This window comes from Lissotriton vulgaris, chromosome 8, assembly GCF_964263255.1.
Source record: "Lissotriton vulgaris chromosome 8, aLisVul1.2, whole genome shotgun sequence".
NCBI lineage: Eukaryota > Metazoa > Chordata > Amphibia > Caudata > Salamandridae > Lissotriton > Lissotriton vulgaris.
This window is the reverse complement of record NC_141696.1, coordinates 1,379,498,112-1,379,570,200: the sequence shown is the minus strand read 5'-3', so window position 1 is coordinate 1,379,570,200 and position 72,089 is coordinate 1,379,498,112. Positions and strand designations below refer to the sequence as shown.

Sequence of the window (72,089 nt, the reverse complement as noted above, 5' to 3'; positions counted from 1 at the left end):
GGAGCCTACTTTCAAAGCGGAGGACAAAATCTGCTCCTTAGTAGAATATGTTAAAAAATTCACCAGGGTCTTCCTAGGCTTCTGCTTTGCGGGGTTTCTTTTAAAGGGGTCACGTGCACCCTCTGGATATCATTCAGGAGGTCTACCTCTGGTGAATCCTTTAGCACTGTTCCCTTCAGTAAAGATATTACGAAGCCCTTAATATCAGCCCCCTCCAGAGCTTCAGGGACATTCAAGAGTCTCAAGTTCTTCCGGCGCGAATGATTTTATAGGCGCTCAAGATCCTCTTTCAATTCTCTGTTCTGGGCAGACAGCTTGATCACCTCCACTTGGGTGGTACACATGTATTCCTTGATTTTAGGGATTTCCATCTCAATTGCCTCAGTTCTTAAGGTGACCTCATCCAATCTTTTGGCTAGCGCTTCGCATGATGCTTGGATCGCTGCCTGATTAGCCTCGGAAGTTAGGAATCTATTAGTCATTTCGGCTTGGTTGGCTTCAGATACCGTGAATCTACTGGTAATTTTGTCCTTCATAGCTAGCAGTATGTCGGCCAGTGAGCGTGAGGTTGCGTCTGATTTATCTGCAATGTCCTCCATGCCTACCTTATCAAATGGGGCGGAGTAATGTGCTTGCTCTAGTTGCGATACACGTGGGGCGTCAGTATTTTTCATTAAGGCTGTACAATCCATATGGAAATTTTCTGTCCCCCCCACCCCCCCAGTGCTGAGTACCTGTTTGACACGCTAACTCCTGGATGCACCATATCCACTGCCTCCACTGAAGCTGATGGCTTGCCTGAGCTCCCCTGTGTAGCAAGATTCGTAGGAGCCCCTGCCCCCCCACCCCTGTAATAATACTCCCGTTGCGTTCTCCTCCACGGCTCCCAGGGTAGACAGGGTAAGGTGGGAAGGCCGAATAGGCTGAGTAGGCTGAAGGGGACAGGTAGTAGTAGAAGTAGTAGACATTACTTTATAGAAGGGTTTAAGTGAAGGGGTTACTTTTATGTTGGGGGCAGCACCTATAACACCCTTACTTTTGCCCTTACTTTTTATGCTTTTGACACTAAGATACTCTTCAGAGGTGTTCAGCTTAGCTTTTCCCCTTATTACACGCACCCTAACTTCGGAAACTGGGGGTGAAACGCGTGAGGGATAGACATGTTTCCCTTTAGCTGAATCGAATAAGGCCCTGGCTCGCAGTGCGTACCTGTTGATTTTAATTTGATCAGAGTTTTTTCTTTGTCACTAGGGCTACCAGGGCTAACAACCCTTCCAGCGCCAGCACCCCCACCAAGTGCTCTTTCTACATCCATACACTTAATTGGAGCACTGATGCACTTCGCCTATTCTCCTTGTGGCAATTTTAATCCTCCATATGCAAAAACATATATGCCACTATGCAGCCGGGTTCCTGTATCGAAATTCGCAGGGCTGACATCCTTATCTCCATCACAGGGCCGAGAAAATAAAAACTGCCGACCCCCTACCTTAGATGCCGCTTCGATACTTATTCCAGAAATATTCCTGTTTCCACTTTTGTGTACCGCTCGTCTCACCGGCTCTTTTCCATCAAGACCGCCTCCACTAGGTCTTCCCCCGGTGACTCGGAACAGAAGCAAGGCTGAATCCCGATTCCTCCGCGTCCGAGCCGCCTCCTCCCAAAGCCAGCGCCGACCCCCGCAGACGTGCCCCACTCACCCTCCGCGCTCCCAGCGCTCCTCTCCCGATCCGCTGCAAAGATCCGCGGGGAGGTCAACAAGCACTGGCCAGGCTCCGGGGTCTTGCTCGGCCCCCCAAACTAAAGCAAGGTATTTTGAGACGGGGGGTATAAGGCTGTGGGGCTATAGGGCAAGCATGTTGGCAGGAAATTATCACTCCATAGGGGGAGTCGAGCTGCGGCCGTTTAGTTCTCGGCCGCCATGTTCCTCCATACTAACTTTTATCGTTTTGGTCTACATTACCTGGTGATTGACTGGTTTGCCTGCCTACACCAGTATCTACCCCTTGGTGTATTTATCCTAACCCTTTCACTCAACCCGTATTATGGTCCAACATCTGAGTTCAGCACACAGAGGTTGTGCTTGGATGTGGGTGGTGGTAGGTGAGTTTTGACCTGCATGTAAGTTGGAGGTAAGAAAGCCTGTGCCCCACAACAATACATCAGCAGCCACCAACTATTAGTTGTGCCACGGTGTTAAAATCTAGTTTGCAGTGTCAACATTATCGGCACCATCTTGCCCCCTTTTTGGGCCCATTTTGTGCGCGTAAGCGGCAGCCATTTTAAATGCCATGGCCTCTCTGCCCATCGCCGATAGCCAGCGCGTCTCTCTCTCACTCTCTTGACCCCGCAGGCATCCCCGCGCGCTGACAGCCCCCGCTCTCACATGCTTGGGCCATAAACCACTCTTAAGCGCAACCCTGCCTCGGAACCCCATCCTGTTCCCAGCCCAACACCTCCCTCCATTTCTTTCATGATCCCGGGTCCTTTGATAAAACCCCCCTTTCCTCTGTACCCGATTGTCCTGCTCGTTCCCAGGCCGCCACCTGGCCTTGCGGATGCTGTTTATTGCCCCCATACAGTAGAAAGCTTCTCCCATCAAAGGATCCACGAGTTGATCAAAGCCCCCCACCCCATGAGACCCGATCGACCACATGCATTCTGGGAATCGGCGGAATGTCCAGCTGTGCGACAATCGTCACCTGTTGTGACCGGGGTGGGGACTTCTACTGTAAATGTGTGTGGGAACGGGCCTGAAGCGGGGATTCCGAGGATGCCTTTCCGTACTTCAAAATATTTGCAAGAATGTGCCACCTGCAATAAACTGTAATAAAGATCATAAACCTGTGTATAAGAGGCCTGGCCTCAGAGATGCGGTTAGAGCACCTCGAGAAGATACCCTGTTGTCTGAGTTGATGTGTTCTGCTCCGTCGGAATAAAACTTCTGTTTCCTGCCTTGCAGTCTCCAGCGCCTGCCTCTTTGTTTGGTAACTTGAGTGGTATTAGAGGCGGTTAGCGCTGGGCAACTTTGAAAAAGGTCGTCGGTCCTACCTTTTTCCACAATTGGCGTCCCAAACGTGGGGCCCATCAGTGACTCGTGGATCCAGTGGGAGAGGTCCTGACGACAGTGAACGACTGCAACGATCGGGAGAGCTCTGTCCGATAGACCCTCGTCTGACAGCCGATCATCCGAACTTCACTGGTTCCGAACAGACCTCTCTTGGGTGATCTACGGTCCTGACTGGGAACCATCAGGAGTGCTGCGACAGTCACGAAGAATAGAGGATGATCGGGCGCTGGATTCGGAAGACAAGAAACTGTCCATGCCGTCCGGGTAAGGTCGTGTAACACGACAAATTGTGAAATGATTGTTTGGAAAATACTAGTATTACTCTTTGAATTGTTGGTTCTTTTTGGAGATTCACTGTCTGCAAACGGAGAAAAACAGGTTCTCTCTTTGCAGGTAGTGAATGATAGGTAACGCAGACTTTTGTCCCCGTTGTAATCCGTCGTGCCTATCTTCCTCCCCCACTGATTGATTGTTTGGCCCGAACTGTTGTTCGTGGATTGTTTTCTGGAGATTCTCTGTCTGCAAACAGGGAAGAACAGGTTCTCTCTTTGCAGGTAGTGAAAGGGTAGGTAACGCAGACTTTTGTCCCCGTTGTAACCCGTCGTGCCTACTTATTCTCCCCATTGATTGTTTGATTGACCGAACATTGACTGTTCGATATTGGTTCTTTTGAGGTATTCACTGCCTGCAAATAACGAAGAATAGAAATATTCTGTCTAGTCTTTGCACGCAGTGATAAGATAGGTAGTGCAGACTTTTGTCCCCGTTGTAATCCGTCATGCCTATCTTCTCCCCACTGATTGTTAGCCTGTTTAGCCCGGACCGCTTATTAGAGATGAACCATCCGGCTCCACTGGAAGGCACCCCTAATAAGGACATGTTTATGAAGCATGGATTGATCGCCATAGCCTATAGCATCTGAGGCATAAATATACGAAGAAGGATCAGAAAAGTCAGTGGCCACTGATAGGATCCTTCGATGAGGATAAAATAAGCGCGCTAGAAACAGCCCTTGGGAACCACAAGACAACGCCCACTATGTTTGATAGTCTCGGCATGTGGCGCAAAGAAACAGAGCAACGTAAAAAGAGAAATGAAAATAGGTTGGAAAAAGAGCTGCGAAAGGCAGCCCACCTAGCCGCTAGGAAATTAGAAGAAGAGATTAAGGAGAGAGAAGAAGCCAAACAGAAACAAGAGTTAGCAACATCAAGTCAGTGTCCGGTTAGAACACCCTCTACGCTCTACCCTGAATTACCCTCGAAACAGCGAGCCAACGATGATCTTTTGTTAGGTCCTCCGATCATCTACATGCCCCCTCCATATGCCCCTTCCCAACCTTTAGCACAGCACCCACTAGCCCCAAGCACAGGCGAGAGTAGTACCAGAGCTTCGGTCCCCATGGCCTCCGCGCCGGCCGAACCCCTTGTACTAGATACAGCACAAGCGACAGTGTTAGATGACCCAGAGGCCCGAAAGACAGATTCCACAAGAACGAACAGGTTAAGCAAAGATGAGCGAGCAGGGATCGACAAGATAGTGAGGACACTGGTAGAAAGAAAGGAGAGTGAGGAGCACATCACGGATATGTTCAACTCATATGCAGGGAGCCACAGACGGCACTTTGCCGTACGATTGTGTTTTCATGCCCTGAATGCGTATGAGGACCGATATCGAGACAAAGGTCCCGAGAGCCTAACGACTCTGTATAGAAAGGTCGATATCGGGGATGAGGGCGAGTTTGACGTGACGGACCTCCTTATGCGTACGCTTGAGGTTTTCCGCCACCTCACTGAACAAGAATCGGAAGCTAAACCTACGACACCCGTAGCGACCGAATCACGAACTGAGCGAGCTAGCACCATGATGCCAATAAGAGAGGCTGCCCCCTACTGGGTTCCCCTACGAGGTCTGGGAACACACGATGACGTCAACCACCAAGACGCAAGAGGGAGGGTAGTGTACAACTGGGTCTACCAGCCATGGGATCAGCAAGATATTCTGACATTCCGGAAGTCTCTGCCCGATTTACGTAAAAACCCCACTGCCTTCTACACTGAGTTAGGTACAGCCCTAGGTTCAACGATTATGACCCTGGCTGACATCGACTTGTTTTTCGGGTTATGTCTGCCAGCTGATGTGTGGAAGCAAATCCGGAAAGTCGACCACCTTGAGCTGTTTGGACATACCTGGTCACAACTCGATGGCATAGATAGGCAACGAGAACCTGGACAGAAGCCTTTGAAATCCATTTTAGAACTCCCAGACAAAATTGTACAGAAATTGAAAACCCTGATCCCAGAAAAGAAAGTGGACTGGTCGATAGTAACGGCCTGTCGTCAGAAACCCCAGGAAGACGTATCGGAATACTTCTCCCGGTTTGAAACGGTGTTCTCCGATTATAGCGGCCAGGACATGACCACTGCAACCGGACACCATCTGTTTGTCCAGAATTATGTAAAAGGTTTGTCACAGGAGGTCTCTCAGAAACTGCAGGCCAGCGAGAGTAGTTGGGCAGCCTCCAAGCCCGCGGCTATCCTCCAGATGGCCCAATATTACGAGCACCAGAAAAATGAAAACGATAGAGTGACAGAGAAAAAGAAGAAAGACTTAAAAGAAAGGGTGATGATTGCACAGTTGCAAGGGACGCCTATAGGACGAGAGCAATACAAAGGGAACTACCAGACAAATGTCCCCAGGAACGCACCCCCTAAAGACCATACCCCGACACCCCATGTTGGACGTAGAGACATTAGCGAGGACCAGTGTGCATTCTGCAAGGGATTCGGCCATTGGAAATCCCAGTGTCCGATTCTGTTGGAGATGAACAGAAATAGGGACCCCAAGGACGTAGCGGGTGGACCGAGAAATAGAGGACAGCAACTGGGGTCCCCGAATGACACGAATAACGATAGATCAAACAGACCGAATACATTTGACCGTCCCCGACAGAACCAGTACCAGCAGTCTGACTGCGACGATGCCCGCGACTTCGCATAGGACTGCCTAGGGCAAGGGAGGGATCCAGTCGAGCTCTATGTTGACCAGCAAGGTCCTTATGTCACCACTAAGGTCCTGGGTACAAAGTCTCCATTTCTGGTAGACACTGGCGCGACACGTAGTGCGTTATCTAAACAACTGATTCCAAGGGCACCCTTGTCTGGCTCACTTGTAACATCGATAGGTTTCGATGGAACGCCCTCCACTAACCCTTTGTCCACACCGATCTCCTTCGACTTAGAGAACAACACAACTGACACGACGTTTTTGCTTTCCTCCAATACTCCTGACGCCATTATGGGACTTGACTTGCTGAAACATTTCCAAGCTACTATTAGATGTTCACAAGACAGAGTTCGAGTTTTTCTGTACGACAACCCAATTCTGCTCAGACATTGCCCTTCCCGACGCATGTTTTCCATCACTGACACTGACTCGTCCCTACTTGACACTCTGCCTCCGTATCTGTGGGCCAAGACAGATTCAGACGTAGGACGCATGATGATTGACCCAGTGCACATCACCGTTCGACCGGACGCAATACTCCCGAAACTCCCACAATATCGGATATCGCCCGAGGGCGAGAAGGCATTGGTAAAGATTATTCAGTCACTGGTAGACACAGGAGTGGTAGAGGAAGTAGTTAGCAATGTTTGTAACAGCCCTATCTTACCCATCATAAAGAAACAAGGAGAGGGAGATGAGAAAGCGTACCGCTTCATCATCGACCTTCGAGAGATCAACAAAGTAGTTGTAACCCAGTACCCCGTGGTCTCAGACATCACCACTATCCTGACTTTGATTCCTTCTACTGCCACCACCTTCACTGTCATTGACCTCAAAAATGCTTTCTTCTCTATCCCCATCCATCCAGACAGCCGATACCTCTTTGGCTTCACCCTAAAAGCCCGCTCATATAGATTCTGTCGAGCACCCCAGGGCTACACAGAAAGCCCCAGCATCTACAGTCAGGCCCTCAAGAGACAACTGGACGAAGTCCAGTTACCCGATGGAGTGGTGTTGATACAATACGTCAATGACATCCTTTTGGCGGCCGATACCGCTCCACTTGCAGTCACAGCCACCATTCAACTCCTGCACTTCCTTGCGGAAAATGGCCACAAGGTCTCCAAAAAGAAGTTGCAATTCTGCCAACCCCAGGTCACTTACTTAGGCCACCTTTTGTCCAAAGACGGAAGGAAACTTACTCCCGACCGGATCCAAACCATTCTAGAGACCCCTGTCCCTAAGACTCAGAAACAAGTCCGCTCCCTACTAAGCCTCACCTCCTTCTGTCGGCAGTGGTTGCCAAACTTCAGCCTCATTGTGAAACCGCTGCTTTCTCTGCTAGCTAAAGATGTCCCCTTTCCACTCCCTTGGACCCCTGAATGCCAATCCTCCTTCATAGAACTACGAGATGCCCTTTGTTCGGCCCCTGTCCTAGGAACCCCCTATTACACGAAGCCCTTCTCCCTCTACACTCACGAAAGGGAGGGATGTGCTTTATCTGCCTTGACCCAGTCCATTGGCCCAAAGCAACGACCATGTCCTTACTTCTCTGCCACTCTTGACCCCGTAGCCAGAGCCTTGCCTGCCTGCCTTCGAGCTGTAGCTGCCGCTGCTATCTCTATCCGGCAAAGTGAGGGGATCGTGCTCTCGAATTCCCTCACGGTATTAGTACCCCATGCAGTTGACACCCTCCTGAACTAAACTAAGACGCAACACCTGACAAGTGCACGACTGACTGGATACGAACTGACTCTGCTTGCACCCCACATCACTCTGAAAAGATGCACCACACTGAACCCGGCAACTTTGTTGCCCCTACCGGAGAACGATCCCAATGTGTCCCCTGTACATGACTGTGTGACCCTCACGGACGAACAGACTAGGAGTAGGGTTGACCTCAGAGACACGGCTTTTCCTGACCCTGATGGAGAGCTGTGGGTGGACGGCTCTTGCATCAAACTCCCTGATGGCACCACCTCAGCTGCTTATGCGGTCACCACAGCCCAAACTGTAGTAGAGACAGCCCGCATCACACAAAGATCTGCCCAGGCAGCAGAACTAATTGCCCTGACACAAGCATGCATCCTAGCAGCAGGAACCACAGCAAACATTTACACCGACAGCCAGTATGCCTTCGGGGTGGTTCACCATTTTGGGCTCCTTTGGAAGGAGAGGGGATTCTTGACCTCACACGGCACCCCCATCTTACACGGAGATCTAGTCTCCGCCCTGATCCAAGCCGTCCTCCTCCCCAAACGACTTGCAGTCATCAAATGCCAGGCACACAAGAAAGTGACAGACATTATTGGACAGGGAAATGCACTAGCCGACATCACTGCTCGGACCACAGCTGAGAATAGGACGACGACACGCATGTACGTGACCAGGTCACAAGCAGAGAAATGGACAGACGCTAGGGGCACTATTAGGGACATTCAAATGGCTAGCTCACAACACGAATTGACTGAATGGGCACGGGTGGGACTGAAAGATGATGAAGGCTGCTGGCGAACAAAAGACACAAACAAATGGTTGCTACCTGACTCCTACCTGATTCCCATATTGCTATGGCACACTCCCCTGCACACATAGGATCAGCCCCCATGATCGAACTTGTCTCCAGAGTTTGGCACAACGACAAAATCACAGACTCCGTTAAACGTCTGGTCCAACAATGCTTGATATGCTTGCAACATAACTCTGGGAAAGGAACTGTAGTACCCCGGGGAGGGTTTGGGGTTCCCAATCACCCATTTGAAGTCCTGCAGATGGACTACATCCAGCTAGACAGATGCCAAGGCCTGAAATACGTACTTGTTGTGGTGTGTGCATTCAGCAAATGGGTGGAAGCCTATCCAACCCGCGACAACACTGCTATGGCCACTGCAAAGGTACTATTAAAGGAATTTTTCGCTCGCTATGGCCTTTGCCGAATTTTATGGAGCGACAATGGCCCCCACTTCGTAGCCGAAGTTATCTAGCTCATCTTGAAAGGGCTGGGTGTAAAACAGAAGTTCCACGCAGTCTTCCACCCCCAATCTGCTGGACTTGTTGAGCGACACAATGCCACACTGAAACTAAAACTAGCTAAGATAGTGGCTACCACAGGACTGAAATGGCCAGACGCTCTCCCACTGGCATTGCTATCGATGCGTTCCACCCCCACCAAACACCACTTGACACCTTACGAGGTCGTTTTCGGCCGACCCATGAGCGTCTGGTCTGCACCAAAACCGACTTCCATTCATGACGTCCCGGACGTCCTAATGTCTGATTACTTGTATAAATTGACTGAAACCCTGTCTGTCATTCACCAACAGGTGCTGCATGCCATCCCTGACGCTTCCAGGGGTCCCGGACACAACCTGCAACTCGGGGAGTATGTTCTTATAAGAAACTTCCAGCGTGCCAAGAGTCTGGAACCCCGGTGGACGGGCCCCTGGCAAGTCCTCCTCACCACCCGAACAGCTCTTCGAGTGGAGGGAAAGCGCGCCTGGGTACATGCGCACCACTGCAAACGGATCCCCCCGACTCTGACGACGACCGAAGACGTGACCACCCAGGAAGAACTCCTGAACAAAGACCGGCCATCACTGAACTGCTATCCAGACACAGAGACACTCGAAATAGCAAAGATTCCTGACCCCAAAGTGCCATCCAGAGAAGGGTATAACCTGCGAAGAAAGGAGGGAGTTTCGGCTAAGTAGACCATTGACTAAGTCATAATTCTCAGATCGGTGGCCTAACACTACAAAGGCTGTCAGGAGAGAAAGCCAGACGAGGTTTTTGGTTCTGCCCGCTACCGAGCTCCCTTGAAGATGATGGAAGCGCCCGATAAGAAGATGATGGAAGCGCCCGATAAGAAGATGATGGAAGCAACCGGACATCCGAAGATTCACTACAGAAACCCAAAGACTGACAAAATCCACAGTTCAAAGACAATTGCACTCTTTATTGCGATCCTCTTTTGCCTCCTTCTCATGACCACCCTCTGGATTGTGGAAGAAAGCACACCCGCTCATGAGACATTCCTGACCACTGCACAGCCTACCACCATGAAGGAACATTATCTGATTTCTCTTTCACCCCAACTCAGAGAAAGGCGAAAGGAGTTTTGGAACAACTCCTTCGTGCAACTGCTGCACCAACACAATCTTGCCACCAATGCTACCAACTGCTGGATCTGCGGGTTGCTACTCCACGCCACTGGACATTTGATACCCTTCATCCCTTCACCCTTCTCAATTCACGGCTCCTGCCTTGCTTGGCTGATCCTCTTGCAAGAGAGCTATAGGGATAATGCCACCTCCAGCAAAACTATGACGCATTTCTTTCATGAGGTCTGGCGAAACAAAACAAAGACACACTTCTGCCCGCAGACCTCCAACAACTCTATCTACATGGATATCCCTGTCGAAGAACGAATTGAAATGCAGGTGTTTAACAATCCGACCAGACCCACCTTCTCCTACCTCCGGAAACAAACAGCTGCCACCCTGACTGTGGCCCTATCCGTCATCAACGTCACAGGCCTTATGTGCATAGAAGGGCTTGGGACACAGCTGGTGGGCCGCAGTGCCTGCCGCATCACCAGAACTTTGGACTCCACCGATCCACCTTCCTTTGTATCCTCTCCAAACATGTACTTTGTTTGCGGCACAAAAGCCTACACCTGGCTCCCCAAAGGCTGGGGGGGCACCTGTTTTATCTCCTTCATCCTTCCTCCGACCTATGTGGCTCCAGCGAATCACCATAGACAAAAACGAGCCAAGGACATTGAACAAGCCGACTCTACAGGAGCACAGTTCCTCGATGCAATGAAGGGACTCGTTCCACTCTGGGGCCCGATGGCAAACAGCTGTGCCATCCGACATTTGACTCAGGCAGTCGAGACAACAATGAACATCACAGCTGGCATCCTTGCAAACAATACAGCCGAGCTTCAAGCGGTCCGCCTGGTGGCTCTCCAGAACCGCCTTGTTCTAGATGTGGTTCTAGCAGATCGTGGTGGAGCATGCCGCATTATTGGGTCCAGCTGCTGTACATATATACCGGACAATTCACCCTCAGTATACAAAGCCATCGAACATCTCCACAGACTCTCCTCAGAAGTTCACCAGGAGCAAGAAGAATGGTCGCTTGGTGGATGGTTCTGGAGTACTGTTAAGAACTGGGGCTGGAGACTGTTTTCTATTATCCTGATTCCTGTGGTTGTAATATGTGGGTTCTGCTTAGGAATTCAATGCCTGCCGCCTCTGTGTTCACTATGTGCGAATTGTATCTGCCCTAAGACTGTGGACTTTGAAAAAGAACGCATGAGAGCACTGTATGATGTCGAGGTTAGGAATCTGATGCAGATAGACATCGATTAGGCAAGCTGGCTAGATATGTTGAAAAGGGAGGACTGTTAAAATCTAGTTTGCAGTGTCAACATTATCGGCACCATCTTGCCCCCTTTTTGGGCCCATTTTGTGCGCGTAAGCGGCAGCCATTTTAAATGCCATGGCCTCTCTGCCCATCGCCGATAGCCAGCGCGTCTCTCTCTCTCACTCTCTTGACCCCGCAGGCATCCCCGCGCGCTGACAGCCCCCGCTCTCACATGCTTGGGCCATAAACCCCTCTTCAGCTCAACCCTGCCTCGGAACCCCATCCTGTTCCCAGCCCAACACCTCCCTCCATTTCTTTCATGATCCCAGATCCTTTGATAAAACCCCCCTTTCCTCTGTACCCGATTGTCCTGCTCGTTCCCAGGCCGCCACCTGGCCTTGCGGATGCTGTTTATTGCCCCCATACAGTAGGAAGCTTCTCCCATCAAAGGATCCACGAGTTGATCAAAGCCCCTCACCCCATGAGACCCGATCAACCACATGCATTCTGGGAATCGGCGGAATGTCCAGCTGTGCGACAATCGTCACCTGTTGTGACCAGGGTGGGGACTTCTACTGTAAATGTGTGTGGGAACGGGCCTGAAGCGGGGATTCCGAGGATGCCTTTCCGTACTTCAAAGTATTTGCAAGAATGTGCCACCTGCAATAAACTGTAATAAAGATCATAAACCTGTGTATAAGAGGCCTGGCCTCAGAGATGCGGTTAGAGCACCTCGAGAAGATACCCTGTTGTCTGAGTTGATGTGTTCTGCTCCGTCGGAATAAAACTTCTGTTTCCTGCCTTCCAGTCTCCAGCGCCTGCCTCTTTGTTTGGTAACTTGAGTGGTATTAGAGGCGGTTAGCGCCGGGCAACTTTGAAAAAGGTCATCGGTCCAACCTTTTTCCACAACGGGGTAGTCATGAGAGCAACCTTCACTCATGCTGATAAGGGTATCACTTGGGAGTGGACCCTTACCAGCCAACAGGTTTGGAACAATATATAAAAACACGTGGAACCCCGTCTTGCAATCAGAGAAACACGTTTCTGTACAAGGAAACTTACCAGGTTGACCAGAATGATGAAACGAAGTGCAGGATGGCTCACGGTGAATGCGCCAGGGACACAGAGCCCGGCACATCACATGCCCAAATACATTGGCAACACCCAGATGACCAGGAACATCTTTAAATACTCAGCTTCTGCCTCTAATCTCCAAATACAGCTTGAAATGCCCATCCACAACTATCCTAGATCTGGAGATAACTCTAAATATCCAGATACAGCCATACATGCGCCAGCCTAGCCTCAGATTCCCGGGCACAGCTATCAAACCCCACACTTAGTTTAAAATGTCCCGGCACAAGCACAGATTCGAAGCACAACCATCCTATGCCTAAGAATTACCAAGAAATGCGCAGACATATCCATCAAAAGAGGACAGTGTTAGGTCATCCCGACCATGGAGTTGTTTGCAAATGATCCAGGTAACCTTGCTGACCGTGAACTAATATTCAGTTGTGGTTTCTGCGCAGTGCTCCTTAAAGCAAGATTACTAACACCCAGAAAATATAAAGCCCCGAATTCACTAGACAGCCCCTGGCAATCTCACCTGAAGCAGCAGCCATTCGGCCACAATACATGTTTACAACAGAGGCGCGCGCTCGGACATACACCAGAGAGTTCACATCCTTTGCCTGTACTGTTACTTTGCCCGTAAATCCATGAAAAGATGTGTCAGAATACAACGTAATAAGAGGTACAAATCTGGACTGCCAGGTCCTTTCATATGGGATAACTTTCCAATTTAAGTAACAACACGATCGCCTTTGCAGCTTAGATGCAGTGAGAGCAGACCTCTCACGTTCACCTGGTTCATACTTGAGTAGCTCGTCCAGCACACATTTTTGCTCTGCATTCTGGGGCTTGTAGTTCTCTTTATACTATTATAAAACGAGGAATGGCAAACAAAAAATCTGGACTGGGTGCGCTATTCATGCACCGGCCTGGGAAGTCTAAAGGTAGAAGGTGGCGGAGGGGGCCGCACTATAAACGTTATGCTTTCATATGGTAGTTTGCAATATAGTGTGAATAACATACCCGACTTCTTCCTGAGCTTGGAGCAGGTCTGATTGGCAAGCAATGTACATCAGGTGATTTTTGTGGCAAGCTTGATTGACAGGGTTCTCCGGTGAGCCCTCCTTCTAGGCTCGGGATTGGTGGAACTGAGTTCTCAGGGTATAAGATCACACCCTGTGGTACTTGAGCCAGGGTTCTCAGGTAAGATGGCGGCTGAGAGTGTACGCGCGGTGCTGTTGTTCGTGTTGTGCAGTTTCAGACCTGTTTTTGGTGCTGAGGAGGCAGCGCGGGAAGTGGTGCTCGATGACCAGTCTTCCTCGTTGTCCTGCGGCCCCCGCGGACTGCAGTTTGTGCTTCCGCCGCCTGCGACCAACGGCTCCTTCACTGTGTCTGTGAGAGGTAAGGGAAGGATTTGCGTGGGACTGGTGGAGGGGGGACGAGAATGTCGTGGAGAGCTAGCTACGTTGGTGTAGCTGTGTGCTGCTCTGAGTTTTAAGTCTTGCGCTTTTTGTGTGTCACATGTTGGGTTCCTTGGTAATCAAACGTTCGCTATGTGAGAAACTGGTGAGTTGGCGTTCTCTCCACAAAGTTGTAAAGCAGTTCCACGTCTGTTGGCAGCTCCTATATCACTTATCGTAAATTTTGGTTTTGCATTGCCCTTTATAACTATGTGCCTACAAATCCCAGAATGCTGCATTGGCAGGGCGGGGTTTTATGGGGGAGCGCCGGGATTAATGTGAGGTAGGCTTTCGAAGGTCGAGGTGTTGCATTTGAGTAAATGTTTTAAAACCTTCTAAAAGAGGTTTCCCTACCCAGAGGACGTCTGTGTCTGTCTGACTATCTGTAACGTGCAAGTTAAATTTTCGACATGGAAAAAATATGAAGTGAAGCTATGGGGTCATGACGCTTGTTGCTGTTTGGGGAAATCCGGTAGGCTAAAAGTGCACCTCCTTGGGATGCGTTGAACTACTGCTTTTACAGGGCAACGGTCTTGCTGAGCTCTGTCCTTGGTATTCTCTCTGTCTTGGGCTTGTGTGAGTTGCATCTGCATGGTGAAGTTACTTTGTTTTTAAGCTGGTAATGATTGGTCAGTGGTCTGTGGGGACATCTGAAGGGCGGTTCCTGATCACTGCTCTTTGTTCCCCGTGTCCAGATCAGACCGGACTCTCTCATGCTCTCCAGAACGACACTGACTGCAGGACTTGGGTTGTTTGGCGACCAGATGGCTCTCTCGTCATTGGCGCGGACTACACAGGGTGCTACGTGAGTGAGCAGGTGAGGAATGCTCCACTACTACAGCATGATAGGGGGCGCGTGTTTGGTCTCTTAATTTATTACTTTCATCTTCCTGGGTGGGTGTGTTTGACTCACACGAGGCGGAGCATGACCTTTCCACATGGGGAGGCAGCAGTGATCGACTTTGTACAGAAGTGTACAAATGTGATGAGTGGAATGCTTCAGTTAATCGGTCACTGGTAGTTACTCTGAGCTGCATTCCATTGTTATATTGCACCCCATGCCACCTCAGTTTGGACCCAGCCACATGCAAATACGTCTTGACCCTGCTCCAATAGGAAGTTTACTGCCAGGCCCAGTTCTTTCTCTCTCCCCCCCCCCCCCGAACTGGAACGCAAGCAAGACCAGTTTATTCCCTGGGTCTTGTCCGTTAGGTGCTGCTTGATTTCTAGTATCGCAGTAACATAACCTTGTCATGGGAGGATGGATGCAAGCTGTACAATCTCTCTTCTCCTATAGGCTGAAGAGTATGTGATGACCCTGGAGATCACGGAGCTCTTTTCTACTCAGAATGCCACTCTGGAGAAGCTTCTGAAGTGCCCAGTTGTGCCAGGTGAGTTGGAGATAGTTTCTGGCAGTAACCGCCTTCAGAGGGGACTATGATCATCGCTGTGGTAACTTGAACCTACTTTCTTTGCAGCGATGGACGCTCCCAGCCCTGATGTCTGTGCTGCTGTCGCCAGAGTAGACCGGCTGCTCTGTGGCCGCCTGCCCATCACCCGGACGGCCTGCCAAGAGCTAGACTGCTGTTATGACCGGACTGATGGCTCCGCGCCATGCTACTTTGGCAAGCCAGGTTTGGGTTGAATTGCTTTTTAGTTTGTAGGCTGCTGCCTTTGCCTTCCAGTTAAGCCTCTGGTAGGCATTCTTGCTGGTGGTGGTTGGGTTAAGTCTACAGTCTGCCGTACTAAAACTAGTTGTAGTTACTCGTGTGGACGCTATTCCAGCAGCTGCATACCTGCTTTCAAAAGCTGCAAGAAGTGATGGCACATAGTTAGATGGAGACTGGTGAGTTGTGGTTGACGTTTGCAGTGTTCCCTGGGTCCATTCCAACTTATAACCATTGGGCTTAGTGCACAAGTCGAACTTTCTAATGTTAGTTTATAAATGTAGTGGCGCTGCCAGCACTTGCATGGGGCAATCCCCATGCTATCTATGATGGCCGTCTTGGCAGCAATTGTTTTTGGATGTGCAATGCCCAATAAAAAGCACTGGCTGCCATGATGGAGGACTTCCATAGAAAGGCCCATGGGTATGTGAAGCAAACTCCACCAAACATCTGGGACTAATCTGATCTGCGCAGAAATAACCACCTGGGCAGGGTTGGCTTGGCAGGAGCGACTCTGGGCAGCTATAGGATGGTCTGGCAAAAGCAGACCTTTTCTGGGCAAGGTGGTTTGGTCAGGGACGAGTCGAAGGTGACTGTTTACACCCCTGATCTGATGCCAATCTGAAGTTTTTTTTTTGTTTGTGTTTTTTTGTTGGTGTAGCTGATTCAATCTTGCGCTTTCCTAATGCACACTCTGGAATTTTAACGTTTTGGTTAAAATATCCGACTATGTATTGGACTGGCTTGGGAACGGGTGATCCACCATGGAGAAGGAATCCATTCAGCACGTTTTTTTATTTTGTATTCCTCTAGTGACTGCCCATTGCACTGCCGAAGGCAACGCGACCATCGCCATCTCCGCCGATGTTGTGGTGCCGCCTCTGAACCTGAGCTCCGTCCGTCTCCTCGCTGTGAGCGGCGCATGCCCGGGACTTCAAGCGACTCAAAACCAGGCCTTTCTCTTGTACCAGTTCCCCTTGTCCTGCAGTGGCGTTTACCAGGTGAGATGATGCGGAAGCATCTGACGTAGGGATTGGTGAAATATTGTGGAATTGCCGTTTAATTTGGAGGCGAGTGGTGGCCTGGAACGTCCCAATAAGCCCTCTTTAACTTTAGGGTGTTGAATGTGTTCTCAATATGAAAGTCCACTGGACTTCTCTAGCACATTAAAAAAAAAGTGCTGCTTTATCTGTGTTCATCATCCATGCATATAGTGCTCCGCTTTTGACTGACCTGCCTTTCCACTCCTGTCAGTGATGCTAGAGTAACTTCGTCTTCAAGCTTTTAGTAAACTCTGTTTTGCTCATTCGGTTCATCTCGTCAACAGGTCGATGGGGACTCCACTTTTTATGAGAATAGACTGGAAGCGCTCAACCGTGTGCTGACCTGGAAGGGCGCCTCCATCAGCAGGGACAGCACCTTCAGGTAGGGGGCACCTGATGGCGACTGTACTTGGTGTGGAAATTTGGCACAATGAAGTGAGTTCTGTCGGTGTGTGACCGATCCAGCGGACATGTCCTTCCATGCAGGTTCCCTCTTCACTGGAAAAACCTGCCTACAAGGCTTTATACCTTGTTGGGAACTATTCATCGCCAAACCTCGTGCCAGAAAGATTCTCACATGGCCTGCTCTATATACATGCCTTTTACTTGTTTTCACCATACTCTGCCACAACCTATTACTCTGTTCAACTGACTTCCTTGCTAGACTTGGGGCCAGAAGTTTAAGAGAAGGGCTTGCTGAATAACCTGCTTCAGAGCAACGACATAGTTTCCTAATAGTGCATGAGCTTCTTGCTACAAAAACAGAGGTGGTTTAGGATGCATTGGTGCCACTAATGGAGTTGCCACTGCATGTCAGGAATTGGTTCACAGGCCTGTAGGGTTCTGTACTCCAGCCAACACCTGATTTGAGTGGATGGTACCTAATGCATAAGTACATACTTGAGGGACTTTAACTCGTATCTTGGTTATTAACTAGCCAAGCCCCATTTGATCGACTTTCACTTTTAAACCGCTGATAAAATTGTGGAATGGAAGGTGTAGGGGGGTCAGACCTTATAGTATTTTCTGTCCACTAACACTGCTTGTGCCTCTCCCATGGCTGAAAAATGCTGATGCCCAAAGATTGTTCTGGTGATGCTTTACAAAAAAAAACCTTGCACCAAATAGACTGCGTACTATCAAACCTGCAACTGCTGCCCCTTTATTTCGTTCTTGCTGGCTCCTGCTTTCTCGCTTTGTTGTTTATTTTTTTTTTCAGGCTTTCCTTTGTTTTCCCGTTTGCTTGTGTCCATCTGAGTGGTGGACCCCACCTGGTCAAATTAAGGACTGCCCGGCTAACTGTACTGATTCTTGACCCTGTGCATTGGGAGTCATTGATGCTTCTGCTCTTACTCCTCAGGTTGACCGTGCGTTGCACCTTCAGCAGCCGGACCAGCGGTGCTTTTGTCCCTCTGCAAGTGGAAGTCTTCACGCTACCACCACCTCTGCCAGTGAGCAGCCCTGGACCCCTCTTCCTAGAGATGAGGCTCGCGAAAGGTACGGGGCCTGAAGCGTGTCATTTAATAGTAGACCTGATAGTTAATGCATCTTTTACACCGACCATCAATCCCATCCGGTGTTGAAATCTCACCTGACTGAGCAATACCTTGCTACACAACTTGCTCGCTTGGCTTGGAAACCTGGCGTTTGTATTGATTGTTAATCCAATTGCTCCTTGGAATCCTAGTACCCTCCCGCTATCGGGACTGTGCTGAAGGTGGTCAGGTTGCTTGTGGTTGGGTGTATTTGGCTTTTTTTTTTTATCACTTAGGTTTTTCTAGCCTGCCTACAAAAAGGCAAAACCTTGCCCCGCTATTGGTGGAACGTTAAAGATTCCAATGGTATCTGTAATTTTGCTAAGTATTCGTTTAGGAAAAATACTGCATGTAAAGGCTCTTCCAACTGGCATTAACAGTAAGTTTTGAGACGATCGAGAAACTGTTTGATCATCAATGGTGGGTGGTGCAGGACAATGTCCCAAGGGGAGACCCGACGTTGCTCTACTCATGGGGCACCAGTTGTAGGCCATTACTGGCGGCAATGTAGATTGGATGGTGATCTTTGGGGCTGCATTTCCTTGGTTATCTAAATGATGGAGATTACTTAAAATCCTGGGGGTTACCCGTTCTTTTACTGTTAGGATGAAAGATGCTGAGTTTTGACACAAAGACCAGCTGTTCTCTAACCTGCTTTGGCATCTACAAGGCGTAAGTGATACTTTCAGCAACTTATTTGCCACATTGCCAGAACATAAGCGTCCTGGGTCCATAGAAGGTCCGTCTTGAAGCATCAACAGAATGCTTAAGCTTGTGGCTAGTCTCCCTAGCTGAGTAGAGACCACCTCTCTAGGTCATGATCTACATTTTCCAGCCCTGGGCACTTGGGTCAGTCTAATGCATTATGGGTGTCCTCCACAGAAAGCGATAAGTAGGTAAGCATATTAGGAAGAGATTGTCGAATAACCTAGAGAGGTGGGATCTTAGCAATGTGTGTCCCTAGCAATGCTTTAATTACTGGTCAGTTAAATCTGTTGCCAGGGCATTTGCATGTTGGGTGTCTTCGATAGTGAGTTGGTCATGGGAGCAGAATTGAAAAGACTTCCGTCCTGACTGTAGCAGATGGAATATTGCCAGAGTGCCCCTCAGCTGGTTTGAGGCTTCTACTACATACAGGATCCATATTGTTTTTTGCATATCACTGGGTACATCTTATAACTGGCTAAACTCTCATGGAGGTCGGTGCTAACCTCTAGTGTGTTCTTTCTACACAGATCAAATGTACAGTTCCTACTACACCACCAGCGAGTATCCAGTGCTGAAGGTCCTCCGGGACCCCATATTTGTGGAGGTTCGGCTTCTGCAGCGAACAGACCCCAACTTGGTGCTGGTTCTGAACGAGTGCTGGGCCACCCCGTCCAGTAAACCCATGCAGCGCCCACAGTGGCCTATCTTGGTGGCAGGGTCAGTGTGGCAATAAGTTTGGTTTGGGGGGTGGGGAATGGAATATTTTGCCCGTTTGATAGTGCTCATGCTTTTTGATTTCCGTGTTCTATTTCTGCTCCAGGTGTCCCTATGCTGGCGATAATTACAGGACCCAGGTCTTCAACAGTGCTGCTTTTTCTATCCTGCAATTCCCATCACACTACCAGCGCTTTGCCGTCAGCACCTTCACCTTCGTTGGTGCCAATCAGCAGAATCTGAGGGGCCAGGTGAGTTCTTGGGTGTTTACGTGTCAGTTTCTTTCTTTAACCCATTTGGCAGCCTTCTGGCCACATTTTGTGGGTTCTGCATAACTGTCCTCTTGCCACAGCTGAATGACTTGTCTTCTCTGGTATAGAGGATGATGGAGTGTTCAGGTCCTTATCCCACCTTCTCTTGCAGGTCTTCTTCCACTGCAGCGCCTCGGTGTGTGTCCCTTCTGCGCAGAGATCCTGCTCGCCTTCCTGCCCGTCAAGGAAGAGTAAGACTTGGTCCTTAGCATGTACTACTGTATTGAGTGGTGGGAGCTGGTGGTTGATAGTTTATTGGCTCACTCCGATTTCCCCCCCCCCCTCTTGATGCACACTGTTAGTTCAAGCTGGAGGCCTTGAGGAACCATCTACTTTGGAGACCCCAATGTTAATGTCTTAGCAACCTTTGCTTGTTTCTTTCTTTGCAGAGCGAATGGTGAAGGATTTGGAGACCGAGGATGTGAACATTGTGACTGAGGGCCCTGTCTACTTTGTCATCAAAGGAGAAGTGGCTGGTATGTGGCAAGGGAAATTGGAGAGAAGAATCAGTGGCAGTGGTATTTATGGCTGCATTTACTAGTGATTTACACACTGTATAGTGGCTACTGATTATGGACTAGGGTTGAAGGGGTGTTTCTTTCACTGTGCGTTGGGTTGAGCTGCAATTGATCAATTTTAGCCCCTGGGACCGGCATGTAAATACAGCCACTCGTAAGCATCAGTTCTTGCCAATGGTAATGTCTGGGCTTGTTGGTCTGTTTACTGAATGGGAGAGAACTTACCGAAGTTTTAATTAGGGAGTGGGGTGTGTGTGGGTGGGGGTGGTACACTGCTTGAATCCAAGGAGGAGTGTAGTCCCAAACTAGGTCTATTGCAATCGTTACCTTGCTCTACTTCCCAATTACAATGTGCATAGGTTGATCAAAGTAGTAATCATCTACTTTGCCTAGTATAACCTCTATTTTGCGTTCTTCCTCCCCAGGCTCCCGAAGCATCTCTGAAGAACCCTTGGTACCAGGATGGACCAGAGCAGCTGTATTTGCAGTCGGATTCCTGGTGCTTTTTGCTGTGGCTTGTCTTGCTTTGGTTCAATTTGTCAGACTCTGGAAGCACCGCAGTATTCGTAAATGCAGACTGGCAGTGGTGAAGACCTAAAATAAAATCTTTACTACCAGTCCCAATGCTGTGTCATGTGTTTGTGTTCTAATGGCTTGTCCTAGTTTCTTGATTGGTTTGACTACATGGACCACGATGCTTTGGGGCAACACGCTGATAGGACAAGCAGTGTGCGACCAATTGGATTTTTACTTATATTCAAGCTCCTAGGAGCTGGTGGGGCTGACGAGCCGGGTTACGCACCTGCGTGCCACGAGTGGTACCGGACCTGAGGATATTTTTTGGCAGCCTATGCAGCACCCCTAAATACATGCCTATTCCCTGCTGACGAGAGGTAACCACCTCGAAACACGTGTCCAGGGATGGCCAACGCGACTTTGATTTTTTTGCTCAAGACCCTGGCTGAGGCGCACCCGCTGATGCTAAATACATGGACCACGATGCTTTGGGGCAACACGCTGATAGGACAAGCAGTGTGCGACCAATTGGATTTCTGTTTGAGAGAAGGAACATAGCTGGGGCGCTATCCTGGAAATTGTGCAGCTGTACCGAACTCCCCCCCCCCACCATATACTCAATGGAGTATATAATTCTGGCCATCGGTTTATGAAATTTAGAAAATCTTGTGTAGTCTACCCTTTTCCTCCGGACGCCGTGAGACTACTCAGTCTAGCTGGATTTTTACGGGATGGATTCCCACAATGGATGCGTAGAGAATTAATGTAGGTTTCTACGTCTGGTTCTTCAATTCCCTCACTCAGACCAATAATGCATAGATTGGATATATTTATCCAGATTTCATAGTCTGCGTTATTTTATTGTTTTGCACATGTATGGGGTGCATTTGTCCATTTAAGGTTAAGCTTTGGTTCTGTAGGACGACCAGTTGTTCATAAGCAAGCCCTAGGGTGATGGAAGCAGAATTCGCATCCAATGTAAGTGCTACGATATTTGCCAGATCAGAACGTAAGTGAATGTTCCCTAGAGATATCCAGGGCACAAGTCCTAAAAAAAGTGGGGAGATGCTGACATCACAACAGGAAGTGACATCACGAAAGGTGGCTTGCACTCGGTTGCAGTTTACTTATCGAGCTCCCGATAAAATAAGGGGGGGGGGGGTCGGTGTCCACCCGCGTGGTACCCCGACTCGAGCCCTGGAGATATCTGCCTTTACATCTTCACACAATTGAGCTCTTAACTATTACAAGCTCAGCAGGAGATCTGTCTTTAGGAATCCATTTCTGGCATACCTTCTGCCACTTGAAACCCAACTGTTCCATAGGTGTCTTCGACTATGAAGCTTGGGTGGTAGAGGAAAAAGCCCGTTTCTTTCCTCTGGGCCTGCCTCAAGAGGCATGGGGAGTGCGAGTTCTAAACACGGATATTTAGGGGCTCCACTTATCTGAAATCAAATGCTCCCGAACACACCTGGGCCAAAAATAGGGTCTACAAGGGGCAAAGGCCTGCACTATGGAGGATCAACCAATGATCACCATCTGCAAGCATGAAAGTCTGGAGCGGGCCCTAATCAAGTGTTGCAGCAAACAAATGATGGAGGAATGCTGACAATACAAACATTACTCCCCCCTCCGGTCAGAAGATCTGGGTTAAATCCATTGTTCTTTTGCCCCCTCTGCAACCCCAGTTTGGACCTGGGCCATATGCAAATCAGTCTAGACCCTGTGCACCATGGGAACAGTCCAGACTGAACTGACATGCCAGGTCCTCCCTGGACCGGAAACATCCTGGGACTGGTTTCAGGGCGTAATCGAGGCCGTTAACGAGAGCAAGATGTGAACCATAGCTGTGTATAACCAGTGGGCCACCACCTACATTCTTAGACTGTTGTCTTGTCTGCCTAAGTGGAGGACTCTTGCACTCTGCCTCAGCTAACCACAGTAGTTCCGCAACATAAACCAAGATCAGATGCTTCAATTGAGTTTAAGCGGAATCTCCATTGTCTCAGAGCCCTGGCAATAACAAAATAGAAGCATGCTCTTCCTCACTGGTAGGGGTGAGGGACAGACGCTACCATTACTGTCACCTGGCTCCTTCACATCATGGCTCCTGGCCCACCAGGGAAGCAGTAGAGATGCAGGTTGTGACAGCTCCTCTTCACTGGCCAGCGCAGAGGGTCAGTGGAGCCAGGACAGCAAGATGCTGCCTGTCTTTCCTCTCCTAAGTGACGCCAAGTTTGATCTCCAGCGGCCTCTGCTGTGGCAAACCACCTGCACTATGTAGGATCACTGGGCCTCCAATTGAGTGCTGTGGATGCTCCGCATTGCCATGTCGGGATATCTATGTACAATGGTGCTTCTATCAAGCTGTCCATTGGATCTCTCAGCAGAGCCTTCTAAGGCATGACCATCTTGGTCTGCAGTTCCCTGTTGCAAGGATCCTGCTCATACCCAGAACTGTGCTCAGACCTAGTACATCAGTGAATTGTGGTGTACCAGAAACTCACCTCAGTACCTGGAAAAACCCCAACCAGCTAGCATCAGTGTCACATTAGCTCTTCGTCCTATAGCAAAGCAACCAATGATTAGACAACCTAAAACATGCGACTTAGTACAAACTCAGGAATGGTGGGTAGTGAGGACACACTTTTGTTCTACTCTCATATCAGTCCACAACAGGAGTAAAGACATGATAAGGTTACAATATTTATTTTAACGAAGTGATCTCCTGTGCTGTATCTTAGACAACATAAGCAGACATATGATTAAAAATGTGGTCAGCATGGTTATAATGCCATAAAATACAAAATGAGATCGTATTACAATGATAGTGAAAACTGGTCCTATAGTGCCTAGTTTTAACACCCTCCCTATATAGGAACTATGTTTATAAACTATAGAAGGTCTCTTCGGCTTGCTTGGGAGACCCCATTACCTTTCCGCTCAGTATGAGTAAATTACATCTGGTTCAGCATAGGCTCTCTGCATCCCTGGAAATGGAAATCATCCTGCCAGAATCTTAGTTTGCTCACAGCTGCCAAATTGTCTAGAAATAATTACTCTAACATGCCAAAAAACAGCTACCATGTTTTGATAACCTTGATGGCTTCAGCACTCACTGTGCAGACTAGGGGCATGATGTAAGTCTAGAGATGTCGAAAACAAAACCTTTTCTCATGTGTAGACCTTCGCGAAGGCTAACTTACAAAAACAGCTATGCAGTGTTGTGGGCAAAAGGTTAAATGTCGTTTAAACTTCTAATAGGCCATGCTAACATAACATGCGCACAAAGCAGGCCTTTAATACTACACCCTCCCTTGATCGGGGAACGCACAATAAAGGGCGCAATATTCATAGAATGAAGAGTTAAAGTTTGAATGAGACAACACCAAGTTCAGGAATTTTGCCAAACTTGACAATTTGGAGTAAAAGTCCGAATTAAAAAGTAACCAAGTCAGTGACAGTCACGGGTGACCATGGTGTGAAAAAGACTTTAAAAAAAGAAATGCTTCAGGCAATACAGGAAAAACATTTTTCTATTACCAGTGCAGTACGTGTCTATGAAGCAGAAATTTCACACCTCAATCCAACAGCGTGTAGGCACTGTACGTTGCCACTGCCGCCAATAGGAAGTCTTTTTCATTATCCATGAACATTTCAGCCATCCAATTAAGCAACGGTAAAGAACATTTATGTCTTTCAACAGCCGGGGCCTCTAGTACCATCAAAGGATAACTTGGGCTTACTTCAAGATAACTGCTTGCCAGAAAGTCATTGGCCGCAGTCCATCTGTTACAATTGCCTAGAACCCCATGAGGAGCTGCGCAGGCCATAATCCCTAAACTAGAACTCTATTTCATGAGCAACTAAGGGACTCATTAGTAGATTAAAATCCAGGTCAGGAGACAGTGTTGCAGAGGCACAAATCCAGGGCCCATGCAAATCCATAATCCAGACAATGGAAAACAGGCTGTAAGTGAAGTAGCAAAACTGGAAGGATAAACCATATGCCACATTCTGAGTTGCCAGAGGCAGCGATCCATAGTATTCTAGCATCCGGTTACGAAGCTGGGGCAGATTGGTGTGGGGCACAGAACGTGCATCCATTTCATAGTAAACAAATTAACAGCAGCGCACCCGCTCCCAAAGCGAGAATTAACGGGAAACCACAGAAGACGCACACAAAAATCGAAAGAATCCTGGGATCACACCAAATATAGTTTGAAATGAGGTCATAAGGCCAGAACTCATATACAAAGTGCGCCAGGCCCATGGTTGACTAGGCATTGAAGATTGTGTAAATCAAAGCACCAAAATGCAGGGGCAGGTCAGTTTTTAATAAGGCATGTACCTCAGTACGACTGTTTGCAATGTGAAGGACGAATGTTTCATGTGCAGATGTAAGGGCGACTTCCTTCTGGGACAGAAGAGCTCTTATTCGACTCATCTTGTTGAACTCTGCTTTTAAGGTCTGGATAGGAGGCCAGATGGAAACATCGAGCATTCCATGTGGAGGAGGAAACAGGACCTTCTTACAGCAAACCACACGTTGGGAAACTAACTATATACGGAATACCAGCAAGCATACTACAGCAATCTTCATTATTTAATAATAAAATAAGTACCGTTTGCACATAACTTGAAAGTTGGTGTAATAGCAGGAGTGCCTTTCAAAACTCATGCAAGATTAGGCACTGTAATATTACAAGAACCGTGCAATTGCAGATTTCTACAGACTAAAGAGTGATCTGATGTGGTAGTGCAGTCTTCACCTTTTAAATAAACCTCTTTTCCTTCCCTCAAGCACCTATATGTAAATGGGAGATTCCACACTTCATGCAGAAAAGCGCTACCTAAAGGTTCAAATCTGCCTATGGCATAGTGTTTCATGCAAGACTCAAATTTAAACAGGGGGAAAGGTAGAGTTATCTACCCATGGATGAGCCAAACTGCGGAATTCGACTCGGCCACTGAAAATGCTAACGGTTCCAGTTTTTCAATATGCAGCAGGGAAAACGTGGCATCTTTCATTGACATAAATTAAACAGTCAAATTAAAAGGCAAAAATAACGATGTCGTGTTCATGTAACCCCAAGGCACCGACCCAGATTTTAAGGTTTGAAGAGTCCATGCAAACTGCATTATAGAGCGCAATTGATTTTGTCCATACATTAACGTCTTCTTGTACAATATCAACAGATGAAACAATATTATCTAATATGTAAAAATGTGAAGAGAGGGTGTTAATGTTATTATCTACAAAGGCAAGCACTTTTTCTAAATTGGCCTAATCAATAGCTCTAAGCCTAGAAGCAGCTTCCATCTGGGACAGTTTCCAAACTTCGTTGTAAACAGCATATATCCATCCTTTCGATCTGCCTGCTGCAGGCCCTTTTACAAAATCATTTAAATCAACGGCATCAGTCAGTTTGGACAAGTGCAGCTTAACTGACGCTAAGGTGGAATGTTTGAGCCAACTCTGACACAATTTGCCTACAGAATATGTGGTGACTGAATGTTGACTCTGAAAACGGGGATCTACTCTAACCTATGTATAGGCTGGGGTCAGACAAACGGTGCTGGCAGGAATCTGCACTATGGTACCCCCCAGCATTTACATGCACAAAGCGGCAGGCACCGCGCGGTGCCTACCGCTTTGTGCATGTAAATGCAATACATGCATTTTTAACCTTGCGGTGGGTGCTGCTTCAAGCAGCACTCTTTGCAAAGTTAAAGGTACGGGATGTGACCGCCTGGGTGGAGGTCACATCTTAATTTGCATGGAGGGACCGCCGCTGCCCATGCAGACTGTGTCTCTATCTCGGGGGTGGCGGACGGACGCAGGTCCGTCTGCCATCCTAATGACCCCCTATGTGTTCATTTACGAAGCGAAAAAAATACACCACAAATCCGATGGACATGAATAAAATTATTGAAAAAAGCACCAGCCAAATGTAAGTCCAAGGGGGAATCAAAAAATGTTTTTTAAACCAGGTAGCAAAAATCGAATCTTTTGAAGAGGATTTATGTGGTTGCACCAGTGTCAAATGAAAAACTGGATTGATTACCCTAATGGGTCTCCAAATTAGGCATAGACAATTCAGTGGGGTAAGTATATTCAGTATCATTAAGAGTATCACCAGCAGGTTTATTCAATAAGGGATTCGCAACAGTATTCATCTCGATAGCAGGATTCTGGACCAAATAAGTGTAGCACCATTGCCGGACACGAAACTGCAGGTGTCATACTATGTGTATGCCCCCCCTGTGTAGTTTGACATTGTCAATGGAGAGGTACCTGTTCCCCTTTCGCCCAGGAAGAGGAGGTAAAATGATTGTTCTTGTACCCTGCACACCAAGCAGGGGAATTGGAGCTCAATAGGAGGGACCGGATTCCTTCTTGTTGTCGATCTTCTCTCGGATCAGTTCTCTAACTTGGGGTAGCCAGCCGACTACCGGAGTCTGCAATGCAGCATCAGATGTGGAGTGCAAATATTCCTTTGCAAGACTGTCTCTGGTCTTTTGTAGGTTCTGCAAAACATTAGAATGTTCATCTATGTCAAAGGATGTGGCGGCCGCCGCCATGTCTAGACCATCAAGGTCCGTAACAATTTTTTTTATGCCAAAGAACATTTTATATGGGGTCCGCCCGCCCAGAGACCTTCTAGGGAGATTATTTAATGCACCCCATATGCTATTGAGGTGGGTAAGCCAGTCTCGCCTAGTACCTAAAACCTTAGCTGTTAAGGATTGCTTTAAGTCACGGTTCATCCACTCCACAACTGAATTACCCTCAGGCCTGTATGGAGATGAAAATTTGACCTGGACCCCCAAAGAACTCATGGCATCCTTGTATGCCTTAGAGGCAAACGCTGGACGGTGCCACACGCAAAAATTCCCACAAAGACATGCAAATCCCTTATGACAGTTCTGGAATCAGCACTCCTTTGAGGCCACAGCCACACAAAGCGTGTGCAAGAGTCAACTGCTTCTAAGATGTACTTATACGTAGTATCAGATGAGAAAGGACCGCAGTGATCCAAATAAACACACGCAAGTGGTTTATTAGATATGCACAACTGTGTTTGGGGCGGGCGTGCGTGCAGCAGTAGAAGGTTTAATTTGCTGACAAACATCACATTTAATGACATAATCACACGTTTGTTTGTACAAACCCCGCCACCAATACGGTTGCTGGAGAAGAGATACAGTAGCTGACACACCAGCATGAGATGAAGCCATCCCAGCGTGGGCTGCTGTAATCCAAGTCTGTCTGTGGTCCGCGTTTGGTATTAACCTGTCATCAACGCCGTTAATTCTCACATAAGGAACTTTATCAGGGCTTAAATGATAAGCATATTTAGAAGGGAAACCTCTAGGGTAATTACCTCCCTTCTCTGTTGCAGCAATAGCTGCCAAGATGTCATCATCAATCTTACTTTTGGAGCGTGTAACCGCTGCTACTGTGTATGTTGCAACTGCTGTCTTGGCAGCCTCATCTGCGAGACTGTTGCCAACAGCGTGAACTCCAACACGCTGGTGACCCAGAGTATGAATTACAAAGACAAGTGGCAGCCTCTCTTTAAGCTCAGCCACTTGAACCTAGATCATTTTATGTTTTATTGTCCGACCCTTGGAGTCACAATAATCATTTTGAGTCCAAAAGGGTAGATTGTCATTGTATGATTGAACACAGTAGTAAGAGTCACTTACAATAAGAGTAGTCACACTGGGATCTGCATACTCCAATGCAAGCATAAGAGCACGAAGCTCTGCCAAGTGGGCGGTACAGGCCCCTAATGTCTGTGTATGCACAACATCGGACTTGAATTCACCATCCACCATAGTACCAACCACAATTGCGTAGGCTGAAGAATATGCATGCTTAGAGTCCGTAGCTGCTTGAGCGCTTCCATCAGTGTAAATGATACAACGGAAATCCTCAAGTGGGCGCATCGTCAGAGGAGCCGGATGAACAAATTCATACTGCAAAAACTCCTGAGTCTGCAGAGAGGAATCAAAAATTAATGTGACATCCGGAGATGTCAAGGACGTGGCCCATTGTATCCACCGTGGGTGCAAAGCTTTTGAATTAGGTACACTGGCTTTCGTCTCTGCCTCCAAGGCAGGATACGGAGTAAAAACCAAAATGCGCTTTCCCTGTGACAGTGCACATTCCTTAAGAATCCCCATCTGCACTGCTGTCAAAAGTTTTTCCACAGTGGAAAGCCGCAACTCAGCCAAAGTGTACAAGACTGACTTGTAAGCAATAGGGACTGTGTCACCCTCATTAAAAGTGAGGTACGTGAAACCCACCGCCCCTGGCACGATTCTTATCGCCAGGTTGGTGTGATTATCACGAGTCAATAAGAATTTAGGTTCTAGAAGATCAGCCTGCAAAGATGGCAAGATGGCTGAATGTTCAGGCAGCCAGCACAATTTGGAGAAAGTAGGTTGTATCAAAGCGTGAAAGGCTTGATATGCTGGGCATATTCGGGAATGTAGGTACGCCCGAAATTGAAAAAGCCCAGTAAAGATTATAACTTGTTCAGTGTTGTGAGAGCTCGCAAAAGTGCGCATTTCTCCAGGAAATGAGGGGCTAAACCTCGACCTTAGTAGTTGAGCTGATAGCCCAGGAACAACACTGTGTACTCTGCAATGTGTGATTTTGCAAAGTTACATTTGTAACCAAAGTCTGCAAACTGGCATATTATGTGGTCAACATGACACAGATGTGAACATAATTCGCCATCTGTGAGATAGATGTCATTCACATACGAACATACATCTGCGTCGAGCCTCTCCAAGAGAGGTACAACGCGGGCGGCAAAGACACCTGGATTGTTCTTATAGCCAAACAGTGAAAGTGGCACTGTTTGCCCCCACTGGTAGAAGCGGTTCATTGACTACTAATAGAGGACAGATTGTGGGCAAAAAAACCATTGGATATGTCAAGTGTGGTCTTGAACCTTTTACGCACAAGACTATCCACGAGAGCAGAACTGCAAGTTTTCTGCAACGTGGACATACGACAATGTGAGTTTAAGTTGCGGTAATCCAATACCAAACAGTACGAGCCATCTGGCTTGGTCACAGTAAAAAGAGGGTTATTCATCGGAGACACAGACGTTTCAATCACACCTTGATATTCCAATTGCTCAAGATTTCCGCAACGGAAGCTTTCGCTTCATGCCGCATGGGGTATTGGGGTTGAGGCTGTGGCATGGAAAGCAAAGGAATCTCATGTCGAGGGGAAAATGTGTCCCATCCACAGTGAGTATGTTACAAAGCCGGCGCATGCGCCTTAGCCCAATCTTCTGCAAACTGCAGTGTGTGCGAAACTAGGGACGATTACATCCTCCCCTTGGGGAGCATCTAAGACAAAGGGTGGGGGCCAGTCGACCTCGGCCAACAAAATATCGTAGGTAGTAGAAAGATTTTCCCCCCAAATACCTTTTATGGTACGTTCTATGTCACCTTCAATGATAAGGACAATTTCATTAAGTCCATCAGGAGGTGCCACTCTAGTGTCAGCTGTCTCAACTACAGCAAAGGTCTCAGTCGCTGTCACCTTCAGTAGTGGACGCAACGCCTCTCGAATTATGGTAATCTCCGCCGTGCTGTCCAACAGTGTTAGCGCCCATGTCAAATTCTGAAGCTGCGTTCTCACTATCTGTGGCATATCTTGCTGTTACCGCCGCAATTTTCTTCTTCTGAAACTGGGGCCTTTGACACAGTGACTCGTCCTGCTTGCCTTTTCCGTCAGCCTTGCGAGACTGCTCACGGCTCTGTTGGGCACCTTGACCTCTGCCGCAGCCTCCTTCACCGGCGGGTGGTACCGATGTTTCATGCAGAGAACGTTGTTCAGGGACCTGAAATCTATCAGAAGACTTAATCGTAGCGCGGTCGCGCAACTCATATATGCTCAGTAGAGGCAGGTGTAGGTGAAGCAGGACAGGATCCCTGTTTCTGTTGCTCCTGTTGTTTATTCTTATTCCAATTTTGTTTCTGAACTTTTGGGCGGTCATCTTTTTCAGACCACGCTTGCTGAGTTTGCTGCTGTGTTTTTTTAGCAAAAGGCTTAACACCCAAACTATTACGGCCAACGGTCTTATAAGCCTCCGTAATAATTCTCGGTAACGGGGTTTATCAGCGTCGAAGACATCGCGCAAAGCATTAGACACCTGGAAACTCACTGCATCTCCCTTGACATTAGCAAGGGCCTGATCGCGAACCATGTCAAACGTTCCCACGAGTCTCATCCCCAACTCCACAGCTGCCTCCGGTCTGTGTTCATCCTGAACATGCTTGATCATGGAGGGCAGGACAGCCATTGACTGGGTGCCAAAGCACCTAGTATAGACTGCCGCAAATGTCACACCCCAAGTGGTACAGTCATTTACGTCCGGCACTAAGTCTTTCTGCAAACTAATTGTAAGAATCCTGTGTTTTTCCACAGGAGAAGTTTTCAGGAATACAGCCTCCAGCTGGTCAAATTACTCGGCAAGCCAAAAAGGCATCTCATCCTTATCTTGGGGACGCTTGCCCATAATTGCATTTACCATAACGGGACTAAGCTTCAGTCCATTTGGCCCAGCTGAACGCGCCTCACCACCCGGGGCCCCCCCGGGAGGTTGCAGGTAATATAATGAACCAGACCCCTTATCACTGACACTGCAGAGGCATAAAGGGGCCTTAATTCAGAAGATGTCAACCGCGACACATTAGGATGCGGGGTATAACAGCTAAAACAGGCTAAGTAGTGCCTTGAATTGACAACGGTCCTTCTCTGACCACTGTTATAACGTGTGGGAGGGCCCCATTAAACCAAATGGCATGCTGCCAAACAGAAAGCGGAATTTCCTGTATCCTATATGGAGTGTACACTGCAGGGACGGCAGACGGAGTGTAACCGCAGGAAAAGTAACCCATGAGTAAAACAGCTCACAGGGTTATGCTGCGTCAGCAGATACAACAAAAACCACTGTCTGTCCTTCCAAAGAAACAAGGTAATCCTGCAAACGATTCTGCACATGGCTGTGCACCGTGATCTCAACCACATCCATATTGACACAGTGACAGATAAGCACAATGCAATTTAAAAAGCACAACTGGGTTGTAATTCAATAGAAAACAGTTTTATATTATCAAGCTTAACTAGACCTATGTAACTATAGGTAGGTTTTATCCGCCACTACTGTCAACCGGAAACAATAGTGAGGGGGTCGGGGACTGATAAAAGCACTACTTGAGAGTCTCACAATAAGACCACACTTGTTGGCGGCGCCATGTTGCAAGTATCCTGCTCATACACACAACTGTGCATAGAGAACTAGGACATCAGTGAATTGTGGTGTACCAGAAACTCACCTCAGTACCTAGAACAACCCCAACCAGCTTACATCAGTGTCACATTAGCTCTTCGTCCTATAGCAAAGCAACCAATGATTAGACAACCTAGAACATGCGTCTTAGTACAAACTCAGGAATGGTGGGAAGGGAGGACACTCTTTTGTTATACTTTCATACCAGTCCACAACAGGAGTAAAGAAGAGACACAGTAAGGTTAAAATATTTATCTTAACGGCGTGATCTCATGTGCAGCATCTTAGCCAACATAAGCAGACATATGATTAAAAATAATATGGTCAACATGGTTACAATTCCATAAAATACAAAAAGGGAAATCATATTACAATGATGGTGAAAACAGGTCCTATAGTGCCTAGTTTTAACACCCTCCCTATATAGGATCTATGTTTATAAACTATAGAAGGTCTCTTAGGCTTGCTTGAGGGACCCCATTACCTTTCCGCTCAGTATGAGTAAATTACATCTGGATCAGAATAGGCTCACTGCATCCTTAGACACAGAAATCTTCCAAGTGTGTGAAATCATGGCGAGTGTGAAATAATAAGGGTGCCAGAATCTTAGTTTGCTCACAGCTGCCAAGTTGTTGTGTCTAGAAAGCATTACTCGAACATGCCGAAAAACAGCTTCCATGTTTTGATAACATTGACGGCTTCAGCACTAACTGTGCAGGCTGGGGGCACGATGTAAGTCTAGAGATGTTGAAAACAAAACTTTTTCTCATGTGTAGACCTTCGTGAAGGCTAACTTACAAAAACAGCTATGTATTGTCATGTGCAAAAGCAGCAAAAGGTAAAATGGTGTTTAAACTTCTAATAATGTATACAAAAAAGGGTGATCTTTGTGGATCCAGAGGGCCAAATTACCACTCAAGACAGAGTGGAAGGTCCAGACCGCAGCGTGGGCCCTCAGATAACTGATACCAAGGAGGGGACTGGGCTGTTCCTGGGTTCATAGTGCAGGTCAATGGGGAGTGGATATGTGTAGGAGGTTAATAGGTAACCCACCTGTGGGTATCCATTTTGTTGGATATATTGGCCTCACACACCCTTGCAGGTGTCATGCTTCATCATGGGCAATGCTCCTCGTTGGGTGGGCGGTGCAATACCCAACGGGCAACACCTCAAAGAGGGGCTCTTTAGCGGAGATCTTTTAATCCAACTGCCCTTGGGTGAAGTGTGGGTGAGGGGCCAGAAAAGTTGTAGACAGTATGTGAAATTAAAATAGCGCAGGGGTACCAGAAGGAACTTTATTCGGGTGGTCGACATGTTTCTCGCGAAGGGTTAATTCACCCTTGATTCATCAGGACCTATAAAAAGTACTCATTGTCTACAGTATGGCTGATCTATCTAAGTATCAGTGCTTACGTGTACGTTTAGGAAATAGAGTACCTGCATATACATTGTTCCATGCCTGGGTTTGGGAAACAAAAGGAGAAAGTAAGGGGTTACATCTCAAGTAGGTACAGGCCTCAGACAACTGGGGGATGGACGATATTACACACCAATACCTTCCAACCCCACGGAACGCCTCACACGCACCATTGCTGGGCTTGTCGAGTCGGCTCTCAGCGAGGGTTGGATAAGCAAAAAGGAGGCGGAATTCCTGACTAAGAAAGATCCTAGGGTTCCGTACTTCTATACTCTCCCTAAAATTCATAAGGAGACTACCCCCATACCTGGACGCCCGATCGTCTCAGGCATCGACTCCATATTGGAACCGTTATCACAATTTTGTGATCACTTTTTGCAACCCTTGGTTAAACGCATCCCATCCTATATACAGGACACAACTGATATTCTACGTCTCCTAGACACATTTCAGGGGAACCTCCAGATTGACCTCCTTGTAACCCTCGACATAGAGGCCCTCTACACGAACATCCCACAGTTGGCCTCTCTAGGGGTGATAGAAGATATACTGAATACCGAGACATGGTCCTCACCTACACCCCCAGCCTTTGTCATGGAATGTACCAATTTAGCACTGACGGAAAACTTCTTTGAATTCAAAGGAAAGTATTACCATCAAACTCAGGGCACATCGATGGGGAGTACATTTGCCCCATCGGTGGCATGCCTCTACATGGCAGATTTTGAAAAGATTTACATTGACTCCCACACTAATCCCTACCACAACAACATAAAATTGTGGCGGCGATTTATCGATGACATTGTGATCTTCTGGGCTGGCACCAGAGATTCCCTGGATGAATTCTTTGAATGGGTAAACACACTGAATGTATATTTACATTTCACAATAACGGCCTCTGCCACACAGATCTCCTTTCTTGACCTGACCATCAAACTAACGGAAGGCCAACTGAGTACCAGCATGTTCAGAAAACCAACAGACCGCAATAGCCTACTCCATTATAGTAGCCACCACCCAAAAGCGTTGCGAGCAAAACTCCCCTTTGGGCATTTTTTGAGAGTACGGCGCAATTGCAGCAGCCTGTCTGAATACAGAACCCAGTCTAATATTCTTTCAAGGAATTTGTCTGATAGGGATTACCCCTCTAGAGAGATAACAAGAGCACAGAAAAGAGCTCGAAATAACCACAGAGGAGCACTCCTAGAACATAGGGACCGGATCCCCAAAACCAACGAACCAATGACATGCGTCACCACCTTCACGCCAGCCTCAAATGTGGTGAAGAAGATCATTATGCGCCACTGGCAAATCCTTAATACGGGAGATCTCTCTCTTGAACCTCCTAGGTTTGCATTCAAGAGGTCCAAAACGTGAAGGACATACTCATTAACACAAGACCAAAATAACAAACTGTCACAAACCAGACTACCCTGTGGCAATTACCACCAGTGAAAGGCCACTACCCTTGTGGTTCATGCAGCGCATGCCCTTTCACGGCAATATACAACACTGTTCAGCTCACAGACTCTTTCAAGTGGGAGTTAAGGGGACACACAAACTGCAATACACCGAACTGTGTATACCTACTTATGTGCCCCTGTGGGCTCCTATATGTGGGGATGACCACTAGACCAATCAAACAACGCATCTCAGAGCATCGGAGTAACTTCCGCTGCAAGAAAAACAATACGAAGATGTGCAGGCACTACTTAGAGATGAACCACACAGCAGACTCTATGAAATGGATGGGGAGTACATTTGAAGCAAACGCAAGCATCTCGAAACAGAACCTTTTCTTTAGGGAGCAAAGATGGATCCATCGTCTGGCCACAGACAGGAAAGGTTTAAACGAGGACATCCCCTGGGGTTCGCTGTAATCTCCACGCCCACTCCCACACTCTTTGGCTGATGCTCCTGATGACCTTCTAAGTGATTGCCATAGCTATTAGACCCTACACTTTTTCACAACAGCAAGGGAATAGCTAGACAATATCAACAACATAGTGCTGGGAGGTACATAAGTATCGGCTACCTTCCTGGCATAGAGCACACATAAGCATTCGATGAAGCCCATAGCGATACCTACTCCATTATCTATGAACCATAGATATCTCCTTCTAACACAAGATTCTTTGCCCCTGAATGACTGAATTTATAGGCAATTGAGACATATGACACACTTCCAAGATGGCCGTTCCCCCTAATGGACAAGGTCACATGACACGCAGGGAGCTGAGTAATTCCCTTTACCTAACTAGAAGGGGATAGTAGAACGCGCTCTCAATCACACAACTTTTGCCTTAACCCTATTATGTTTATTCCACAAAGTAGTGAAACGTGGACTTCTCCCCGAACACATGATGAATGAGTTATTCTCAATTCAATGATATACACTATAGACGGTAAAGCACCGCCACACCAATCCGAAATGGCCGCTCCTTTAACCTAGCTAATCACGTGACCAGCACCGAGCCGGCAGTATTCCCTCCAGGCGTGTCCCTCCCATTACCAAGATATAGACAACGACCGCCGAACGCTCTCTTCTATCCGGTCCTGGCGGAGAGGGGTAGGCTACACAAGAAGGACACAGGAGTATCAAGTAAGTGTCCATCCTGGTAGTGAAGGGAAATAGTACTTATCTGTATACAACGCGCCGAACATAGCACTCTGGACCTGTTTGGCGTTGTGGTGCCCTGTGGGGCTCGCTGACCGCCGTAAAGATAGGGGGTTGACTGTTGATCAGGATCGAGGGCTATGATGGAGCGTTCACACCCCCTGCTTCGCATGTGAGCGATCGCTGGCGTTGCGGTCCCCTGAGCGGCTCGCTGACCGCCTTAAGGATAAGGGGCTTACTCTGTTACTCTTGACTTAGAATGAGGGCTTTGATTGATGTGCTCACACGTCCTGCTCCTTAAATGAATGATAGCAGGATCGTGTGTAGACTAACGCTAAAATAACTGGTTTCCCTGTGTTACCCGATGCCCCGACACACCCCTAGATCAATAATGGCAAACTATCGAATTACACACCTATAACAATGAGGGCTGGTTTTGAGGCGCGCACACATCCTACTCCTTATATGAATGATAGCAGGATCGTGTGTAGACAAGCGCTGAAAAACCTTTTTCACTATTTTACCCGACACCCTGACACACCCCTAGACTAATATAGGCAGGTTATCTTATTGCACACCTATAACAAGCCTATGCAACAGCATAATACTATCGATACTAGACAACTGCATAATTAAGGCACAGTGAAGCTAGCTGAATCACTAAGTAGTACTCAATGAGGGGCGATTTGAATATGTGTGTTGAACCTATATTTCTTACCCCCTCACCCCCACCCCCTCATTGCAATTTCATTCCAGCCTTAGCTACAGAGGCTTGACTCACCGATGTCCATCCCGCCAGACACTGCTGTTACATTTAACTATTGACCTCTAGGTGAGTGGGGTCTTTAGACCGGAACTGCTGTCCCTTAATGTTTTATTTTTACCGCTGCTGCTCTTCTTGTTTTTAAAGTCACAAGACACGTCTCCACTCCAACACATGCGAGCATGTCACTCACTATTGCTCCATTTGGAGATGTCTCGCTTTCACTGCGTGCTAGTAGTCATCAACACTAGCATAACGCTGAATGCACCAGGTCATATAAGATGTGAATCAATGTACTGTACCTACTTGAGATGTAACCCCTTACTTTCTCCTTTTGTTTCCCAAACCCAGGCATGGAACAATGTATATGCAGGTACTCTATTTCCTAAACGTACACGTAAGCACTGATGCTTAGATAGATCAGCCATACTGTAGACAATGAGTACTTTTTATAGGTCCTGATGAATCGCGAGTAAATTAACCCTTCGCGAGAAACATGTCGACCACAACCCTCACCTATTAGCATAGTCTTGAGTGCGGAAAACATTACTCTCCAAACCTCCTAGACTAATTGCTGTTTTTAGTTAGCGCACGGGACTACCCGAATAAAGTTCCTTCTGGTACCCCTGCACGATTTTAATTTCACATACTGTCTACAACTTTTCTGGCCCCTCACCCAGACTTCACCCAAGGGCAGTTGGATTAAAAGATCTCCGCTAAAGAGCCCCTCTTTGAGGTGTTGCCCGTTGGGTATTGCACCGCCCTCCCAACGAGGAGCATTGCCCATGATGAAGCATGACACCTGCAAGGGTTTGTGAGGCCAATATATCCAACAAAATGGATACCCACAGGTGGGTTACCTATTAACCTCCTACACATATCCACTCCCCATTGACCTGTACTTTGAACCCAGGAACAGCCCAGTCCCCTCCTTGGTACCAGTAAACTTCTAATAAGCCATGCTAACATAACATGCGCGCAAAGCAGGCCTTAGGCCATACTACACCCTAACCAACATTTTAAAACTATAGTTAGTGAGAGTTGGTAATATTATGATAAAAGGTTGTACATTATTCTCTCATTACTGCATTCTGTATTTCAGATCACACCTGTAATAAGAAAATTGCATACCTACTGGTTATAACAAGCAAGTAGTGGTATTAAGGTGCTTGCCTCTGTGCAGTCAGATTTAATGGCTCCCTTCAGTCCTCTACTACCTCACCCACTGTACAGCCTGAAATGAACAGAGGTGGACACTGGTCACTAGCCTCCTCATGCAGCAGACTATGCCCCACTGATGGCAGCTTTACTGTTGCAACAAGCCCCTGAGTACATGGCATTTACATGCGCCTTACGGCAGCTACTGCTAGAGGGAAGCAAATAAAATGGCAGCTGTCCTGTGTACCTGCTACCACCTCAGCGTTCTGGCAACAAGGCAACAAGGCAGGTTCTGTTCACCCGTCCGATTACATACCTGTGCTGTTGTCCCTCTTCTTAAAAGTAGTAGTCAAGAAAATCTTGAAAATTGAGTCCCTATCCTCTAGAGTGTCTTTGACTTTTATGATCTGCCATTCTATTGACAAAGAGTATCAGTGGAATCATTGAACAGCTAGCTCCTCAAACTGAAACAGTAGAAAACTAAAATAACCACATAGAGGTTCTCAAATAGCCAAACAATGAAATAAATGCCCCCCGAGCCACTGAGTGTCACTGTTATGTGCATCTTTGAGTTTAGAACCTAGATACTCTTCATATTGAGAGAAAAATACAAACAAAAATTTGAGTCTAAAGTACCTTTTATCCGAAATCGGAGCAGACGAGCTAAAAACTTCCAAAGCGTTTTGAAGCAGCAAACTAATCATCTATCCATTACCATAACAAGTAGGAACTACAAAGGAAATGTGGAGACATTTCCCAATTCTTTAAAGGGAACAATAACAAGCTGGAGATACCCATAACTGCACTACCCAATGTTCAAGCTAACCCTGTGCCAATTCAGAAACCTTTTGCTACATGGTCAGCTTTAAGAATCTACATACTGAAGAAGCTACCTTGAAGTAATGATCACTTACAAAATGTAACCGTGTCCCTACAAGCATTAAATAGATTGAGTGCTGGGCATCTCAAAAAATGTTAAGGACTGTCCTCCCACACCACCAGCGGTCATGCTTCATCATAGGCAGTCCTTGCTCCCTAAAAACCCGGTTTGATAGAGAGCTGGCTATTTCCGGAACTTTGACCTAGTCCATGAAAAAACCTTCCTCTTCCTGATCTTGCCATTCTTCCACGACTTGTTAGAAGGTTCTACATTCCTGAAATCGTCTTCCTCTGAATTGTTTAATACTCTGTACTCTGCCTGCTCCAGCTTCTACTAGCCCTTCCAAAAACTCCACTACCAAACACCTTCTGCATATTTGTCTGCGCTTTATCCAGAGATGTAAAAATTGCCATTTACTTGCCTTCACTCTTCACAAGCACTTCACCAAAGAGAAACCCTTTAGGATCATCGCTGGCCTCCTTCTGAGCCATGTCTCCTAGTTTATGGCTTATTTCCATTAACATCACCTTCATCCTTGCTGACAGCAAACTTGCATTCGCTAACAGTACCACTGCTCTCTGGCTCCAACACCTGAGCAGCTCAACAACAAGTGCGGTCTCATTTATATGGGCCTCCTCCACCATATCCATAATCTTGGATAATGGAACCATTACATTCAGTACTTTATCCTGACATATCTTAAGAGATCATTCTAACCCTTTGCTCAGATCTCTACCTAGTCTCAAGAAGAAACTAATCAATTCTTGCTCTAAATTGGGCATCATGAACACTTTCTCCTCAATAACCAGCCTAGAGCATTCTGCCATTAACACCCATGTCAACTCTCTGTCCATAGGTTTACATATCCACTCTTTGATGGTCCATGGAACATGTGGGTAAAATCATTAATCTCCAATTCGACGGTGTCTTGTGTTAAAGGGCGAAAACATCTCACCTAGAGGATCCCTCAACACCTCTGCCGAAGAGACTTCCTCATAACTCTGAAATTCATGATCCACCTCCTCGTTCTGCAAATCTAATATATATTCATCCCAGTCCTTTTCATTTGCTGGTGATGAGTTCTCATTTGCTGGTTATGAGTTCTTAATTTCCCTACTGTTTCCATCATCTTGTGTGTCACGAGGGACACCTTTCCTTTGTGTACCACTGAGGACACGCAATCTTTGTGTGCCGTTAAAGATCTCTCTTTTTCTGATGGAATTCAGAATATCCTTTCCCCTCCTAGACAAATATATTCAACATATTAGGTCTTTTTTAAACTCTTACTTCCTATTCCTATCAAATTATCATCCTCTTCAGAAAGGAAAAAATTTCTTTATCTGATTCCCAGTCATTCCTTCTTTTGTTGCCCAAGATGCTGGTTACAGATTCCTGTATTTTATTTTTCATTTCTTGCTGTATCATTTTCCTAACCAAATTCTCATCCAACTTACTAGCCACCTGTCCACTGCTACCGTGTTCTGGCTCCATATCCAAAATCATTCAGCTGTTATTAATATGAGCCCACCAGTCTTTCGATACTCTTTTGCAAAAAAAAAACTATTACCCTACAAATGCCTCAATCTCACAAGCTGTCCAATTGTAAAAGTACCATATAACCATTTTTTCTTAACTGTTGCGGTCAGTTTCAACTCAGCATTGTCGTCTTTCTATTTATTTCAATACAATTAGGCCCAACTCAAAATGGCACCCAAATCTCACGAAATCCTCTGGTGCATCCTGACGGCCGCCGAAGTCAAAAGAGCCTTGAGAGCTCGAGCTTGACAGCAGACAAAGATCTGCAGTCCATCCCTTAGCGCTACACATGCGCTCAAGAAGATCTGCTGTCAATCTGTACGCGCAATGTGTGCGCTTATGTTCGGGTCCGGTGTACTTTTAATCAAGGCCTACACACCAATACAACCAAATGGCCCCATTCTCACACTTCTCCTATGTATTAGAACAGCAGCCTTCATGGCAGCGCTGCTCACATGCATCAACTTCTATGCTCTACATCATATCACCTATTTAAAAAAATTGCCTCCATAAAGTAGAAGCACTCCTTTTTTTATTTTTATAAACACCTAATATTTACAATACTTACCAACACAAAGTTATAACAATACCACATAAGCCAATAAAACAAAACTTTCAAACATAATAATCTGTAAACTGTTATATCACAACATCATACAAATCTTAAAGGTACTTATATGTGTTAGATCAGCATTTAAAAGAGGAAGCACGGATTATTTATGGACTGTGGAGTTCTAAGTCTAGGTTTTTTATGTCGAATGTTTTTTAAAGGTGCTTCAGAGGAGTGGTATTAAAAGTTATCTGCATAATGGTAGCCTCTGGTCTTGAAATGACATTTCAGACAGGTTGTCCATTTACTAGTCTTTTTATAAATAGACCAAGGCTACACTTTACAAGAATTGTAAAGTTACACCGTGCTCCACTCAGAGCCGCTTTGTATACAGCAGACTGACTAGTCACATGTCCTAGAATGTTTGACCACCTTAGTCCAATCTTGATTTTACTGAGGCGGCTTCTATTTGAGGCTAGGATTATACCAACCCAGAAGCTGATCCGTCCAGGAAGGCGGTTGCAACTACAGAGTGCAAACACCTTCAGTCTTGAGTTCCTAAACTGTAGAAAAACAAGAACTCTTTTGCAATCTTTCTCTGGAAGTGCATCCATTATGCGGCATGGCGCCTTGATTGCTATCAGAACAATTCCCGTCACTTAACTCATTTGATTGGGTACAGGCTATTCCTCTAAACATTCGATGAAATGCCCATTGTCCCGACAGTGCTACTCCCTATCAGCTCTACTGCACAGCCCACAAAGGGAGTCACTGCGTTTAAAGACGTTTCATTTTGCATTGTATTTTAATACTACCTTCCCTACACACAGTTTCATTTCCCTTTATATTTTTGTTTGTTTGTTTGCAGTTGTATTTCCTCCTCTTATTTTGTATTGTGATATCTAGTAATGGTGGGCTTGTGTTTCTTGAACTCTCATGTTTGATCTGGGTTTCCTCTGTATAGCGCTAGTTACAGTAATATGGTCAGTCTATGCAAAGAACGGGGTATTGCAGCAGGAACGAGGTTATCAGAGCTTCCTATGGTGTTTCTTTGGGTTTACGGGCAAGCTATAGGAACATAGAAAAGGAAGCATCAAATAACAAGTCAGGATTATAGTTGAAATTAGGGGTTTATTATTTATCAAAATTGCTCAACCACATTAACCCGGAAGGATTTGAGCCTCCCCTTTCACCCGATGCCACGTTACTTGGATACGTACTTCACCCTCAAGGAACACATCGGCAAGAAAGCCAGGACAGCCTAGTACCAACTCTACTAAAGAGAGTGAAACCGTTGCACCTAGAAACCGACTTTAGAAAAGCCACTGAGGCCCTGGTATTCTCACATTTGAATATTGGTAACCTTCTCCATGGCCTCCTAGACTCCACAGTGCCCCCTATGCATTGCAACACACGTCATTAAGGGTCTGGAAAATATATATGGCCGCATTATCCATCCCATTGCCAGCCTGCACCACCTTCAAAACCAACTGCATCGTCTGCAAAGTCATCATGACCAGGCCCTGGCAGAGCTGGCTGACAAGCCCACCACCTCCAGGGGATCTCAGCACACCTGCAGCCAGGACATCTCAGCGCACCTGCAGCCAGGACATCTCAGCACACCTGCAGCCAGGACATCTCAGCGCACCTGCAGCCAGGACATCTCAGCAAACCTGCAGCCAGGACATCTCAGCGCACCTGCAGCCAGGACATCTCAGCGCACCTGCAGCCAGGACATCTCAGCGCACCTGCAGCCAGGACATCTCAGCGCACCTGCAGCCAGGACATCTCAGCGCACCTGCAGCCAGGACATCTCAGCGCACCTGCAGCCAGGACATCTCAGCGCACCTGCAGCGGACATCTCAGCGCACCTGCAGCCAGGACATCTCAGCGCACCTGCAGCCAGGACATCTCAGCACACCTGCAGCCAGGACATCTCAGCGCGCCTGCAGCCAGGCCATCTCAGCGCACCTGCAGCCAGGCCATCTCAGCGCACCTGCAGCCAGGACATCTCAGCACACCTGCAGCCAGGACATCTCAGCGCACCTGTAGCCAGGACATCTCAGCACACCTGCAGCCAGGACACCGGCAGACCGGTGCTGAAGATGTGCAAAACAGAAAAAAGGCAACCAGTTTTCTCCCTCAATGTTTCCAGGATCTGGAACAACATATATGTGTCTTTCAGGACACACCTCTAAAGACCACTACATCACAATGAACTAACAGTCCACTTTCCCTCTCAAAACCACAATACCCCTCCAATCACGCATTCAGTGTATCTATTCCTTTTACTCTGTACAGAACTCTGCTGCGTTTTGGCTATTTGTGCTATACAAATACCACGCACCTACATACATGCAGTAGAGGCAGGCACAGATAAATACCGGTCCGGGCAGGTTGAGGGAGCATGGGGGGGATGTGGGGGCCGGCGGGATGTGCGTTGATTAATAAAAAAAACACTTACATAGTGCTGCTGGCCGCCTCGCACCCCTCTGCTCCCAGCAGTCTCTGGGACAGCATCACAGACTCCCCATCCAATCCCCATGCTGCTCTCAAGCATGAGAGCAGCGTGGGGATTGGCCTGAGCAGGCTGGATTGACTTTCACTCAGGCGCAGAGATGTCTGCGATGTTTCTTCATCCTGGTGGTGCAATACAGCCGGGTTGGAAAAAGCCAAGTGCGCATGTCAGTTTGGCCGGCCTAAAACGGCCGGCCAACCTGAGATGCACACTTAAAAGTGCACATCTACCATTCCTCCTCCAGTGGCCCTGCCCCTCCCAGCACACACTGGCTCAGCCAGCAGCTGAAAGATAAAACATGACTCTGAGCCAGTGGGCTGACGCTCCTCCGACACTGCAGAGGAACCGCTACTGCATTCATGCTTCCTTTCTGTTTTCTATGTTGGAAAGTGGGACATGGACAGAGTCTTGCATGTGTTGTAAAGTAAGGAATTCTGTGTGTAGCATGCTTCCATCCTGTTGAGTTCTGTTATGTCTTGTAGCTCCAGTGGTGCTGTGGTCCACCTTTGGTATTTGAGATGCTGGGTGTCAGGCAGTGATTCAGAATTAAGTAAACTTTACTACAAATCCAAAGTATGAGGATGACTCAAAACCGAAACTGAGCACTGTGTCAAATAATGCAACCGAGTGTACAGGTGCATGTGTTCTGCCTTCCCACCTGTGTCTATTCATCATCATAGGTAAGCTTTCTTCTTCAAGGAGATCAGAACTTTCATTGACACCTGCTCTTCCTTTCTGTGTTTCAGAATGGGACCCTGGGGCAGGGATAGCGTTGATGTACACACAGTGCCGAATGAAAAACATGTAAAACGTACTGACCTCGTGTAAACAAGAATATACTGTTACAAAAATAGCTTCTGGGTGGAAAGGGCAGCCTGGAGGCTAGAATGGGCTATTCAGGGAAAGATCTGTAGCAACACATTTTGAAAGCGACAGGGAATCTTCCCACATCACTGCTGAAAATGCAGACTTTAGTTATTATGTTATGTATACTGTGTGCTATAACATGTTCACATATGTACGGGAAGTTGAATTAACAAAAAACAAAAATGTACTCTTGATTGATGGCAGGTAACAGGAACAAGGACAACTGCTCACTATTCAGCCTCGTGAGAGCCCCGCATGTGCCTTGAAGCATCAAATCATGCCTGCCAGGACAGGGAGGTAAAAAAATCCCTGTTGCACCTACGTCTGAGCCAGAGCTAAGGACCGCCGTCCCTCTGCACCGGATCTTGATTCTGGTACCTCGCTGCTGAGAGCGGCATAGATTCATTATTGTGTGCTGCCCCGTCACTATTTAGTGAATGTCGTGCAAGGGATGGAGAGAGCGGTACATGGCATGATTTGCCGTGTTCATATTTGTACATCCACAAACGTGTGAGTTTGCGCCATTTCACAAACTCCTCCACGACCCTTTCTCACCCCGGAAACCGTCAGTTTCACTCCAAAAAAAAGCTTGAGTAACTCATCTTCTGTGGTGACAAGGAGGACAGGTCACCTCCACACTTGAAAGACACGTAGGGCCAAGAGTTTCTCCACAGGCCAAAATGCTTTACCCATGGAGAATAAAACCCGAAATGTTGATTTGCACATCGGTTTGAATTTCCCTGATGTGCAATTGTACAATTCTACATTGGTTATAGGGGAATCCGGGGTACATGTCACATGAAAGTCCAGTAGTATACCTGAGTCCCCCAGACCAGCAAATTCTCGCCCATTCAGAGGTGTATCACTATGGGTGCAGAGTTCCTCCTTCTCTTGGTGACTAGAGCCAAAAAGAGTTGTGAAGAGAGCGTGTGAACTTTCCCCCCTGTCTGATGTTCCCCGGTAGCTCGAGGTGACGAAGCAAGCATCAATAGAGGTCAGCTGGTTCCTGGGGTGGTGCTACCTGGCAAGAGGTAACGCTGACCTCCTCAGACACGGGGCAGGAGTAACCCGAGCCCACCCTTTGAAGACAGTATCTTCTGTCACTTCACACTTCCAGATGAAGAAATAAATTACACGGACGAAGAGGATACATTTGTTGTGGTAATGAGGTAATAAAGGGCGGACACACAAAGCTCCCTTTAACAGGTCATCACGCATCCCGACTTGTGAAGGGGCTTGAGACAACGAGCCTATGCATTCTGCAGCGTTGTGCCAAAATGACAATTTTTTTATTATGTACATTGTCTGTGCTTGTAAATTTTAGGCTGTACAGATGTTCTGAAATGGCACACTGCATTCATGGCTTCAGCAGCTCCGCTAGCCCCCTAGCCTTGCACCCCATATTTTCAGGGGGTCTATCACAGATATTGATTCACGAGTTTATTGCAGTGATATAACACACCCTTTGACCTACAAGAAAATACAAGAGTGACTCTTTCTCAGACCCATCGCCAGCCTCCTATTTGATGCTGAAGAACTAGTTAGGGCAACAACTGCTGTGTTTACTTCGTGTCGCGGATGCTGACTATTTGCCCTCTGGACCGGGGGCCTCAAGAACAGCATCAGCTGTAATCAAACAGCAAACAAAGAGCAGCAGTGGCCAGAGTTGGGCTGACACATCATCACAGCCTGCATGTCCAGGGCGGTGGGAGACAAGAGCCATTGGAGGCCGGTTTTTGAAAGGCCAATGGCGCCTGGCGCTCTCTGCAGCTTCTGTGCTTTACTGGAATAGGGTCAGCAGTAATAGTAGGAAGATAGAGAGGGATAACAAGCATTTGCAATGCAATAGGTCTCGTATTAGGAAAGTTTGAGCTAATGGAATTGTAAATGACAATTTTTTTATTTATGTGTTGGTTTTGAAAATAGCTAAATTAATAGCTTTGTCATTTACAATGCCAATAGTTTTAACTTTAGCAAATGTGACACCTATAGCATTTGTAATGCAATATGTCTTGTATTTACGTGACTTAGATGTATTGTTATTGCAAATAACTGGCTTTTTTTTTTTTAATAATTAATACTTAAATAAAAGTTATTGTCATTTATAATGGCAATAGCTTAAACTTTTGTAAATAACTTTTGTGAAGATTATGTTCAGTGTATTTTATTGTGACGAAAATCCAAGAAAAGAAGTGAAATATTAACATCTTTTTGTGACATTTGTAATAAAGCTTGAAACATTGAGGGAACATATTTGAACCAGTTGTTGTTGAATGGTTGCACAGATTGATGCTGTGGTGGCGCTGAGTGATGTTGAGGTGGCGACGAATGATGCTGTGGCGGAATCTGAGCCACTAAAGATAAGTCAAGGAGAACTGTCCTAGCTCAAAGCAAGAACATGCACGCTGAGCCTCAACAAAAACCATCGTCCTGTGGAGACTACACAACTAACATGGGTAAACGGTGACGGGAGGGCGCAAGTCCCTGAATGATTTAAAAAGCGCAGACCAGCTGAGAAACAGGACAGTAAATTGGCGCATGAAGGCTTTTGTTAAGATTAAAGCAGGAATGAGGGAATAAGTGTGGTTCGCTGGCATGTGGATGAAGTCATATCAGAACACTTACTTTGTTTGGCCACTGGGTGAGCTAGCCTTACTGTTGCACAAAATGACATCCTGTGGGACTTTGTGGGTGCCAGCTTCGGTGCTCTCCCAGGCTGGCAGCACTGCCGCCAAGTTTTCAGTTTGCTGATGTGCGACACCTGCAGGTTTTTGCGTGCTGATGTGTGACATTTCTATGCGTCGCGTGTGACCCTTTGAGTGACACTCTTGCAGGCTGAACAAAGCACCAATGTGAGAAAGTACCCTCTCTTTGTACCATAGCGGTCTAGAAATGGAATTACAACAAATAGAACATCCACGATATGTTAAGGCAACATTAATAACCCTTTACCTTGAGAGCCAGGTGGTCTTTGCTAACAAGTGAAGACTAGCTGGGTGTTCCAGTTAGACAAGACACTGCCAGCCCACAACTTTTAAAACCCCCTCACACAGTGATACACACTGATGGAGACTGGCTTTGTGTTGTATGATGGAGAATTGTATAGTGGTGTTCCCATTCTCAGAAAGAACAAATATTGAGTAATGTTTCATTTATTTAAGTAGTTCTATCTGGCTAACACTACCAGCTGCAAAAAAATGAAAAATACCACTGCCGTCAAACGTCTTTTCTTGGCATAGCTGATGCCTTTGATGGACTGCCCATGTTGACGTGGGACACCTTACCTGCACTGCACAGAAGTGAAGCTCCAACACCGACGGCCTGGTACGCTGTGCAGCGCCATATGGGAGGGCTCGGTGGGCGCTGTGTGCGGAATAACTACAGACGGCCCGTGGTGTGAGCTACCTTCAGCCAGAACTGGGTTTTAAGCAACCAGAATAGCAAACAGCCATTTTTGAGACTCAGAGGTTTACTTTTTAATGATGCATAACGTGGTGATGGCAAAAAACACAGGCAAGCTGATGAGGTCACCCTTACAGTACAAGGTGAATCCCTATTTGAAGTAAAGGGCACACAGCCTGATCTAGAATAGATTGGAATTGCTCCTCTGTCAGCAATCGGAATGCTTTGTGGACACATATACTAACAGTTTCATGGGCAGACTATAATAGAACAGTAAATGATTGCGTTTTAAAACATCTAAAACATACAAGTTTTAATGTAGTCATAGTTTGAGAACATTCTGCTTAAAGAAGTTTACTGCCACATTTAATCAATGTGGAGCACTGACCGAGGGTGACTGGGGCGGGCTACCAGTAGTGCTGTGCTCACCGCAAGGAAGGCAGATTATTAAAGGACATACGACCCGGAAGTGGATCGCTTGTTTCAGCAGTATCTTGTGTCTTCCTGGAGGGATGAAAGGGAGAGTGCCCTGGGGCAAGTAATAAACAACAAAGGGCTAATTAAACACACAAAGCAGACCCAGGGGTTGAGCAACAAAAGGAAGAGAGACTAAACTGCCTCTGAACAGCGGCTAACGAAAGAGTATGTATGAATATGTGACTCACATGACCGTTTCATGAACAATACTTTCATTCTGGTCTACTCTGGAGGAAAGCAGTGGGCCACGAACCATCGACTTTCCTGCCAGCGGACGCCATTCAGAATGGAGACACCTTGCAGCGTTAAAGCGGCTCAGCGAGTCACTGCGTAATGGTTGACTCCGTGTCACGGAGATGGAAAGGGGCACGCAGTGACGCTGTCAGCGGTTATTAACGTCGCGCGGGGCATTAGTGGCTGAAAGTTGAGAGAGTAAAACACCACAGTAAGCGAAACAGAAAGCGTGTTAGTTTTCAGACGAATACTTAATAACAAGTCGTCTCAGTACTAATTGGGCCAGCCAACACTGGTTTAAAATCGTCTTTTTCTTTTACATAGTAATGAGCAGACGTTGGTTGCTGCTTGTTGAACAACAGACACTGCAACAATAAGAGCTGGCTGGGAACAAAGAATGCAGCAAAGTATCGGAGAGGTGCACGAGTCTCTCAGTTGCCAAAATGCTGCTTAAACAAGCTCTCGGCATTGCGCGGAGGGGTGCGGGGGAGTGGCTTCCTTTGAAGTCTGATGGGGCTGCGGGGGAGAGGCTTGCTTTGAAGTCTGATGACGAGGCATGGTGTGGGATGTGGCTGGCGATGTGCATGTGACTGGCTCACATAAACTGTATTGAATCCGCAGTTTGGGGAGACTTTACGGAAGCCTTGCTAAAAATCTCGCCCACCATCCCTACGGGATGGCATAGGCTAGACCTAAAATCTGGGGCTGATTTGAACATTTTTGCTAGGGCTACTTTTGGTTTCCAGTTCTGTCCTGCACCTAGTTATCACGAATTCCCCAAACCAAACACAAACTGAGGGCTGGAGTTGTGTAATTCCTTCAAATCTACATAGGATCTGCCATTTTTTGGTCAAGGGATTGGTGTCTCGATTGTTTCTGAACCCCTAGAGGATATGTTAGTCTGTAGACCAGCTAGCTCACAGTGCCAATATGAACCCATCTTACCAAGGAGCGAATAGTTTCTGGCAACTATCAAACATGACAACCCTGACCCCTCAGGGTTCGTGGAAACAGTGCAGTACTTTTCGCTAAGTCACTCGTGCTCACTTTGTCTCTTAGAGATAGACAGAATAAAGGGTGGGGACATTTTTAATAAGTATTTATTAAACCAGCATCATTCTAGTATAAAATTCATGTGCTGCAACAACCATAAGACAGAAACAGATATATATGCAGACATAAGCACCAATAGAGCAAAGCAAAGATAGAATTCTACCATAGTGCTAAAACAATGAATATATGCAGGCATGTGAATACATGACTGTAATAATGCGTACTCCTACGAAGCAAACCCTAACTAGATGTACTTAGATGCACCTAGCATGTATAGAGGTGTATAGCCAAGAATTCCCTTAGGATAGAGTCAACCCCATTACCTGATGTGGGAGAGCAAAGGACTCCATCCTGGTCTTGAAATAGACACCCCGCAAGGGATGTCAGACCACTGTGTGCTGGAGTGTCTGCGCGCAGGAAGCTCAGAGTCTCGCATCAGCTTGTCTGCATGGAAGTCTCTTTCTCCTTTATTTTGACCAGTGAAGATGTTGTGCTCATATACCCAAAAGGTATGTATATATATATATATAGTTCTACCTATAAGTGGACTATGGGCATGTCGGGCAAGGATGACGATAGAGGTGGCCCTTATACAGAGTTAATATGCAGAAAATGTAATACTGCTGTGATACTGAGAATCCTCATTCATAATACATTAGGCTAGTTTTCGGAGAAACCCCCAGAAAGCTCAGCGTCAGACCCATTATGTAGAACAATGATAGGACAGTTGTAGGTAAAAGAATGTGTAACTACTTAGATCTATATTGGGGTACATTGGGGGTTCACAACACCTCATCCTACTGGACGACATAATAGTAAAATGCGAAAATATGACTGCTTAAAAAGCATCAAAACATTGCTAAAATATGAATATAAAAACATCTAAAAACATGGTATATCTTAAAAGGTAAAATGATGTAGTAGTAATAAAGCCCTATGAGTCCTCTAGATACTGTGAGACCAACTGAGCATGCCAAAAGCCATAGTGCTCAATGAGAGTAGAAGAGGAAAAAAATAAAACAAAAATGTTTTTTGCATTCTAGTTCTAGTTGTTTTTGAAAAAAGGCCAAATTGTTCCCAGCACACGGAGAGTCAAATGTTTATGTGTCGTGTGCGGGAGATGCAACATCACTGTTGAGTGCCACAACCAAACTTCCCATGGCTTCTTTGTAAGCCTGAGAGCTGAACGCAGGGCCACGGTCAGAATGTAATGTGCAAATTGCTTACAAAAATTACCTTGCCGTTTGTGCAAGCACTTGTGTCCCTGCCGGAGTAAGCATCTTGGGCAGGATTGTGAATCCACTCGCCGCCGCACCTGTGACGCCTCCGGTCTTCCCCTGCCGCCGCTGCCTCATCCAATCTTGGCGCAGCCGCAGAGGGGGGGGGGGCCGTGAAGGCAGAACTCCAAATCCCAGCTGCCCTTGCGGCCGGAAGCCGCAAACAGGGGAACCCGTGCCAGGAGGTGCTTAAAAGCGACCTACACCCTCGGTGGAGCGGGGAAGCAAAAATGACCTTGCCGTTTGTGCCAGCACGTGTGTCCCTGCCGGAGGAAGCATCTTGGGCAGGATTGTGAAGCACCTCGCCACCACACCTCCGCCGCCTCCGGTCTTCCCCTGCCGCCGCTGCCTCATCCAATCTCAGCGCGGCCGCAGAGGGGGGGGACCGTGTAGGCAGAACTCCAAATCCCAGCTGCCCTTGCGACCGGAAGCCGCAAACAGGGGAACCCGTGCCAGGAGGCGCTTTAAAGCGACCTACACCCTCCGCTTTGCGGGAGCGCGCAGGAGCGTCCCGGGAGAAGCCCGGGCCAAGGCGGGACCGTCTGTGGCCGTCCGAGGCCGAGAGAGGCCGGGCTGGGCCCCCCCTCTTATATGTTTGGTTGGATAGTACCAGAGACATTTACAAGCAAGTTGCGAGACATTGTTATATTTGGCCATTCATATTGTTATATTTGGGTTCAGAGACCTGTTTATTTACATTTAGGTTTATCATACAGTTATGGCCAAAGTTAATCCTAAAGTTTGTCCTGGGGCTGGTGGGGTGGGGACTTTAGATGCCTTTCTGAAACGGGCAGAATCTGCTGTGGCCAAGGAAATCGAACTTGTAGAAAGGAGGTTGTCCCTGGACCCATCTTGTCAAATTGTTCTTCCTATATTAACCTCAGAGACGTCTGCTTGCCCTGTTGTCCTATCTGATACTATACACCCCCCTCAGGTTCCTAATGGGTCAGTTTTAGATGATAGTTTATCTATCACTTCTGTTCCTTCTCCTGCACCCAGTCTACCTCCTTCACCCCGGTTACACGCACTAGACAGTTACGGGCTACGCTGGCTAGTAATGTCAAAGTTACATCGGGGAAAAGAAAGGCTAGCAATGCCCCCAAAGGAAGCCGGCAACAAGCTAAACAGCCTAGGAATATAAATTCCTCATCTGGGTTGGGTTGTCGGGAAGAAAATGTTTTATCTGAGGCTACTGAGGGCAGGGCCTCAGGAAGAAATGAGCATATTGTGAAAGATGTAGCAATCAATATGGAGTGTAAGATGTCTGAGTTTATGAGGCACATGGATGAACGGCTCAGGACATTTATCTCCCCAGTATTGGCCAAACTCGAGCAAATAGATGGCAGATTAAATGTCATTGAAACATACTTTTTAGATCAAAAAGGTCCAACGCTTGGGATTAATCCACCCATAGTTCATCGCTTGAGTACAATTACATCTACAGTCAATGACCTGGTGGATTCGATGATGATCCCATCACCCCAAGTTACAGCCCAAGTTGTAGCACCTAACATACCATCCTCAGCTATGGGAGCCATGCAGGGAGCAAAGCATGGGCCTTGGGGTCCAGTGGGGAGATTAAGTCCTTTAGTACAGACCTCTAAAAGGGAGTTTCCATTGCACCTTCCCCCGGAGGCATGCCCGTATTCAATAATTCTGGCAAATGTTCCTAAAACTCAGGATGGTCGAGAGGAACACTGGACCACATTAAAAAATAAAGCCTTTCACTTTCTGACTACTAAAACTGTTTTGGGTGAACACTTGTATAATAACTTCAAGATGGTGAGAAAGGTATCATGGGTGGGCAAGTCCAAGAAAATTATGGAGGGTGACTGTGTCGTTGTGAGTTTTGGCTGCCCCAGATTGGTTGACAACATTCTGAGGCAGGCGGGATCAGCTAGAATTCACAACGACTATGTAAATGTACTCCCATTGGTTTTTTTTTACCCCCCTCACAACATCGGAGCTATTAGTAAGGGACAGCCTAGCTCTCAGATAGTTCCCCATATCAGTTTGGTCACATTGAGCAACAGATATGAGGCTTTGTGTTCACTGGATAATAATGATTGACTCGGGGGTGGAAATACTAGGGATCAGGGAATGGCCTGTTCAGTTAATGTAAATAGAGTGTGCTCACCACTGGAAATTGGGTCGCCAGGCTACACTTTTACCATAGCAATCGACAGTGCTACATCTATAGGCCTCAGAGACACAAATCTCCCCCTGAGAGAAATAGGCCAAGTGGCAGCCAGAGACGACCGGGACACCGTGGCAGGGGGTCCCCCTGAATCTCTAAATAGAAGTGCAGGCCATAACTTAACATCATTAGTCTCATGGAACGTGGCAGGTTTCAAGAGAAAGGCGTCATCTCTAGACTGGCTGACATTCCTAGATGGGAGGGAATTAGTGCTCCTTCAGGAAACCTGGTTGCAAACTCCGGAGTATAGACCTGGATTCCTTAGCTTTAGTGTTCTTGCTATCCCAAGCCACCATGATAGAGCAAAAGGTGGACTATTAACATGGGTTAGACAAGATAGTAGATACAAGGTGACCCAAATCGACTCTAAAAGTAATGATATCATGCTAATTCAAATTCGTTGCCCTGACCACAGTGATCTTTTTGTTTACAATGTGTACTCCAGGGGAATACAGTGAGGGAAACGGTCCAAGACAGTTGATGAATTAGAAACCCTGGTTGAGTTTTACTCCACTAAAGGTAATACCATAGTAGCGGGAGATTTTTTTATTGTTGTTTCGAACCGCTAGACAGCAATGATGTGGACCTCATGCTGGAAGAAGATAGTATATGGAACATTCCCCAGCTGACGCTCCCGCCGATCAAAAAATGGTCAGAAGCTGCTCTACAGCTTAAGGTCCTGTGTGTGGGATTAGGGCTGAGAGCAATAAATGGTAGGTCAGCTTCTGATAAACGTGGGGTTTTTACTTTTAATAATGGTTTATGTAAGAGCCGCATTGACTACATACTCACCAATAAAGAAAACTGGTCCAATTTAGAGGACATGGTGGTTGTAGAAAGGGGTGAAAGCGATCATGATCCGCTTTGCCTTACATTTATACTATGGAAACCCTTAAGGGAGGAAATTCTTCCTAATAGGGTTGACATTGTTTTAACAAATTGCTCATTAAGTGAGGCCAAGTTAACAGCAATGAGGGAAATGACTACCCAGGCGACAAGTGATCTCCTAAAATGCATAGAACAGAAGGGGGTTGTGGCAGATCTAAATCCGATCCACACAAATTTTTTTAGCAAACTTAGAGACTTTTTTTATTAAAAAGGGTCCTTTCAAATTAAAAAGGCCTGTCAAAAAGGAAAATCAGTGGTATGGAAAGTCGTGCAGGTCTGCGTATAAAGCTCTGACCATGGCAATAAAAACTAAAGACAGGGCTAGAATTAAGAGTGCTCGTGCACTCTATAAAAAAACACAATATGATGCCAAGCGCGCTTGGGCTGAGGAATACTGGAGGGAGCTATACAGCGCAAGTTGGGAACGTTCAATGTGTACCTTTTGGGACCTTGTTAAGTGGGGTAGTGGGACCCAAAGGGGCGAACCAATAAATTACCTCTTGTCGGAACTCTGGGTCTCCCACTATGCTACTCAGTTAGCATCTCATGAAGTGTTCATGGACGTTACTGAGGGCCCCGTGCTGCCTGATATGGGAATAGTCCCCATTCACTTTGAGAGAACAGCGATAAGAAAGGTATTGAATTGTATCCCCAAGGGCAGAGCACCTGGTCTTGACTCCATCCCTGCCGACCTTTTTATGCACGACAAAGAGCTCTGGGAACCATATATTCAAGCTTTAGCTAATGGCATCGCAAATGGCTCGACCATACCAATTACCTGGAAGGGTGCGGAGATCGTACCGATCTTCAAAAAGGGGGAGCGCTCTGATCCAGGAAATTACAGGCCTATTAGTTTGATAGACTGTATTCAGAAGGTGGTGGCAAGGCTTGTCCTGCAGAGAATCCTATCGTGGATTGAGGAGGAAGACATGTCACCTTTCCAGGCAGGATTCCGTAGTCATACAAGTACCATAGATTAAGTTTTTGGATTTCTTTTAATTTATTGGCGGGTGGTAGTCTTAGGGGGAGGCATGCTATTCGCGGCGTTGGTCAATCTTAAATCGGCGTTTGATTTGATGCCGCGAGAAAAAATGTGGGTAGCTTTTGCAGAGCATGGCATGCCACCTAGCATTTTGCAACTTCTAAAAAAATTACATGAGAACAACTTTGCTCAAATTAGATGGAATCAACAGGGTAATGTTACAGATAAATTTCCAATACAGAGGGGAGTCCGTCAAGGGTGCGTACTAGCCCCAACCCTCTTCTCACTATACATCAACAGGGTGATCAGCTATTTTATGTATCAACCGACAGACGCCCCGAAGTTGGATGGTAAGCTGATTCCCCTGTTGATGTTTGCAGATGACACCCTTTTGATTTCCAAAACGCAGCAGGGTCTCCAACGAGCCATTGATGTGTTTGAGGTCTTCTGTAAGGATCATGGACTTGCAGTAAATGTAAGCAAGACCAAGTTCATGGTACTTCACAAGTCCAAACATGTTAGAGGTAATGTGAAAATGAATGGGGCCAGTTTAGATCAGACCAAGGTGTTTTTGTACCTGGGTATTACCCTATCATCCAAATTAGATTGGAAACCACACGTTACCCAGTTGGTTACCAAGCATGCTCAGCTAACAGGAGCACTAACCAAGGAATTTTGCCTTTCCCATACAAGGCCCATATCACCCGTAATGAAAATTTATGACGCCAAAATAGCCACAGCAGTTTTATATGGGGCTGAATTGTGGGGTTTCAGCAATCTTGCTCATTTGCCTAGGTCCCAAAATAAGTTCCTTTGAGGGTTAACGGGCCTCCCAGTATCGACTCCACTGATTCCTCTTTACTATGATCTAGGTACTCAGCGCTAGGAGGATAAGGTGCACTATAGACCAGTGGCCTACTGGAGGAGGTTGTGGGTTACCCCTAAACTTTCTCATTATGTGGGGGCCTTCTTGGATGTTAGAGATGCGGATAAGGCCCACAAAATCGAATGGATGAGGGAGGTGAGGGTTATTTATTCTGCCATGGGCCTGGCCAGCTTATGGACGGATCCTATAGTAAATGACTTTCCCCCCCAAAAAACTCTAAGAGAACTCTACTGGAGCCTGGTCGCACCGAAGAGATTCGGTTCCACTATTGGTCAATCATTATCTGCGGACTTTTTGGAACTCAAACACTCACCAGTGCATGAGGGTTACTGGGATAATATCACTGTCCCGGAGGCTAGAAATAGATATCATCAGTTTAGGGTGGGAAGCCTCCCAACAAATTCCTTCTCTTCTAAATGGAGAGAAGGATCTGCTCCCACCTGTCCATTCTGCCCCACTCAGAATGAGACCATTGGGCACATCTTATTTATTTGCCCTGAGTATAAAGCTCCGAGACGGATTTGGCTGAAACCTATCTGTTTGCAGCTTAGACTGCAAACAGGCTGTGAGGCCCTAAGAATTCTTAAAACTGAAACTACCCAGTCTGTGGTTATTGCAGTGGCTAAGTTTTTACATTGGTCCTGGAGAATTCGTATTAGCAGAATATGCCCAAGATGATTATTTTAGCTACCCACTGTACATATATACCTATGTAGCTCTTTTTTAGTCGAGTCGATAATGATTTTAACTTTAGCCTAAAGTGTATTATGAAAGTCTGAATGTATACTTAATGGATTCTAAATTATTTTTTTAAAGTCTTGTGGGACGGAAAGTTTTGCTGCAATGCCCGGGGATGCTCTATTTATACTGGAGCTTGTAAATAACCCCTATGAATGTATTACCATTTTGTATTATTTTAAATTTCGATGGAATTTGTATTAATATTGTTGTCTTTTATGATTCATTATCGAAATAAAGACCTTTGATTGATTGATTGCTTACATCCCTATGAGGAGTCACAAATCCTTTACAACAGTTCAGACGTCAGCCGAACGCTGAGGCCAAACCCACAGTAATCTAGAGCATGAATCCACTGCCACCAAGATATACTTGTAAGCCCCATCAGATTGTAAGGGGCCACAGTGGTCCAAATAGACACATGCGAGAGGTCTGTCTGATATCAGTAACGGTGTATGTGGTGGACATGCTACGGTGGAACCCTTCAGCTGCTGACATATGTCGCAATTAAGGACAAATACTTTTGTCTGGTTAGACCTGGCCACCAATAACGTTGTTTCAGCAATGAAACTGTTGCAATGATACCCATGTGCGCTGAACTCAGACCCTTGTGTGCAGCTAGTATTAAACCTAACCTGCGATCCATGTTTGGTATTACTCTATCCCCCATTCCTGGAACTTGAGCATACAGTATATTTTGTGCATCTAACTTATAGAAGTATTTGGTGGAAAACCTTTTTGGCAAGGCTGCGGTGTTTTTGTGTGAACCAATGACAGCACCATTATCTGATAGTCTACTCTCATGCAAGAACAAGTGATTGAAGCTATGGTAGTAGTTCACAGTGTCGCCTTGGCTGTTTCATCAGCCAATGAATTCCCTTCAATGTGCACGCCAACACATTGATGACTCAGCGTACGGATCATGTGAGCCTGCAGCAGGCCTTTTTTCAGCTCTGCAATTGTTTCCCAAAGCAGTTTATGCTTTATTGTGCAACCTTTTGAATCTTTATATCCATCCTGACCCCAATAGTGAAGATATTCATTGTTTGACTGGACACAATACAATGAATTGCACACAATAAGTGTGAGGAATTCTGGATCGTATTTTTAGTGCCAGTACTAGTGCTTTTAGTTCTGCCAGATGAGCAGTGCAATCTCCTAGAAAACGCGTCTGCATGTTGCTAGGATGGAGCTTGCGGTCCTGCATTCAGCCCTTTACAATCCCACATGCTGCACTGTATTGTTGTTTACTTCCTATGGCTGACTGATCTGAAGCGTCAGTGTAAATGATGTATTCATACTGATCTTTAGGCATAATTTAATCTGGAGAGAGGATATTCTTATTGGTACTGCAGAAATGCTTAAGGTTTTAGTGTAGGATCAAATTTGTAGTCTACATCTGCTGCAGTGAGAGAATTAGCCCATTGTATCCATCGCAGATGAGGTGCTTCTGGTGTTAGGAATGCATGCTTTTGTAACAGCCTCTAAGGTTGGTACTGGAGTCACAATAATTATTCATTTCCCCTGAACCAGGGCTCTTTCTCTCACTCCAGCAGTCTGTAAAGCTGTTAGTATCTTTTCTGTGGATGCAAAGCGCATCCCAGCGTTTGTGTATAAATGAGATTTGTATGTAATAGATACAGTTTCGCCTTCATTGAAGGTTAAGTAAGTGTACCTGGATTGACCCGCTACTACACAGATCACCAAATTCGTAGTGTTTACACGTGTGTGTAAGTGTTTGGAAACTATCATGTCAGTTTGTAGGGAACATAGTATCTCTGTGTGTTCCTGCGTCCAATGTTGAATTGAGAAATCAGGTCTAATTAAGTCATAGAAACGTTTTACTCTTTCTGCGTAATCCAAAATGTATGCTCTGCCAAAATATAGGAATCCTAAAATGGATTGTACATTTTTCAGTCTTTGGAGGTTGGAGCAGCACACACTTTTCTAAAAAGTTAGCTGATATTCTTTTTCCTTCACTTGCCAACTCATATCTCAAAAACAGGACATTTAGGTGTGCAATTTTTGATTTTTTGGAGTTAAATGTGTAGCCCTCTTGGGCGAACCACAAAATTATGTTGTTCACTGTGGTAAAATGATCCAATAATTCATTGTCCGTCAGATAGATGTCTTCTCCATGGGAGATTGCCTCCTTTTCAAATGTTTGAAACTACTCTGTTACTCTTGCTGATAATAGCCCGGGGCTATTCTTATACCCTTGGGGCAGTCAACAGAATTCACCGTGAGGGCCTAGGGCTAAACAACCTGTCAAATATCTGCTTTTAGGCCCTATATTTTGGCAGAAGAATCCATTTGAGATATCTAGTGTTTTGTATTTTTTCAGCTCAATATTATTCAATAATGTGGCGCTGTGTGCATTTTGTACTGAAAATGTCTTTGTGTATGTGTTCAAATGCCTGTAGTCGAAAACCAGGCGATATGAATTATCGGGTTTCATTACGGGACTCAAAGGATTATTCATGGAAGAGGTGCAATTCTCTACTGCACCTTGGTATTCAAGTTGATCTAAGATCTCCCTGACTGGTTTTTGCGCGTTATGCTTTATTGGGTATTGTCTCTGTGGAGTTGGAGTAGTTTTTACTAGGATTACATGGTGAGGTGACTCAGCCTCCCACCCTGCATGATTGTGGTATAATGCAGGAGCTAGTGCTACCGCCCACTCCTGCGCCTATGAGTATTTCAGTGATTCTGGAGTGAAGTCAGAGAAAGCTGGTAAAATTACTGTTTCTCCTTTTGGGCAATCATTAACAAACTTAGGTGGCCAATCTTTTTCTGCTAATAGAATGTTGTATCCAAAGTACAGGTTCTCCCAAAAGATACCTTTAACTTTCCTGGGCTTGTCCCCTCTATTTGGAGTGTTATTTCATATAACTGGTGTGGGACACTTATCCTAGTATCAAGTGTCTCCACCTTGATATATTCATTCAACACCATTTTCACCAGAAATTCCATCAGGTTCTGGCGAGCTATTGTTACTTTTGCTGCACTGTCTAGCATTCCCCGTTCTGAACTTGAGTCCTCAGTAGCCGGGCATTTCTTATTTTCAGTCATGCTACTTTCTTTTTCGATTGAGGTTTTGATTTTGGTTTATCTTCTTTTTTGATGTTAAAGTCTGAATTGTGATGTGTGTCTCTTGACTTTGTTCATTCTTCAGATTTGTATTATGACCATCCTTCCCTCTCTGAGTTTTTCAATGAACCCTGAAAGGAATGAGAGGAGCGTGTATCAGTATCCTGATACCTGTCAGGATTTTTAATATTGTCACGATTTCTGAGGCTATACCTCCTTTCAGAGTGCTTCTGCTGAGGAGACCCACCCCTGGAGTGTGATCTATTCTCTCTATTTTATTTGTTTATTATCACATTTCTTTTTTGAAGAATCATGTGCTTGCTTGGTGTTAACCTTTTCAGGACTATCCATTATGTGTGGTTTCATAGCTCTTGCTCCCAAATGATCTCTCCCTAATTCAGCATATGTATCTGGCTGTCACTGTTGTCGCCCCTCATACACAGCAAAAGGCCTGCCTCCTCCTCGGCAGCTGGATCTGGTCTCTGGCCATGGCAAATTGCTCACCTCACGTAAAGTGATGTCGCCCACCCAAAAAATTGCCATCCGTTGCGGACAGCTCCCCAAATCTCTCCTCCCCCCAGCTACGCCACAAAGTCAATCCTGTGATTAAGGAAACAATGAACTGTGCGCCTCCCCCGTCTGGTGCCGGGACTTTATGGCAAACTGTGAGCTTCATTATTGTCTTTCTAACATACCATAACATGTTGTGGTCAGTACACACACACACACACACACACACACACACACTTGAAGCTGCTGTTAGGTAGTTTCTCAAATGTTTCTCAAAGGGTACACAGGCTCGTTGATAGGAACATTCTGTTTTCATGCTGATTGATGTGTACTAGGAGAGAACTCAGTGTGGTTCTTAGGAGGGTCTTTAGTTTAGGAGTCAGTGTTTCAAAACAGAATTGATGGTCCACTCACTGACATGCTGTGTGATTATGTTATCTACACTCATTGGTACGAGTCACCAAGCTGTCCACATGTGAAAGTTTAGATGGTGTTAGAAACATGCTTTTTGATTAATTTAAAATCACTTTTGGAATTCTAAATGTATGTATGTGTGTATGTGTATGTATGACATGGTCAGTGACATCACTGATGACATAACTGATGACATCTCAAATGACATCACTGATGACATCACTGATGACATATCAAATGACATCACTGATGACATCACTGATGACATCATACAGTGTCTGTGTGTTTCTGTAAAGTTTAAATATGTTTTACATATTGAAGAATGAGTGGATGTATAAGTGTCTGGATGAAGGATTTAGAAGGTGCGTGACTGATTGTATGAGTGAGTGATTAAATGTTTCTTACTGAATGCATGGGTTAGTGACTAAACTGTCTGAATGTGTGCATCATTATGTCTGTTGTTGTGTAAGCTGCTGCATGTGTTGATCAGTAGCTATAGGAGTGGCTATATGGGTTATTGATTGGTTGCCTAAGTATTTGTATGTGAGGCTCAGTGTGTGTGTGAGTGCCTGGGAGGTGTGTGACTCTGTGCATAGATGTGTGAGCAGTTGATTCACTTGGTGTATGGGTTAAAGAGTGCATGTGAAAACAGCTGTATGGGCGGTTGACTATGTGCATGGGTGTGTTGGTGAGTGAATGGATATCTCAGTATCTATATTCTTTTAACTATTCAGGTAATCCACTGATTTTCTTTAGTAAAATGTAAGAATAACATGAATCCCATATATATTTAGTTATAAAGATAGGTCTGCGGTTTATCTGCATTCATGATCTTGGTGTGACTAATATAACCTATCTCTGCATCGATCAGAATTAGATAATCATATCGATCGTAGCATCTGTTATTCACTTTACATCTGCACCACTGTAAGGGATTCCTAAACTCCGAAATTTAAAATCAATATTTCTGTCCCCAGGAAACAGAAAACCCAAGACTTGTGACTTAACAGCATTAATCAGCGGAGACCCAACTCGGGAGTCTATCCTGGACACCATTTTTTATATAGGTACAAATCACCAATATAGATGCCTTGATAACGAGATACTAAGCCCTGACCTATATATAATATTGTCTCTATCCTTTGTGATTTACAGTGTTACCTCTTGGAAATAGGACACTAGCGTTTGACTTAGACTAGACCTTGCCATTGGGCTGTACATACTGCATTTCTACATCATGTAAGTGCCTTATATTTACTAAATGCACATCACCATCTTAAGAAATTTAGAACTGTATTTAGTAACTTCCTACTATACATCCTTTTTAAGCTCCTGTAATCTGACGGTAGGAACCGCCTACTACAGAGACTAAGAAAGCAAAGTATATCCTATACATCAATATAACAACATCTCTTGTAAGTATAGGCTACAGCTAGAATCACTACAAAAAGATAAATCAGACTACCTGCATATTCGATGAGGGTCCCTAGAGAACTGCATGGCCTCTTGAAGTTATTCGCTGCCCCCACTTACCAAGAGGTCCCCGTATTTTTGTATCTCTCTGCCATATGCCTTTTATCCCCGAAAGAGTTAGTACTGCAAGGAAATGAAATTAAAAGTGTTGATGTGTTATAATATTATGACTATTGTAAATAGGAAGGTTCAACTTTAGGCTACTGTAAAATTTGTAAACTGTTTTTTTACTTTGTAAAATATTACTTTTACTGTGTGTAATTTTTCCCTTTATGTAAATTTACTTTTTAGAAATTTTCGTGGCTGCTCCAGAAGAAGGCGCTGGTCGCCGAAACGCGCGTAGAGAACTATTTTGCCACCTCCTTTTTTAACTTTACATGTACTTTCATATGTAATGTGATTTATGTATTGTGTTTAATTCTTTATTGTGCAAATTATATCTTTTACTGTGCATATTAACTTTGAAATGTGATATTGTGTTTTTGTCATTTTTTAATTATTAATAAACTGTTGAATTTAAAAAGTAATGTTGTAGCTTAGTTCCCTTCCAATTATTAATTTCTATATTGAGTTGCTTCTTCGTGGTTGCCTAGATTGTTACATATCAATTGGATATCTCAGTGCTACATGTCCAAATAAGTACACATGTAAAACATAGTGCTTGGGAGAGTTGGCATATGTAAATGACTATACATGGGAGCCTGTGATTGCGTAAGTGGCTGTATGGATCAATGTGTACTTGCATCAGTGATTGTAAAAGAGAGTAAGTATGTGTTAGTATATGTTTGAATAAAAAAGGTTTAGTGTGTATAACTGTGTAGATGAGGAAATGGGAGTGTGATTGATTCTTTGCATAACTGACTAGGTGTGTGAGTAACTCCGTGGATGAGTGTCAATGTGTGAGTGTCTGTATAGGTGTATGAGTGGATATGATAGTGTTCTATTGATGAGTGACTGTATGTATGAGTGATTGTATGGGTGAATGAGTGGATGTGTGTGTAGACCTCGAAATCAGTGAGTGCGTATGTAGTTACTGGTATTGGTGTGTCAATAATTTCAGGAATGGTAGTTTATATTTTTCACTGGGTGTATCAAAGGTTAGATTAGAGTGTGAGGAGGTGCATCGTATTATCACATGGATGATGTCATCAGTGATGTCATCAGTGATGTCATTTGAGATGTCATCAGTGATGTCATCAGTGATGTCATTTGAGATGTCATCGGTGATGTCATCAGTGATGTCACTGACCATGTCATGAATGATGTAATATGTTACATCATCAGCAGTGGATTGCGGGCGCGCGAGTTATAGTGAGTCCAACTAACTATAACGTGGGAATTTCAATGGTTTTGTGTGAGTAAAATGTTCAGCTAACTATAACTGGTGTGAAACCTATGGTTTTTTCAGTGAATTTCAAAGGTTTTTTAAATGCTAATTCCTAACTATAACGAGTGTGAAACCTATGGTTTTTTCAGTGAATTTCAAAGGTTTTTTAAATGCTAATTCCTAACTGTAACGATTGTGAAACCTATAGTTTTTTTCTGTGAATTTCTATGGTTTTTTAAAAGCTAGTTCCTAACTATAACATGTGTGTAACCTATGGTTTTTTTCTGTGAATTTCAAAGGTTTTTTAAAAGCTAATTCCTAACTATAACGTGTGTGAAACCTATGGTTTTTTCAGTGAATTTGCAACTTTTTTAAAATGCTAATTCGTAACTTTAACGAGTTTGAAAACTACAATTTTTAAGTGAAATATTGTTTTTTAATGATAGGTAATTATTATATCTATTAATTTTTTTATTTTTTTCTAATTATTTCCTAATTCTATTTTTGTTCAAAACTATTTTTTATATGTTTTTCATATATATATATCTAAATATTTTTATTATTTGAGCACCGGTGCGCTCACGGTACGCGTACCAGGGCGCGCGCCGGTACGCGCAGCAAGACCGCCCTATCGCGATCGTAAAAAAAAAAATGTTTGTATTAAAAGTAAATAATAATATATAAAAGCACTATTTATAATATTTAAGAAAAGTATTTGAACTTTAAAAGTATTCCCGAAAAACGAGCAAAACGTCACTGCTACGCGCCGCGTAAGCGCCCCCGGAAGCGCTCCAGGAAGTGCCCATGTACGTGCCACGTAAGCGCCCCGGAAGCGCTCCGGGGCGCATAGCGTAAGTGCGTCAAGCCATGTGACCTTAAAATAACACTTTTCATTGGTTCAGAATTTTTTTTTTCTCCAAATATTGAGAACCCCACCCATTTCTCTCACTTTTGCTTTGTACTTGGAGAGAGCAAGAGGTCTTCTGTGCATTATCTGCTTCTCAAAGTTTTCTGATCTACAGCAATGGCTGAAAGAGAGTCAACCAGCAGTGATTCTAATGGTTTTTTGCCTGAGGACCCTACTCACCACAAAACAAAGGACCACTTCATTTGGAATTTTTTTGACATCCCTGAAGGAAAAAAAAAGGTGAATGCTGCTAAGGTAACCTGCAAGATATGTGGCACTACTTTATACAGAGGCAATCCTAATAGGAAATATAGCTTTGGAAATGCCACCTTAATTAGGCATGTCCAGAGAATACACCCAAATAACTTTGCCAGGGAGAGTGTCAGAGACCTGGCAGAGAATGCACAAAGAGATGGCAACAGCACCTCCACTGGTGGAGCAACAGCTTCGGGAACACCAAGTGGAAGAATGATCCCTAACATACAGCCGGTCTTTGCAGGCATAAAATTTCTATGCGTGGACTGTAATGAACTGCTCTGCTATGGGGAGCAGAGCGTTGAACTCATTGCTATGAAGAGACAGGAACACCTCTGCCCTCCGCGTCCCTAATTTTTCATCTTTTTTTTGCTCATGTTGAGCAGTTTTGGAATCCCTGATTTTGTTTTTCCCCTGAAAAAAATACAAAAAATATAAAATCATTATAAAAAAGTATAAAAAAATATTTTAAAAAAAGAAGAAAAAAAATGTTTTTTTCAGAACTACCTCCAATTCTCAAAAAAGAGCTGTATTCTTTACATATTTTACAATTCTGCTTACCTGTAATCGCTCGAAGCGTGCATATAGATATATATGTATTTTTGAAGTTAATTTACAAAAAAACCACTGGAGCAATTTTCAGCAAATATAGCAAAGGCACATCTGTGTACCAGTCCCTACAATTGTGCAAAGTTTGGCGTAATTCCATTCAGCGGTTCGGGCTGTAGACTTGTCAGACCGTCCTATGGAAATTAACATGGGGAAAACACGTTTTGGGACCCCCATTTTTTCTCAGCCCCCACTTCACGAATCCCCCCGAAACTTCCAGGGAAGGAGCGGAGCGGAGCTGGCCAAAATTTGGGAAAAGTACACGCAAATTCCTCAACCAGCGCCAGAGTTTTTCCCAATAGAATGTTGCAGATTTCCTATGGTAGCCAATCCTAACTATAACTACCTACTGGCGACCTGAAGCTTGTTTCCAGTCCAGGGAAGACATGGCTTGGCAGTTCGGGCTGGACTGTTCCCATGAGGCACAGGGTCAGACTGATTTGCATATAGCCATGTCTGAACTGGGGTGGCAGAGTGGGCTAAAGAACGGTGATGGATTAAACCCAGATCTTTTGACTGGGTGTGAGTGTTTGATTGATTCAGATGCTCCGTCCATCACCACCCCCTTTTGTACCGCTTTTGGCCGCCATAAGTGTGGCAGGGTATGCTCAGACGTGAGTCCCTTGCTCACTTTGCCACTGAATTCAAGCAAGCCGGGCTGAAGATGGCTGGAATGCCAGAAACCGTTCCTCGGAAGCTTGTTTCCGGTCCAGGGAAGACATGGCTTGGCAGTTTGGGCTGGACTGTTCCCATGAGGCACAGGGTCAGACTGATTTGCATATAGCCATGTCTGAACTGGGGTGGCAGAGTGGGCTAAAGAACGGTGATGGATTAAACCCAGATCTTTTGACTGGGTGTGAGTGTTTGATTGATTCAGATGCTCCGTCCATCACCACCCCCTTTTGTACCGCTTTTGGCCGCCATAAGTGTGGCAGGGTATGCTCAGACGTGAGTCCCTTGCTCACTTTGCCACTGAATTCAAGCAAGCCGGGTTGAAGATGGCTGGAATGCCAGAAACCGGTCCTCGGAAGCTTGTTTCCGGTCCAGGGAAGACATGGCTTGGCAGTTCGGGCTGGACTGTTCCCATGAGGCACAGGGTCAGACTGATTTGCATATAGCCATGTCTGAACTGGGGTGGCAGAGTGGGCTAAAGAACGGTGATGGATTAAACCCAGATCTTTTGACTGGGTGTGAGTGTCTGATTGATTCAGATGCTCCGTCCATCACCACCCCCTTTTGTACCGCTTTTGGCCGCCATAAGTGTGGCAGGGTATGCTCAGACGTGAGTCCCTTGCTCACTTTGCCACTGGATTCAAGCAAGCCGGGCTGAAGACGGCTGGAATGCAAGAAACCGGTCCTCGGAAGCTTGTTTCCGGTCCAGGGAAGACATGGCTTGGCAGTTCGGGCTGGACTGTTCCCATGAGGCACAGGGTCAGACTGATTTGCATATAGCCATGTCTGAACTGGGGTGGCAGAGTGGGCTAAAGAACGGTGATGGATTAAACTAAGCATGGGCGAATTTTGCGAATCTCGCGTTCGCGAATTTTGCGGATTTGCAAACTCGCAATCCGCAAAATCCGCGAATTCTCGCGAATTTGCGGATTTTTTTTTTGTGTGTTCGCGCGGGTTTCTGCCAGTTCGCGAGGGTTTTGTACAATTTCGCAAACGCGAACTTACCTGTCGGGTCGCAAGTTTTGCGAACTTGTTGTTTCTACGTGTCCAGCCTGTTTGGGACACTCTTCTTCATCACTGCCACTCTCTGTCACCACTGCCACTCTCTGACTACTCATGCCACCCTCTGGCCTACCCATGCCACCCTCTGTTTCATCACAGCACCCTCTGGTTGTCCAGTGTACATTATTGTGGCAAAGCAAAGCACACCTTCCCTGCCTCAAGTGACCTGAATTAATTTGGGGCTGATTAATGTGTCACAGAATATTTTTTTAGCTGGCACCTGCTTCCTTAGTGCTTCCTGATTAGTGATCTTTTGCACTTGCTAAGTGCTTTCATTGTTGCTAAATTAGTTACAACACCTGCCCTGCCCCAACTGACAATAATGAATTAGGGGCTTATTAATGTGTCACTGGATTTGAACTTCCAGCCTGGCTCCTGCTTGTCTGCCTTAGCTGTAATTCAGGACCTTTGTGTAACTATTCTGAGGGTCAGAGCAGGGTCACATATTAGTTGCAAGTAGGCAACTGAACTCTGGAGGGGCCCCTCAGGAAGCACTACAGGAAATGGCTACTAATGATGAGCTTGAACTTTTGAACCTGGTAAGTAGTTTCAGTTTTGCTAAGATCGTATTTCTGCAATTTAGCGCTTATTCGCGGGGCGCGAAGTTGAACTGGGAAGCCGCGAACTCACGCGAACAGTGCGAGCAAGCCATAAAATCCGCTGCTCGCGGATTTGCGGATTTTGCGGGAAATTCGCGAATCTCGCGGATTGCGAATTTACCGGAAATCCGCAAAATCCGCGAGCGGAACGGATTATCCACCCATGCTTAGATTAAACCCAGATCTTTTGACTGGGTGTGAGTGTTTGATTGATTCAGATGCTCCGTCCATCACCACCCCCTTTTGTACCGCTTTTGGCCGCCATAAGTGTGGCAGGGTATGCTCAGACGTGAGTCCCTTGCTCACTTTGCCACTGGATTCAAGCAAGCCGGGCTGAAGACGGCTGGAATGCCAGAAACCGGTCCTGGGAAGCTTGTTTCCGGTCCAGGGAAGACATGGCTTGGCAGTTCGGGCTGGACTGTTCCCATGAGGCACAGGGTCAGACTGATTTGCATATAGCCATGTCTGAACTGGGGTGGCAGAGTGGGCTAAAGAACGGTGATGGATTAAACCCAGATCTTTTGACTGGGTGTGAGTGTTTGATTGATTCAGATGCTCCGTCCATCACCACCCCCTTTTGTACCGCTTTTGGCCGCCATAAGTGTGGCAGGGTATGCTCAGACGTGTGTCCCTTGCTCACTTTGCCACTGGATTCAAGCAAGCCGGGCTGAAGACAGTTGGAATGCCAGAAACCGGTCCTCGGAAGCTTGTTTCCAGTCCAGGGAAGACATGGCTTGATAGTTCGGGCTGGACTGTTCCCATGAGGCACAGGCTCAGACTGATTTGCATATAGCCATGTCTGAACTGGGGTGGCAGAGTGGACTAAAGAACGGTGATGGATTAAACCCAGATCTTTTGACTGGGTGTGAGTGTTTGATTGATTCAGATGCTCCGTCCATCACCACCCCCTTTTGTACTGCTTTTGGCTGCCATAAGTGTGGCAGGGTATGCTCAGACGTGAGTCCCTTGCTCAGTTTGCCACTGGATTCAATAAAGCGGGGCTGAAGACGGCAGGAATGCCAGAAACCGGTTCTCGGAAGCTTGTCTCTGGTCCAGGGAAGACATGGCTTGGCAGTTCGGGCTGAACTGTTCCCATGAAGCACAGGGTCAGACTGATTTGCATATAGCCATGTCTGAACTGGGGTGGCAGAGTGGGCTAAAGAACGGTGATGGATTAAACCCAGATCTTTTGACTGGGTGTGAGTGTCTGATTGATTCAGATGCTCCATCCATCACCACCCCCTTTTGTACCGCTTTTGGCCGCCATAAGTGTGGCAGGGTATGCTCAGATGTGAGTCCCTTGCTCACTTTGCCACTGGATTCAAGCAAGCCGGGCTGAAGACGGCTGGAATGCCAGAAACCGGTCCTCGGAAGCTTGTTTCCGGTCCAGGAAAGACATGGCTTGGCAGTTCGGGCTGGACTGTTCCCATGAGACACAGGGTCAGACTGATTTGCATATAGCCATGTCTGAACTGGGGTGGTAGAGTGGGCTAAAAAACGGTGATGGATTAAACCCAGATCTTTTGACTGGGTGTGAGTGTTTGATTGATTCAGATGCTCCGTCCATCACCACCCCCTTTTGTTACTACAATTGCAGGATGCTGACACGGCCATTGTCAATCTGGCCTTCCCGCCGGAATACTCGGTATTCACCTTGAATAGGACCTCAAGAGGCGGGGGTATTGCTCTTGCCGTTAAGTCCTGTTACCCTACTACATGGCATGGACAAAAGATCCCGGGGTGCGAAAGCGCCCTGTTTAAGGTCGCTATTACATCCAACTTCACCCTGTCGGGACTTGTAATCTATCGGCCCCCGGGGAGTGAAGTGGCCTTTAGAGCAGCGTTACCTGAGGCTATTAGCAATCTGGCTACGGGGTGCTCCAATTTCACCATCATTGGAGATTTAAATCTGTACTTCAACAACTCCAGTAGTCCCTCAGTATCCAGTTTCCTGGCAGACCTTGAGGCGTTACAGCTGAATCAGTTGGTGACGCAGCCCACACACTCAGGGGGTCACACCCTTGACCCGTTCTTCACCAATCTGACGGAAGTCTGTGTCACCAGCTACACACCTCTGGCATGGACTGATCACTATTTGATACAGTTCCACTGCCCTATCGTGGCTAGTCCATCTAAGCCAGTGGTGTGTTCTGTTCCAAGAAGACGCTGGAACAAACTTAAGCTGGATGAGTTCTTTCATCTCTTATCAGCTGACCCGCTCGACGTCTCAGGCCCGCCTGATCAGATGTACGATAGGTTTAGCGACTGGGTCTCCAGGGCCTTGGACACCCTCATCCCCTTGGTGACCTGCAAAACTGGATCTGGCAAGGCCAGCCCCTGGTACGACGACTCTCTGCGGGCTCTGAAGGTTTCTTGCAGGCGCGCAGAGCGGGCATGGCGCAAAGCCTATTCCAGCTCTAAGAAAGCCCTTTATCAGTCAACAGTGAAGGTGTACCATCGGGCGGTGTGTAGAACTCGTGCCGCTTTTTATGCGACACAATTCAGGAACAGTTCGAACCCGGCAAAGGCTATCTTTAAGGTATTGAAAGACCTCACTGCCAAAAAAGTGACAACTTCACACCAGAGCTCTGTGGAGCACTGTGAAAAGTTGGCAGAGTTTTTCCTGGAAAAGGTGAATGCCATCTATCGAGCCTTTCCGGTGGTCGTTCCCTCGGCGATTACATCTTCTAAGCCACCACCATCTGAGGGACTATGTTCTCTACCTTTGTTAAACTCTGATAGCCTAGGCACTTTGGCCCGCAGAGTGAAGTCTGGGTCCCCTGAGGATCCACTTTGCCCTGAAGTGTTCAAGGACCTGGCGGCACATGACATCTCTCCGCTTTGTTCCTTGGTCAATGCGTCACTTACATCTGGCGTAGTTCCACTGAAGTGGAAGCGAGCCATGGTTCGTCCGATCCTGAAGAAACCTAGCCTGGATGGGAGCAAGCCGGAGAGCTATCGGCCTATTTCACTCTTGCCGTGGCCGGCTAAGGTGATGGAGGCACACGTAAATGCCGCTCTCTCGGAACATCTCCGTCGAGCTGATATACTCGACGCCACGCAGAATGGATTTAGGGCAGGTCATAGCACGGAGACGGCTCTGCTTTATATGGTGGAGCACCTTCGCTCCGTGCTTGACGCGGGACAAACGGCAGCGCTGGTGCTATTAGATCTAAGCGCTGCCTTTGACACCGTCTCGCACCCTATCCTTCTGCAGCGTTTAGAGGAGGCTGGTGTTACCGGCACTGCTCTCGACTGGTTCCGGTCGTTCTTAACCAACCGGGCCTTTAGCGTGACCGTCCCACCTTATCAGTCAAAATTCCATCCGTTGAACCTGGGCGTCCCCCAAGGCTCCTCGCTGAGTCCTACGTTGTTCAATCTGTACGTAAGGCCGCTAGCTGAGGTTGTCAAACAATGGGGTATGACCATGGTGTCATATGCCGATGACACCCAGCTAGCGGTCACGATCAGCGGGGATGCTGAAGTCGACGCTCCCAGGTTTCAACAAGGACTGAGGGCGGTCGCTAGCTGGATGACGCTCAATTGTCTCCAGCTAAACGCTAGTAAGACCGAGGTGATGGTATTTGGGAGACAACCGGAACTGTGGGGAGAGAGTTGGTGGCCGGAGGAGTTGGGTTCTGCTCCCATCCCAGTCGCCGAGCTTAAGAACCTCGGGGTCTGGTTGGACCCTTCCCTTACGTTTGCATGCCACACTAAACGCACGGCTGCGTGTTGCTTCGGCATCTTGCGTGGGCTCCGTCCTGTGCTAAAGTTCTTCGATGCCTCTACCCGGCAACTCATGATCCAAGCTACCGTCATCTCCAGGCTGGATTATGCGAGTTCTTTGCTGGCCGGGTTGAATGTTGCTGAGATCGGGCGCCTGCAACGGATCCAGAATGCCGCAGCGAGAGCGGTGGTAGGCCTTCCAAGATTCTGTCCTACCTCCAGCACCATACGAGCGCTGCATTGGCTTCCGGTGGCGCAGCGGATTCAGTTTAAGGTCCTCTGCGTCGCCTATAAGATCTTGAAGGGGTCCCCGGCAACGATCCTTACGACCCTCATGGCCAACTACATCCCAGCACGACCCTTAAGATCGGCAGACCTCGAATTGGCCGTGGTACCGCGCTTTAAACGAAGCAGGGCCGGTGGACGCTCATTTCGAGTGCGGGCCGCTGCTTTGTGGAACTCCTTACCCCCGGCAATTCGCGCCATGAGCGATTTGCTTTCTTTTCGTCGCGCCGTGAAAACATTTTTATTCCCTTAGTCATTTGCTTGTGCTGTTTTATTTTAGTTGTGTTGTGTAGCTGCCTTGTCGGGCGCCAGGACGCTCCTTAGCTGGAGCATCTGTGCGCCAAATAAAAAACCACATAACATAACATAACATAACAATTGGGCCCATTGTCATTCTAAAGTGCTGA

The 72,089-nt window shown here is 46.3% G+C and overlaps 1 protein-coding gene across 1 annotated transcript; it reads left to right on the top strand.

Annotated features, from left to right (window-relative positions):
* The first annotated feature begins 13,715 nt into the window (after positions 1-13,715).
* LOC147698783 (zona pellucida sperm-binding protein 4-like) lies at positions 13,716-21,095 on the top strand. Its single transcript, XM_086933514.1, has 12 exons — positions 13,716-13,918; positions 14,673-14,794; positions 15,275-15,368; positions 15,456-15,611; positions 16,458-16,645; positions 16,972-17,069; positions 18,048-18,184; positions 19,458-19,647; positions 19,751-19,895; positions 20,068-20,146; positions 20,345-20,431; positions 20,899-21,095. The coding sequence occupies exons 1-12, from the start codon at positions 13,726-13,728 to the stop codon at positions 21,069-21,071; spliced, it is 1,662 nt and encodes a 553-aa protein (XP_086789640.1). The 5' UTR covers positions 13,716-13,725; the 3' UTR covers positions 21,072-21,095.
* The last annotated feature ends 50,994 nt before the right edge of the window (positions 21,096-72,089 follow it).

Bases quoted from the DNA above. Each gene is read 5' to 3' on its own strand.
- LOC147698783 (XM_086933514.1), top strand. From the start codon at position 13,726: ATGGCGGCTGAGAGTGTACGCGCGGTGCTGTTGTTCGTGTTGTGCAGT. The intron at 18,185-19,457 runs GTACGGGGCCTG...CTTTCTACACAG, and splicing joins AGAGATGAGGCTCGCGAAAG to ATCAAATGTACAGTTCCTAC. The intron at 19,648-19,750 runs GTCAGTGTGGCA...TTTCTGCTCCAG, and splicing joins TGGCCTATCTTGGTGGCAGG to GTGTCCCTATGCTGGCGATA.